The 72089-nt window shown below is 35.5% G+C and overlaps 3 protein-coding genes and 1 long non-coding RNA gene across 5 annotated transcripts; all 4 read right to left on the bottom strand.

Annotated features, from left to right (window-relative positions):
* Positions 1-39485: 39485 nt before the first annotated feature.
* Positions 39486-41615, bottom strand: LOC140011298 (uncharacterized). The gene has a single exon (XM_072060083.1). It carries the CDS (start codon positions 41613-41615, stop codon positions 39486-39488), a length of 2130 nt encoding a protein of 709 aa, XP_071916184.1.
* A 1548-nt stretch (positions 41616-43163) lies between these two features.
* Positions 43164-48941, bottom strand: LOC113718990 (uncharacterized). Of its 2 annotated transcripts, none has more exons than XR_011818615.1 (3): positions 46478-48941; positions 43807-45780; positions 43164-43701 (listed from the first exon to the last, which is right to left on the bottom strand). It is a non-coding gene; the product is annotated as an uncharacterized lncRNA (long non-coding RNA). The 2 variants fall into 2 exon arrangements; XR_011818614.1 differs by having other exon boundaries at positions 43171-43701; positions 48671-48941.
* An 11611-nt stretch (positions 48942-60552) lies between these two features.
* On the bottom strand, positions 60553-62844 carry LOC140011297 (replication protein A 70 kDa DNA-binding subunit B-like). The gene is made up of 11 exons (XM_072060082.1): positions 62701-62844; positions 62541-62603; positions 62333-62459; positions 62157-62253; positions 61928-62052; positions 61752-61830; positions 61526-61655; positions 61290-61444; positions 61069-61189; positions 60765-60993; positions 60553-60680 (listed from the first exon to the last, which is right to left on the bottom strand). Exons 1-11 carry the CDS (start codon positions 62842-62844, stop codon positions 60553-60555), a joined length of 1398 nt encoding a protein of 465 aa, XP_071916183.1.
* Positions 62845-63454: 610 nt separating this feature from the next.
* LOC113718185 (uncharacterized) lies at positions 63455-64863 on the bottom strand. The gene is made up of 3 exons (XM_027243105.2): positions 64519-64863; positions 63752-64431; positions 63455-63671 (listed from the first exon to the last, which is right to left on the bottom strand). Exons 1-3 carry the CDS (start codon positions 64861-64863, stop codon positions 63455-63457), a joined length of 1242 nt encoding a protein of 413 aa, XP_027098906.2.
* Positions 64864-72089: the final 7226 nt, after the last annotated feature.

The following is a 72089-nucleotide window of genomic DNA, read 5'->3' as shown; positions in this document are numbered from 1 at the left end:
GAAGAAAAAACGTCCAAGGACAAAACTTTCTCTAGGAGTTTTAATCCCCTGCACTTCTGCGGCCCACGTGAATCTAATTTCCTAATTGCATTTTTTCTACCAATCCCGCGGGATCCGTCTTTTAGGTGTATCTCTTTAGTTTCTTCCGTGGGCACGCCATGAAATAAAGGGTCTTCTGGAAATTCGCCTCAAGAGAGCACTTTTTTTATACCAACCACCTACAATTTACACAAATATCAAATATGAGCAAAATCTCAACATTTAGCACAGTAAGTAGCAAAATTATGACAAAATAACAGTATAAAGGTGCCCAATTATTGCTCTATCAAACTTTGACAGATTGTTGTTAATTAAGCATTACATACAGCTTCTTGATATTTAACTAACAAGTTTACTTTGTTTTTGCTTTCCATTCTATGTTTGTATGAGGAGATAATTTATTTTACAAGAGAGTTAATCAAGTGCATTTTTTTCTCAATCAACAACATCTATATCTACTTTACTCACATGTCTACTCTAACTTATTCTAAAGGGTGCTTTAACTGGACCATAGAGAATCGACAGGTACTGAACCACTATTGGACTAGAGTTGTATACTATGCACCCGTAATGTTAGAATCTAATCGCGGAACACACAACTATTAAGATATCAAATATACAATAATTTAATTACAAATAAATCATAAGTATGAAAGATAAACGACACACAATATTTAACGTAATTCGATTCCACCTTGAGCCTACATCCACAGAAAGAAACACATTCTTTATTATGAGAAGAAAATCCTATATAATAATACAACTTGAATCCAACTTCAACCCTTGTATATTATTTCTCATCTCCGAAGAATCTTCTCTTATCACCCATGTATAAGTCTACATGTAGCCCTTATGTGCTCCTTGTGTATCTCTTGTATGTCACTTATATGCCACTTTGTAGTATGTCAACCCACCTATTTATAGGAAATATAGGAAATCAATTCTAATTTCTAAATTTGTACAGAATAGAAAATAATTTCTAATTCTAAACAAAATAGAAAATTTCTTGATTACTACTTTAAGTAGCTAAAAACCAATTAGGAAACTAATTATTTCCACACAAAATAAGAAATCAGCATAAAAGAAATTAAGTCAAAATTTTAACAAATTTTCACCTTGGCAAAAATTTCTTTTAACAACCATTTGTCTTCAACTACCAAATAATATGGTATCGAACTACACACCCGAATCAATACAGTCCTAACACCAAATTGGTTCAATAGACAAATGAACATGTGTAGTTATTTCAAGTGTAACTTCCAGTTGACTCGTGAGAAGGTGCCTTAATTCACCATTTCCCTTTACAAGATTTCTTCTCACCACCACTTGTAACCTGAGATTTCTTTCTATGATTTCTAACCTTAATAATTGAAGCAATCAAGTGATAAAATCACCATACTTCTTTCCATCTTCAGGACTGTCTCACCACGTGTGATTTTCAAAATTTCACCTAAAACGAAAAATTTGTAACTGTCAGAGTTTTTTGGCGCATGAAAATTAGATGTCTTTATTTTTTTGGAACACATGCCACACCACCCAAAACACATAATTTAAATCTAAAAGCCACCAAAATAAAGTATCAATCGTTGGAGGCATAAGAAAGTTTCCACCAATTCACGTCCAAAATCAATATTGGATTCCACCTTTTTCTTAACTCTTGAATCACCTGTCTAGATTACCGTCAAGTGTTTCCATACTTTTTAGCTTCCTATCCTTCACCATCAATGTTTTTTGTCAAATCATTGAAACAAGAATACTACCCATTACATAGTTCAATTTGTAATAGCCACTAACCCACTTGATCTCAATAGTTAACCACGATCCAACCATGAACAATCAAACTCTTGATCCAACCATTCAGTTTGTTGGGATCCAAGTGCTTGTGAGCAGCCTAATCTCGCAACCAAGTTCTGATACCACTTGTTAGAATCCAAGCGCAGAATACACAACTATTGAGATATCAAATATATAATAATTTACTGACAAACAAGTCACAAGCATGAAAGATAAATGATACACAATATTTAACGTGATTCGACTTCACTATTGAACCTACATCCACAGAGAGAAACTCATTCTTTATTATGAAAGGAAAATCCTATACAATAATACAATTTGAACCCAAGTTCAACCATTATATACCATCTTTCATCTTCCAAAAATCCTCTTTCACCACTAATGTATAAAGTTACATGTCGCCCTTGTGTGCTCCTTGTGTATCTCTTGTACGTCCCTTGTGTGTAACTTTGTAGTATGTCAACCTACCTATTTATAGGGAATATTATTTGGCCAAAACCTAAATAACAACAAAAAAAATAATTTTATTTGTACAGAATAGAAAATAACTTCTAATCCTAAACAAAATAGAAAATTTTTTGGTTGTTATTTCAAGTAGCTGAAAACCAATCAGATAACAAAGACAGCTAGAAAAGACGGCAAAAAATGCAACAAGGATGTTACTTGGGAGTTGAAGAGAGTGCAATTACAGGACTTCAAGTTGATGTAACAACTTCATTAGCAAGAGCATTCTTCCACATTGGGTTTTAGGAATGCTTAAAGTGATTACCTTCAAACTTAGATATTCATTTACAGACAAGAGCTATTTGATGAGCCTTGCAGCTCTTTCAAATTGTATGACAAGCAAATGAGTGTATAAAAGTTTAATACCCGACAGGAACCAAAAGGTTTGACACCCAGTAAATTTACTATTTAAAATATTTTAAAGCTAAATTTCTCACAATTTCAATGAACATCAATCTAATTTTCTGTTAGAGATATGTTCTCACAAATGAACATCAGCCAAATATATTTTTAGGTTGCAGTGGATGGTTGGTAGGATAAAATTGAGTGTCTCTTTGGTTTGATTTATTTCTTCCTTCGTAAGAGTAATTAGGTTAAAAGGATTTGTGACGTATAAAGTCATTGTAGTCGAATGAAATGGTTGGACCTAAAAAAATCATCTTAAAACATATATTTATTCGCAAAACCATAAATACATCTTAAAAAACCACTTCTTTTTTGCTACAAAAAAAATGCATTTATTATAAAAATAACGCCTTTAAACATACTTACATTCGTTAACTACCTTCATTCAAAAAAAAATTAGGCAAACGTATTTCACACAACTTGTTCACATTCTATGCTAAAAAATATTGTAAAAGCCATAGGCACTCAACTCCGTGCGAAGGTAGAGCTGTGTCCTAGTTTTTTTTTTTTTTTTTATACCTTATCAATATAAATACATTCAGTATTAAAATACCTTCTCTAAATAAGAGTGCAAGTAGCTCACAAAACAATAACAAACAGGAGGGCAATGTGGAAGACCAGTTGGAGAAAAGACTGTAAGATTATTAAAATAGATTAAGTAAAAACCCATTAGAAAAATGTATTATTTGTTATGCTATTTACCCAAATGAAATTCTAACGACTTATTTCCTTTGAGGACAATAGGATGGAATTAAATTAGGTACAGAAGGACGTGTCCAAGGTACATAGATTTTTGGTTGGACGTTTTGCATTTTTTGTTTTTTGTATTTTAAATTCGAAGAACACATAAACTAGAAAAGAATTTCAAGCCTTTTCCTTTTTTTTTTTTTTGGTCGAAGAGGCACTACTTATTGTAGTACTCACAGAAGCAAAACTTAGTACATTTGTCCATGTTGAACACTGATAGTGCATAAAAAATATCGCACGTATATACACTAACCGTGCATAAAAACTTTATCATTAAAGAATCACACACTTTCTTGTCTTATTTATTCACATTTTAGTTGTATAGAATAGACTTAATGATTTCTCTAATTGCAATACAGCAACTCTATTGTGGATTGTTTCAAATCTATTTCTTAACTTTTTTCCCAATATAGACACATAGCACATTTACGTTGCATAGACCTCAAGGGATCCATTATTAAGGTCTCAATGGTCCATAAAATTTAACAAGTAAATACCATATTCAAAACTGCTCACACTAATATCTTAAAATAATTTTCCATGAACACCATCATTATCCTTGTGAATACCTACTTAACTAGGAGTTGAAGAACACCTAAAAATCAAGATATATAACTCTGATAAACATTTCTTAAAAAATTCAAACACGAACTCACCAGACAAATCCTGCCAATTCAGCAATAAAATAAACTTTAACTTTAATTCTCTTGTCAACAGGAATTGATTATCCTTTAGACTACTAGTGGAGGGCAGAAAAAACTATAGCATTTAGATAGCATAAAAGCCATCATCAAGGCTAAATTACTAAAATCATCTTTGCAACAAGAGCTTGCCTAGTAAACCAACAATTATTTACCAGAAAATAATGAAAAAACATTGTGACTAAATACAGGATATTATCCCAACATTGAATTTTCCAGCTAAAAACGTAAAAATGGAAGAAATAAAACACTCCTTAAAAAAAAATGCCCCATCATCCTAAATATTTGAGAGAATTTAGGATATGAAAACAGGAAGAATCAATATTCAAAAATGGTGTGCAACTTTTCAAAAGTACATAAAGTGGGTATAAGATTCAAAAATGGCGTGCAACTATTCAACCAATATTAAATGTAATAAGATTCGGCTTAAATTACGTACCAAAATGTCCAGGTGGGAAAACCCATTCAACTTCCACCGAAATGAATTCCTTCTCCCTTTCCCTGTGTCACAACACATAGCCTACCACCACCACCAACTTTTCCATAAAAGCTCCATCTTACATTCATTAAAATCTAAGTTCCGTTCGGATTGCTATTTTTTGAAGTTTTTATAAAAAAGTGTATTGTATCAATTTGATGTATGTGATGTAAAAAATTGATTAGAGAATGTGTTCACGAAAAAATTTTTCTATAAAAAATTACAAACTAAACAAAGCCTAATTTTCCCAAGAACTAGATAAGGAAGAAAGTCTGTCAAGAACTAAACAAAGCCTAATTATCTCTCACCAGATTGACAATTATCTACTGCCCAAGTTTGATATCACAACCCTGTCATCCGTTGCTGGAATAATTGGTGATACATTAGAAGCATTCACAGGGGAATTACAGAGGTCAATAATTGTTGTACAAAGTTATCCAATTTTTGAACTTTCCTAATGGAAACTTTAGTTCTAGCCGAAATAGACTGCTTTCCAGACAAACAGAGGAAATTCTATTTCTCTTACCTGGGATTTTGTTCTCATTCAAATTTCAGTAGCTGTAATCTTTTAATTGGTGTGATTGATTTTCATAAGCAAGTTCCAGTTCTTATTTAAATTATAGTAATTTTTTTCTTGAATTTTGACATGGGCTGAAGTTTGTTAAAGATGTGCAAATTCTGACGGGCAGGGAAGCACATTTCAATATCGCCGAAATTGGATAATTTTTTCATATATTTGCGCACTCTAATGAATATAAATGTGTACTTCAACAAAAAATAGAGTAAGTTCCATAAGCGTAATTTAGTGAAAAAAAAAAAGCGTAATTTAGTGAATATGAATGTGCACTCTAGTGAATATATACAAATGTGCACAAGCGTTTCCCAAATTCAAATCCAAAATTAAACACTAATCACTTAATTGTTAATGATTATCTAAGTTGTGATTGTAACCTGCATACAAAGGAGCTACGGCGATTTATCTATTAGAAGACAAATTTGAAATTTCTTATATTTTTTAGATCTATTCACAATTTTTCAAATCTATTGTATTTGTTAAATTATGGATCTGTAATTTTGTAAACTAAAAATGCTTCTTTGATCTCAAATCCACTATGACTGGCATAATAAATTTAAAAAATTAGATAGTGATCATTATGAGCTTTGTTTCTTGCAAATTTATTATTTCAAAATTGTATAATTAGGAGCTAATATCCAGCCATCCACTTGAATATTTTTTATCATTAATTAATATAATTAACTACTGTAAGAAAAGTACTTGTATAAAAATTACTGTAACGTGTAAATCTTTCATTGATATTTCATTGTCATTACATGAAAATCTTTTAATGATTTCTCTATTTTACCCTAGTGTTTATCAAAAGTGCACATTGACAAACATTAAAGTTTATCAATATCTACTGTAGTCCATATCGCTAATCAACGAAAAAAAATGATTCTTTTTCAATAGGCTTAATCACAAATTGCCCCATTGTAATGTGAGTTGAGTAGCAAATTGCTCCTTGTAATTAGAAAACATACAAATTGCACCCTATTGACAAAAGGTCAAACAAGTGGATTAGATTTTATTTATGAGATGTGTGAAAAGGCATTCAAGCCCTCATATACATAATATTTTAATAGTTTTTTAATTGGGGAGTGGTGTTATTATATCTTTTTTAAATGAAGAATATTGTTGTGTCTAGAAAATTGTGATACAATTGTAGATGTATATAATCACAGTAATTACATAAATTTTTTATTAAATAAAGTTTATAGTTATGATAATAAATGCAATTGAAATATATTTCATAAGAAAATACTAATATATACTTAAACATTAAATGGGCTTATTAACAGAGAACAAGAAATAAAGATGAAAGAAAATACTTTTCATGTATATTTAGTCTCCATTTTTTAAAATAAATTATTACAAAATTAGAATACTTATTTGACAAAAAAATAAAAAATTATATTTAATCATTGAATTATACCAATGTTTTAATATGTATATATTTCACTTTTCATTTTCTTTGTTTTAAAGTGAAACATATATGTAGAACATTTGTATTTGCCAATAGTTAAATATAGGTAGGTATCTTTTTGGTACATATATATATATATTGGTATTCGACCGGCTTTCCAAAGCCTGGACATGGTTAACACCATAAAGAGATGCTTTTTAATCTAACATGGTAATAATTTCTTATCTCAAAAGATGAAGAATAATACTTATAAAAAGTATTTCACTCTCACTTTTCCTTTTTTTTTTTTTGGCTAACCCCTTATGCGGGGAGGGACGCCACCCCCATATTATTACGAAGAGGCATAAAGCAAAATTACAAAGAGTTTACTTCCGAGCAACTCTAACACGAATACTGGGTGTCTGTGACCTATCTAAGCCCAAGGCCCCCCTTGCCAATCTGGGTAAATCTGCCGGTGATGAATACAAGACAGTATCCTCTGACCGTGCCCCCTCCTTGGCCAACGCATCCGTCACCTGATTTGCCTCACGATAATAATGCCCCACAGTCCATTCCAAACCCTGAAGTGCCACTAATGCATCTAACTCCAACCGAATTAACCACGGACACCGCGATTTCCTGAGCAGTATGTTGACTAACACAAGAGAGTCCACCTTCACCTGAATCCGCAAGAATCCCCTAAGGAGACATTGCTGCACTCCAAACAACAAGGACTTAATTTCCGCTTGTATACATGTCAACTCCCCAAGCGGAGTCGAAAACCCAAACAACACTACACCGGATGAATCCCCGAGCACACCACCCTCACCACTAACGCCCCGGGTTGCCAAACGAGCAACCATCCGTATTTAGCTTGAAAGCCCCCCGGGTTGGAAGCGCCCACCGAACCAGACTATGGTAATAATGAGGCCTCCATCCATAGATATTAGAATAAAATGCCATCTAGGATCCATGTCCCATAGCCTCCCCTGCGTACTTCCCGCGAAAGAGGCCCACAATATCTGCCAGAATGCGATAGCAATTGGTCTGCATACGCAGGCACTTCCCTTCAAAAGTTGCAAGATTTTGTGCTAACCAAATATGCCAGCAGATTATACTAGGCACCAATGTGTGTAGTGAGTCCAACCGAGAGCTACATTTCGGTTGACACCACCAACCAGCCAAACGTGAACGCACCCCAATCCCTCTGTATACCACGCCCGCGTCGTTCCCAAAGAATGTCCACAAGAACTGAGCTACTTCTCCTTCCGCAAATATATGGTCCAATGATTCGGATTGCGAGACCGAGCAACAAAAACACTTGGAAGGGCCAAACACATGCAATCTTCCTAGCGCAGATGCCAAAGGCAACCGATCCCACAACAACCGCACCATGAAAAAAGATATCTTTATTGGTATCAAAGGATGCCAAACCCTGCTAAACATGAATGAAGAAGGAATCTGCCTGCTCAAAAGCACATAGGACGAAGCAATCGAGAAATCCCTTGACTCCGTCAACCACCACACCGCACAATCGGCCGCGAACCCCCTGGAATAGATTTGGTAACGATCTCTGAAACTACATCATCCGACACCCAACGCCACAGCATCTGTTGATCCCACCATCCATTCAACACAAAATCACCCACTGAATGGTCCGAGACACTTTGTAGTCACTAACATAGAGGACCGGATCCCAGCCAATTGTCAACCCAGAAATTACACTGACCAGACCGGACCAGCCACCAGAGATTTTGCTCTGCCACCTCACGTATTTGAAGCATGCGGCGCCACACATATGTGCTGCCCTACACCGCCCCCACCATGTAAGGATGACTCTGTCAACAGTATTTTTCCCGCATAAATGTTGACCATAAACAATCACTTGTACGGAACCGCCACCATAATTTGAGCGAGAACGCTGACTGAACCTGCAGTAACGAATGAACACCTATCCTTCCACTTGATCCAATGATGTCGGAATCCACTCTCTCGCTCCCCCCAGAGGAAATTTGCCATGGCCCGTTCAGCCAAGGCAAGGACTCCCTTGCTCCCTTTGGGGGACAGGATGCCGCAAGCAAGTGAGTCGGGACTGCTGAGAGAACATGCTTTATGAGTAAGAGACGACCCCCATTGGAGAGAAATCTGGATCTCCATGAAGAGATTTTATTAATGACTGACTGCACCAACTCCATGAAGTACAGACTCTTCCGTCGCCCTGTGAAAAGCGGGCAACCCAAATACCGCACAGGAAATGACTTGAGGCCAAACCCCGTTACCGGCCGAACCCTCGCCACACATTGACTAGGCAACTTACCATGAACCAAGAAACCACACTTTTGAACATTAATCTTCTGTCCCGATATTGCTTCATACCCACCAATCGTCTGCGTGACACATCTCAATGAAGAAGAAGAAGCACTAGAAAAACCTGGACATCATCAGCATAACTAAGATGAGTGATCTTAGGACATCCCCGTGGAACCGAAAAGCACTTGAACCCCCGATGCTCCAATAACTTATTTAAAGAATGAGACAGCACCTCCGTGCCAATAATAAATAAACCTGGGGATAATGGGTCCCCTTGTCGAATCCCTCGTGTGGATTTAAAAAACCCCACACTTGCTCCGTTAACCAAGACTGAGAACCAAATATTCGACACCAATCTCCAAACCCTGTCAATCCATTGCTCCCCAAATCCAAATCTTCGCAAAACCAAAGTCAAAAACATCCAAGAAACACGATCGTAAGCCTTCGACATATCTAACTTAAGGGCAACATCGGCATTTCTAGAGGTTCTACCCATGCTGGAGAGCAACTCCTGCGCTAGCAAGAAGTTATCCGATATGAGCCACCCCCGAACAAAACCACTCTGCTGTGGGGAAATGATCTTAGAAAGTACCTGAGCCAATCGATCCGCCAAAATTCGCGAAAGAAGCTTGTTAACGAAGTTACACAAACTAATCGGACGAAAATACGAAAAGTCCTGGGGATGCACAATCTTAGGAATAAGCACAATGGAGGTCGTTGTAATTGCACGCGGCAGTTCAGCCCCACAGAAGAAGCTACCCACTGCTCTAACCACATCCTCACCGATAACTGACCAAGCGGCCGTGAAAAATTTACCCGTATATCCATCTGGGTCCGGTGCACTATCCCTATCCATCGCAAACACTGTACTACGAATCTCCTCCTCAGAGGGCACCTGCTCCAACAATTCATTCTCCTCAGCTGTCAAAATCTTTGGGACATGCTTAAGCAGACTATAAGAGGATGCTATATGTGGAGCTGTAAACAGATCCTCAAAGTACTGCACTGCCTCGGCACCTATCTCCCCCTCCGACTCAGCCCATCCTCCTCGGCCATTTCTAATCTTGTGAATGATCGACCGTACCGTTCTATGTCTGACCACAGAATGAAAAAACTTTGTATTGCGGTCTCCCTCCTGAAGCCACCTCACCCGAGCCTTCTGCTCCCAAAAACTCTCCTCCACTCTCAAGGCAGCACGCAACCGACCTTGAGCAAGATGTAAATTCACCCTAGCATCGTCAGATTCATCACTTTCCACCCGTAACTCCGCAAACCGCACCTCCTCTTCCTTCTGCCTAACTGCCTGAAATATATCCCCGAAGGCCTCCCTATTCCACGCTTGTATAGCGCCCCTAAGCCGCTTTAATTTGCAACAAAGAACTTACAGAGGAGAGCCAGAACACGGCTGCCCCCAGGAGTCCCGAACCATTGGCAAGAAATCCTCATGCCCCGTCCAAAAATGAAGAAACCTAAAAGGCTGCGGTTTATTATCCAGTCTGGTGGAGATAGACATAAGGAGCGGAGCATGATCAGATGACTCCCTGGCTAGATGAGATACCGCCAAAGCCAATCCCGAGTCCAGACATCCCTCATTCACCAAAACCCGATTCAATCTCTTCCAAATTCTTGCCCTGCCGTGCCTATTGTTACACTAGGTAAAGCGAGCTCCAGAAAAACCAACATCTGTGAGATTCGCCTCATCGATAAAATCCTTAAACTCCATAGCTTCCATCGGGTCAAAAGCCCGACCCCCTTTCTTCTCCTCAGCATCTAGAATTATATTGAAATCGCCCCCAACAAGTCATGCCACAGAACCTGGGTTATCCAGCAATAAACCCTCCCAGAGCTCACACCTCTCGTCAGGAGTACATCGCGCATGCACAAAGAATACCACCAATTGAGATCCCGGAAAGTGCTCATGGGATAACCGCACAGACACATGCTGGGAACTCTCTCCAATAATCAAACCTGAAAAAGGTTCTTTGAAGAAAAACCATATCGAACCCTCCGTATTATGCACCAAACCTTGAAAATTTAATTTGTACGTGTATCGTTCAGCTTTGTCAACCTTTAACCAAGGCTCACAAAGGGCCAAGAATTGAAGATTATGTATGCGAATCAACTGTTTAATCCTTCTCAATTTCGGAGCTTTAGAAATGCCTCGAATATTCCAAAAAAGTCCCTTAATCATTTAGAAGAGCATGGAAGGAATTCTGCGAATTTACCAATTTAGAACGCAATTGTCTGTCAGACGGAAAATGAGCACGAACACCTTTTTGTTTGTGCTTCTGAACTACCACCGAACTATCAAGAGCCCCAGCCGCTGACACAAAATTCCTCTCCCGTATACACACAAGTTTTCTAGCATATCATGGAGACAAATTGCCCACTGGAGGCTGAGTCTCCTCATTACTGCTCGAAACCACCGTCTGATCTCTCGAAGGAATAGCAACTAGTGCTTCACCAGCATCAGGTGCACATCTCCCCACATCACAGGCCTCTCCCTGTAACCTGACCAGGTCCCCATTCCCTCGCACAACAGCAGCTGTAACCTGTGGTAAGACAATCTCCAACCTACCTTCCGACCTACCTTCCAGTTCTGCATCATACCCATGCCTCCCCCCCGAGACCTGACTATGTGTTTCAAGCAAGCCCGTCCCCTCCCCAGCGCTTATCTCCCCTTCCTCATCTAAACTAGCACCCATAGTCGTCCTTCCTACCCGCAACTCGCCAGTTTTATCGAACAAATCCGATCCCTCAACCTGCATATCCTCCTTGCGCACCTCCACAGATTCGTGAGCCACCTGGTCTGCCAGCTTGTGGATGATTGCATCAGCAGCAGAAGCAATCCCAGCCTCCACGAGCGTAGCCGCATCCCAAGACTGCTGCTGTGATTGGAGTTGCTCCCTCTCAGCGACAACCACCTGCTCTGGCTGCCCCTCCCCCACGTCCTGCTGCCCCTCACCCACGTCTTGTGCCGTACCAACCTGATCCACCCTAGCAGACATCCCAATCAACTCCCCACGCTCTGCAGAGCCCTGTCCACGCAACGGTTTCGCTTCCGCCACTTGCCGCTGAATCTTGGTCACACGCAAGTCAGGGTGCTTGACATGGCAGTGAATGTCGTCATGGCCTTGGCGATAGCAGTGACCGCAATACTTCGGGAGATGCTCTGGGATCAAAGCCTACCAAAAACCATCCCCATCTCCCATATCAACCCAGACCCTCATTGGAAGTGTTTTTAACAGATCTACTTCGACACAAACCCGCGCTACGTTTGGCCGAGAAAAGGAAGATGTTGCCGTGTCCACAAATAGGGGGTTACCCAAGCAAGAAACGATGTGAAAAAGACAAGGTTTAGCAAATAAATGAATCGGTAACTTGGGCAATCGAAACCAAACAGGCACAAGAGATGATTCTCTATCCACATGGAATTTAGACGTCCATTTGAACACGCTCATGGGACGACCATACACATACCACAGGCTCCTAGACCAGACCCGAAGAAAATCTGCTTCACCATGGAATCTCAGCAACACATGCCTGGTGTCCAGTAGACCCACAGAAATCATGTCCTTCAAATCAAGCGTAGAGAAAAATTTGCGCAGATCTGGCAACAAGGGGCGACCTTTGGAAAACTTCCCAACCAAAGTGTAACGAAAAGGATTAGCCACCGCTGCTATGTCATTAGCCTTGAAGACGACAGCCGGCTCTCCACGATGGGTAGTAAGTGACGCCTGAACTTTCGCAATCTCCGCCGGCGACCCTTGCGCGAACAACTCAGAGAAGGCCTTCTTTTGAAACGTGGGGGAAGTGGTGGAAGTCTGGTGCCCTCCATCTCCACCCAGAGGTAGAGGGCTAGCCTCGGCTGCCATGCCGCCAAGATGCTGAACCCTAAACTTGCTAAAAAAAGGAATTTTTCTTAGTGAAGAGAGAAGGCTATTTTTTTCGAGGAGATCCTCAATTCTAATTACTAATTATACTCTCACTTTTCCTTGTCTGTCCTTATTAATAATTTTTTATGTTTAAATATGTTGGTTTTTCTTATAAAAATATATAAATATCACAAATTATAATAAAAATCCATTAAATTTTTTTTAATAAAATACATATATAATTTCTATAATTACTTCTACAATTCTAACACTATTTCTTTGACACTACAATGTTTTTAACTAAAACTATATAATAATATCACTGTCTAAGTTAAAACTATCAAAGCATTATTTGTCCAAGGATATAAATGTTTTTTCATACTTCTCATTCACGCAAAATCACCCTACTTGTTTGACTATTTGTTTGTAGGGGGTAATCTGTTTGTTTTATAATTACAGAGGGCATTTTGCGACTAAATCTATATTATAGAGGGGCAACTTTCTATTCAGCCTTTTCAATATGTATCCTAGAGGTTGAATAAATTCAATTTGTCAATTACTATCTTTATTAAGACACCATCTATGAAAATTTATTTAATCACCAGCATAAATTAATTAACAACTGTAAGAAAAGTACTTGGATAAAGAGTACCCAAACTTGTGAGTACCACATTCTGTATAGGAAAAATGTTTATTTGACCTCAAATTGAAGTAAAGTTATTCAAGCTACATAAAAGAAAATTGTAATATTGCGATGTCTCGTTGTCGTAACATGAAGACCTTTAGTAATTTCTCTATTTTATCGTCGGGTTTTATCAAAGTGCACATTGCTAATCAATGAAGGAAAGATAATTCTCTTCTAATAGATAAGGTTGGATAAATTCAATTTGTCATATATTATCTTTCTCTGTGAAACCATCTATGAAATTTTATTTAATAACTAGCACAAATTAATTGACAACCGTGTGAAGAGTACTTGTACAAAAAGTATCCAGACATATATAAAGTGCACATCAAAACCTTTAAACAATTTTCCATTTTGTCCTTGTGTTCATCAAAGTACACATTAATTTTTTGTTGAAATCAACATTACTATTTACTTAATACCAAATTGATTGATAATATAAAATTAATTTAGGTGTTGGGCTTCAATTAATGAACACAAGGAAGATTATGATTTACTTCATCTGTAAGTAATTTTTGGCCACTTTATTGATGCAAAAATAGTGATTTTGGTGTCTATGATTAATCGAGGAATTGAAGAACTCACTTCCACTTGAATCGGAGTTTGTGCTAGTTGTAGTTCTTTTACTCTTAAATTTTTGTTCTCTGTTATAATTTTAGATTTTCAATGCAACCTCCATCTTTTAGTTTAAACTAAGATTTTCATTGATTAATCATTGTCTAAGGTTTGACATGATCTTGCTAATACTACAAAATTTTTAGTGATAACAGTAACTAATTTTTGGTGAATTTGACAATCATCATATAGAAGCAACTCTAATCTGTTTGCACCAAGTGACTTATCATTATGTGCTTACTCTCTATATTTGGGTAAATCTGGATTCTAAATATTTAAAAATAATTTTGTTCATATCAAAATCTATGCAATTATTTGTTTTCTGGGGACTATTGGAATGGCAATATCATAGTAGCACTTGAATTACGTTCATAATGTAATTTCTTTCGATAATGTACTTAAATACTTGTATTAGTAATCAAACTTCAAGCCTCTAAAGTTTCCCAGACATCTTACCCATTTTATCCTTTCTTTCAATAATGTACTTATATACTTGACTAAAATAATATGAGAATAACAAGAAATAATATGCCAAATTTCTGCTGCGATTTTTTTTCCCTTTCAATGATGTATTTGTATACTTGACTAAAACAATATGAGAGAAACAAGAAACAACATGCCAAATTTCTATTGCGCCAATTTTATTTTATTTTTTTGCTTTTCCCTTCCATTTTCTCAGACAATCCTTTTCATAATATTGCCCACAAATTAGAACTAATTACACTTGCTTTCATTGAAGATGGCTTTAAAAAAAAGAATCAACAGTAGTTCCCTACTTATCTTTGATTGAAGATGACTTTTCTTCCCTTGTTCGACAAAAATTTAAAAGTAAAAAATTAAGATTGTAAATTGCTTCATTTCATCTTCACTCAACCATTATTTATAATGTTACCTTACCACACATAATCCTACTCGGTCGGCTTAACACTTATTTTGGCCAAACCCAGCCCATTCACCATTAATTTGGTCTAAGTTGGGCTTTTTTTAAAAAAAAAAAAATCTAATAGAAATTTTTTGTCAAACTTTTAAATCCAATGTCAATTTGGCCACCAAAAACATGGATCTAATTTTGTTGACATTGATCTCGCGTTCACTAATGAAAAAATCCCTTACTATGGGGTGGGTCAGGATCGATGAAAAATTCCTTTCTAAGGGGTGGGTCAAGGTCACAGGCCTTACGTATACTTCTTCCTATAGTCAAAACATTGTTGTCTTTACATATACTACTACGTTCCTGCTATCTAGGCTGTTTCATCACATGTGTCTTTGTTCATCTTGATTTTATCTATTTGGTGATTCATAATCATGTGCTTTTCCACATTCTCCACTCTCATTTGTAAGTCTTTAATCATTTGTGTCAGTTCGTCTATTTTGTTGACCCCTTCCTTTTGTATCTTTTTCCTGGGTCAATCCAAATTGCTTTAAAATTGAATGAAACCATGTGATGCTAGAGTCGTCGCACAACACCTCGTTAAAAAGCTCTAAGATAAAGGAACCAATTAATTTGAACAACTAAAGTAACATGTAGATCGAAAAACCCAGAAGAATACGCCCCAAATGAGAGTTATCTTTTGCAATGATAAAAATCGCCATGTTAAAAAGTGGCTTTGCCAAAGATTTTGTTCCTTGATAGAAGACATACGTTGAAAAGATCAAGCTAACAAAGCTCATATAAGCATCAAATTTATCACCCTTTCTAAGTCGGGCTTGGATGAGCTTAAAGTCAACACCAGGGAAAAATCTCATTTTATGGCCAAACTCGACCCATCAAAAGCTCACATATGTAAGGTCTAATCCCCATCCATTTTTTCAAATATGGTTTTTGGCCAAGAATTGGTTAACTAAAATTTTCTTGAAAAATAACATATTTTTAAGATTTTAAAATGTTTTATATAATATATAAGCAAAAATACCAAATTTATTAATTTACTAAATATATTTACTAACTTTTCAATTTGATATTATTTAATTAAAAGAATAGTGCTTTAAGTAATATGTTATTTAACAAGGATCTGTCTAATGGGTGCCCAATCCTTGTTAAGATATATTTCAAGTGTTATATTTTTGAAAATATAATATTAATTAAGAAAAGTAAATAAATACAAGGGAGGATAGGTAAGATTAGACAAGAAAAGTATATAAATGCAAGAGAGAGTAATAATTGTTAGTATGTATATATACACAGTAAATAAGGGAAATTTTAGGTGTGTTAACAAGTATCCAATAGGCACTCGTTAAAAATTCATTTAATAAATGTGTTAATCTTATATACGTTGACAATGTATACACTATCATGGTTGGATGCATGACTCATATGCAAAATTTAAATTTTAAATTCAAATTCTGATTATGTATCATGCATTTAACGATGAAAGTGTATACACTGCCAGTGTATAAAAAATTAATCTATAACGAGACAAATTTCATATAATTTTATTTGTTTTGAACAGGTAAAAGTATGAAAGCCTATTAACTATTTGATTTGATATTACTATTTGGGTTGAGCGTAGTAGCCCAATCCATATTTACTTATACGCTAACTTTAACATTTCGTCAGCTTTAAAAATCATTCATATCATTTTTTCACCCAACAGATGGTATTGTCCAAGTAAATATAATTACTTTTTAATGTTTAAATTATGCACCAAACAAGTTTATGTTATGTATTTCCTTAATGTAAAATAAGCGTTCTATTTCATTCATAACAAATAGAAACGGAAAAACACAAACGTTGTCAAATTGAGCGGCATGGTATTGTATATAGTTTTTTTTTTTTTTAAAGTAGGGATAGGAAGGGTAATTAGTTGAATTGTAGACAAGGTCAGCATAATGATATCAAATTATCGATCAAATTGTATAGGCTGGTACTAAGGCCGAAGAGTAGGCTCTGCCAATTGGTTTGTTGTCCAAGTGCCCAACCAAAAGCCTTGATCCTGCATGTATGCATGGATATGTTCTGTATTCTGCATTTGAATTTCCAGGGATTTGAACCTTTGTCAGTGATTGTTAGGATCGAAAACAACCAAGAAACAAACAAAGCAAAGATCATAAACGTAGCAATAAGTAAATAAAAAGGAAAAAATTGCTAACCAATTAACCACACAGCTCCTCTTGAGCTTGTAGATTAATTCAGACAAGCTACTTCAAGTTGATGAATTACAATCACTCTTATGTACAAAGGAAGGTTCACCTCCTCCTTGCCCCGAACTCCCCTCGGTCAAGCCAGGACGTTTTACTATCCCTCAGGACAACCCTCACAGAGCTACACTCATGAAGTATTCACTCACAAATGAAAAGCTTACAATGAACCTCACACCACTAAGACTACAAATCTTCTTTGAAGAGTATTTTCTCACTAAAATCACTCTAGATCTTTTGTATCTTCAGTGTCCAAAAGTTGTTTGAAATATCTGACCAACCACTATTTATATAGGACCAAGAAAGAGCCTCATTAATGCCTCCAACGGATAGAAAGTAGCTGAACAGTCAACTATCCGTTGGCAGTGTCGGACGTCCGATAGCCCTGTTTTGTGCGTCCGACAGCAGGCAGAGAGTTTAAGAGTTTTTCTTCAATTCCTTAGGACGTCCGATAGGCTGGTTTTCTGCGTCCAAAGGTATGATGTAAAACTGGAAATTTTTCTTCAATTCCTTAGGACGTCCGGTAGGCTGGTTTTCTGCGTCCGAAGATACTCAATGGTTGTCGAACGTCCGATGCAATCTTTTTGAGCGTCCGATAGCTTCAGCATACTTTGTCTTCTATCAATTGCACTTGTTCATGGAATCAAATAACTTCATAACTGAAAGTATATCTTGAAGAGATATTAGTATCATCCATTTGTTTTGTAAACATCAAAAGATAGGGATCAAGATCAACATTCTCCCCCTTTTTGATGATGACAAAACAATGGATGGAAAGAAACAAAAATAAGTATAAGCTCCCCCTCAAACATTGCATCCAAACTTATAATTTCAGAAAAACTCCCCCTTACACATAGCATCCATCTCTCCCCCTTTTTGTCATCATAAGATGAGAGTAAAAAATAAATTATCATAATCCAGCAACAGAGTATAAAAATAGAAAAATGACAGCAATCACCAAACAGAACAGAGAATTTGATATCAAAAGAAGTATCAACATATGACAGAGAGTTTTGACAAAGCAAATCATCTTTAGATCAGAATTGTTCTTTTCTTTCCCTTTTGATATCATACAGATCCAGAAGAATTCAAAAACTCAGATCAAAGTATCAGAAATATCAAAAGAAAAAAAATATTATGAACAAGAATCACTACAATGATTAACAAAATCTCATACTTGTTAAAGTTAGCATCATGTCTAACTATCCACATGCATTTCATGCCTTTTTTTATATTCTTTCTCACATAGCAATCATTTTTCATGTAACCTTTTTGACAACAGAAATTACACATAATCAAGGAGTTATTCATATGAACAGATTTAATAAATCTTACTTGTCTTCTCTTATAAATAGCAAATTGGTTGGAATTAGAATTCAATCTATTCTTTTGAAAACAGACTTGTTTCTTGTGTTTAAGCAACTCATTTAAACCATCCATTCTTCTTTTCAAATCACCTTGTTCCTTTTTGAACAATTCACAAAGTTTTGTTTTTCTATCAAGGTCAAAGTGTAAAGCAGTCTCACCCTTTTTGAAATAATCATTTTCAGCTTTCAACTTTTTATTTTGTTGAAAAAGATTTGCATTATCTCGAAGTAAAAAACTAATTTTCTGTTTTAACTCCTTGTTTCTAGCATAGGATTCTTTCAAATTAACATGCAATTTTATAATGAAAGATTCAAGATCATCATCACTTTCATCATCACTTTCAAATTGAGAGTTAGAAGATGTTACCTCATTATCTCCAATGGCCATGAAAGCAGATTCGTCTTCCTCTTCAATTTCACCATCGGAGTTGCACTCATTCCATGTGAACTGGAAGTTGTTGATTCTTGGTTTTCTTTCACTTTTTCTCTTCTTCATTGGACACTCACTTGCATAGTGTCCAGATTGGCCGCATTCAAAACACTTATCAGTTTGCTTTTTGTTGAACTCTAGCTTCCCTTTGTTTCTCAAGTTGTTGGACTGATTCGGGAAGGAGTTGCTAGGTCCACCTTTTCTGAATTTTCTCTTGTTGAGTATTCTTTTGAAGTCTCGTGTGATGAGTGCAATATCACTATCATCACCTTCCATGTCATCTTCATTCACGGAAGCTGGATCATCTTCATCTTGTGAAGCCTTCAGAGCAATATTCTTTGTTACTCTCGCATCCTCCTCCTCTTGCACTTTGAATTTAAGTTTCAGCTCATAAGAGATTAGAGAATTAATAAGAGATTCAATAGGCATAGTATTCAAATCTTTAGCCTCCTCAATAGCAGTCACTTTATTTTTCCAATCATTGGACAAGGCATTCAGGATTTTTCTATTTTTCTCACCTACAGAATATTCTTTTTCCAGTACCTCTAAATCCTTAATGAGGTCATTGAATCTACAGTACATCTCATCAATGTTTTCATGAGGTTGCATCTTGAAGGATTCATACTTTGTAACTAGAATGAACTTCTTTTGTTCTCTAACATTCTCACTACCTTCATGAATTTCTCTCAGTTTATCCCAAATTTCCTTGGCTGACTTGCAGCCTTTGACTCTAATAGATTCATTTGAGTCTAAAGCACAATATAACACATTCATGGCTTTTGCATTTAAGGTGAGATGAGTTCTATCTATAGCAGTCAGTTCACTTCTTATTTTTGGTCTAGATCTATGAGTATTTTCATCTATAAGAGAGGCATCATATGGACCTTCACTAATAATAAATCACAATTCAATATCAATAGATTGCAAAAAGATAATCATTCTTTCTTTCCAACTCACATAATTTGACCCATTAAACATAGGTGGTCTAATCACAGAATGTCCTTCAAAAAACATAGCATTATTGGTTGTTATTTTTACTCCCCAGCCGATTGAGCTTAATCTCTAGGAGACCAGGCTCTGATACCAATTGTTAGGATCGAAAACAACCAAGAGACAAACAAAGCAAAGATCATAAACATAGCAATAAGTAAATAAAAAGGAAAGAATTGCTAACCAATTAACCACACAACTCCTCTTGAGCTTGTAGATTAATTCAGACAAGCTACTTCAAGTTGATGAATTACAATCACTCTTGTGTACAAAGGAAGGTTCACCTCCTCCTTACCCCGAACTCCCCTCGGTCAAGCCATGACGTTTTACTATCCCTCAGGACAATCCTCACAGATCTACACTCATGAAATATTCACTCACAAATGAAAAGCTTACAATGAACCTCACACCACTAAGACTACAAATCTTCTTTGAAGAGTATTTTCTCACTAAAATCACTCTAGATCTTTTGTATCTTCAGTGTGCAAAAGTTGTTTGAAGTATCTGACCAACCACTATTTATATAGGACCAAGAAAGAGCCTCATTAATGCCTCTAACGGATAGAAAGTAGCTGAACAGTCAACTATCCGTTGGCAGTGTCGGACGTCCGATAGCCCTGTTTTGTGCGTCCGACAGCAGGCAGAGAGTTTAAGAGTTTTTCTTCAATTCCTTAGGACGTCCGATAGGTTGGTTTTCTGCGTCCGAAGGTATGATGTAAAACTGAGAATTTTTCTTCAATTCCTTAGGACGTCCGGTAGGCTGGTTTTCTGCGTCCGAAGATACTCAATGGTTGTTGGACGTCCGATGTAGTCTTTTTGAGCGTCCGATAGTTTCAGCATACTTTGTCTTCTATCAATTGCACTTGTTCATGGAATCAAATAACTTCATAACTGAAAGTATATCTTGAAGAGATATTAGTATCATCCATTTGTTTTGTAAACATCAAAAGATAGGGATCAAGATCAACAGTGATGCGTAAACCATTAGGCATCAGGGCTGATAACATGAGGCTTTTAATTTCTCAAGTCAAGCAACGGCTTCTCTTATTACAAAACGTTAATAAAGGGCTAATTACATCAATATTTTCTGAAATTTTGATTGCAGATTACATTCCAAAGCTAGACATTAAGCTGACTTCACTTAAGTAACAAGGGCATCGAAAACACAACGAATGGAACTTGTGCAAAAGTAACAAATGACACCTTGAAGAGGGGAAAATGCCACTTTTCAGAACCTTGTTTTGTATCTAAGGCGGTGTTTTGTAAATAGCTTACTATGGATTTCAAATTCAATTATATGCATACATGATATTTGCTTGAGGCCAACGGGAATGAATCAATAGGAATGATAGGCCTCTTCTATAAGTTTTTTGATTAGGCAACTCTCACTAGAGAATCATCTTAATTACCCATCTTATATTCCTTAAATGTAAAAATAAGAAAATTAAATTCTATCTTATTCCAGTTAAATGGAAAAATAAGAAAACAAGATGCCACCGTTTCTGCTGGTTTCAACAAATGGGAAAAAATAAAGAAAAGAAAAAAAGATAATGAAAAAGAAAATTAATAAATTGTAAAACCCATTCCACATTAACAAACATGCTATGGATTTTCATTAAAATCCATTATCATTGACCACCCTATGATACTGATAGTGATAGTGATTATGAAATTCAAAATCAAACAGTGCCTAATATTGTTAGGATATTCGATATGAAAGAGTACATGAGTTGTATTCTAGTTATCAAGCTTGAGTCTCACTTGTTTTTTTTTTTGTGCAAACGAAATAGATTTGGGCCTCTATATTTAGAAGAATAGATTAATTTTGGTTTTACACAAAACGGTTCAAGCATGTTTGAATGGTTCTAAACACTATTGCCTTTTTTGGTAAACAATATTACAATAACAAGTCTAAGCATTTCTTCATCATTTTTGGTTCTCTTGCATGCACTGGGGAGTTAGGACCCAAGGTTATTGGTGATAATTGCTTTGGCGTATACAGTATGATTAAATATAAAAAATTTTCTTGTACAACAATAACTATATACAAAACCATAGATAGTCAATATGATAGTTATGTCAAATTTGTTAAAGTTGAATAGAGTTTTAGAACAATAATACATTGAAACAACTATACGACAATCATTTTTGTACAGTAGATAACATAACTTTTATGTTCATTTTTATGTACCAATGGTTTTTGGAAACAAACTTTTTTTTTTTTTTTTAATTTTCGACTAGTACTTGGTTTCATTTCAAACCTGTCGGACTTCAAGAACTAAGGGAGTAAAGTAAAGAAATAGAGAAAATTTTGTGAATTTTAGGAGGTACAATTGTAGGAGGAGATTGGAATTTAAAAATTTTTTCAAGCCAATTTTAAGAACTATTCAAAGCTAAAAGGGAAAATTGACTCACTCACTTAAACATAGCTCTTTTTATCACTTGAACAAAAGCAATCTGAAAATTAGTCCCCGTTCTAGGAGGCCTCTTCCCACGATCAGCCCAAAAATGAGCTTGAGGCTGCATCAATTGATTCACACTTTTTTCCGTCTCCTTAGACCTCATCTTTTTCTTTTTTTTCTCTTTCTCACACCTTTGTTTGTTCCTAGTAGTGTTAGCATTCCTACAAAAAGTAAAGAAAACTTAACATAAAAACAACAATTTTGTTATGTATATATTAAGATATGGATTGAATTTTATTTATTTAAATCAACTCCACTTTAGTTTAAAATGATAAACTCCTCTAGTTTCAAATGAACCACCACTCCGAGGGCTCCAACCAGTCACATTTGAAATATTTGGAAAAAAATTACAACACAAAAGCACTTTTATGTCACAAATTCAAAGTAATCCGAGAAACCAACTATCTAGTAGAAACAATGAGGAGAAAAAATGGTTGTACATTGATGAAGCATTGTCACGAGAGTTATACTTGATGCTTGCCTTGCCTAAGTTCATAATAGAATTTATCTTGGAGGACAACGTTGAAATGGCGTGTTGTTATATTAATTTGGAGGCTCAATTGGAGAAAATCCTCATTTGATGAATCAAATTAAGAGTCCTAAAACTGAAGGGTCAAAAGCATTCACCCTTACATTAAGGGGTATTTCTGCAAAATTTCATTCTCACCCAGGTGTTTTACAAAACTATACTAATTACAAGGCAAGCTCTAACAAAAATAACTAGGTCCAATTAAGTTGTCTTCTTTTATTCTTGCTCTTGGGTGCAACAACAATAAGATTTTAGGGACCAGTCTTGTAATTTCTTAGCTAAGCTACTAGTAATCCTTATTTGTCCAATCAATAGTAACGTATTACAGTTCAAATGAAGCCACAACTTGTAAAACTAGAGATCATGATATCTAGCTCCCTAAGCACTTATGCAAAAATCTTATGATTTATATTTTCTTCCTTTTAACTAACAAATGGAATTGCTTGATTTATTGGTCAACTCCCAAATTAATATAAATAATTTGGACTTGAGATAAGAAAACAATGTTAGATAAAACAAAAAGAAAGTTATACCCTACATAGAGAAAAGTCATATCACTGAAATCCGTAATGGATCCATTATTGGAAACTTCCAAAATCAACAACATTGTGTGGTCTAACCAACAACTTGTAAAGGAACAATTGTCATCCATTAATCGACAATAAATTTTTGGATTAACTGCACTTTGCGCTTCTAAACTTATACCACTTTTTTACTTCACACCATAAAAGTTCGATTTTGAACACCTTGCACCCGAAACTCTTAATTTGGGATACTTTGCATCTTAAATTCTCTAGTTTGTCCCATTTAAATTCAACCAATGATTACGTTTACAAAATTAAAGAGATAAAAGATGATAAAAATTAATTTTAATATATAGTTTTTTATAACTATGGTCCCTTAGCTTTTTGACTACTTTCAACACATTATTATTGATTTATATGATCTCAATTACTAGCATTATTAGCAAAATTAACGAGATAAAAATGTTACAAATTAATGACAATGTATTTTATTTTTGTTACGATAACTAGCACCTTTTGTCTATTTTCAGCACATTGTCATTCAATTGTTGAATCCTCTATGCAATTAATTTTGCTGAAGTTGTCATTGATTGGATTTACACAAGATAAACTTGAGAGTTTAGGATGTAAAATATCTAAAATTAAAAGTTTGGGGTGTAATGTGTTTAAAATTAAAATTTTGGGTGTAAAATGAAAAAATGATACAAGTTTAGAATTGTAAAGTAGAGTCAGTCCTAAATTTTCCTGTTCAAGATTTTTCATAATTGGAATATGAAATATATGTTTCATACTTAGGACAATGCTACAGTGCCTATAGTTATGGTAACGATATTAGGGAAACCTACTATTATACGTTTCTATTACCTTTAGTGACATATCAAGTTTTTTAGCGACTTTTTAAATATTATATTAAAATAATTAATATTGACGTTAGTAAGTTTTTAATTAAAACTAGTAAGTTTATGCCTGAAACAGTAAGTTTTAGTTAGAACTAGAAATTTACATTTTGAGTAATTTAATTTACTTATTATTTGACAAAATTTACTTTTGTTTAAATTAAACTTACTAATATTAAAAGTAAAAAATTTACATATTTAAGTAAAAAAATCACCGGTTTCTGAAACGGTTTTGGGTTATCACGTCTTTCTAAAGTTGCTTGCCTTCTTTTTATTTTCTTCTCACCTCACGATATGATGGAATAGAAATTTTTTCCTGGCAAAATTTTCTTGTTTAGTCTACACTTTCTCTCTCTCCTTCTTGATCGATCGGTTTTGGATGCTGGCATATGCAGACCCAACAAAAAGGTTGAGATTTTTATTAGGGTTGCGGTGCTGGTATCCGACAAGAGAGCAGATGAAAAATAGCAGCCAAGAGGTTAGACCATCATGTTTCTTGAAAATCGCTTGATTATATTGCTTTAATTTATTTATCTTTTTGATTTAATTGTCAATATTTTGTTGAAAAATATGTGGGAAATGACTTAGACACTGTATGTGAAACATAGTAGTGTGTCGACGTTTATGTGAAAAGTGGTTGGGTCCGTTTGGATTCTTGTTTTTGGGCCAGTTTTTGAAAAACTGTTTTTCACAATCCAAATGCTACAGTAAATGTGTATTTCAAAAACAACTCCAAAAACACCATATCCAAACAATATATCAAAAACAACTCCAAATACATATTTAATATGTTTATTTCAATTTGTATATTTCAATTATGTATAGGATATATATATATTATATTAATTTAAATATATTTATTTATACATATTATAAATATTTTATTTTATATAAAATATATTTTATATATTTATATGAATATTATATATTATATAAATTATATATATTATAAATATATAAATTTATTTATTTATAAATATATAAATATATAAATATATTTATTTATAAATATTTATAATTGTATTATAAATGATAAATGTATATAAATATAAAAACATAAAAATTATAAATTATAATATACATTTATATAATATTCATTTATAATTTATACACATTTATAATAATATACATTTATATATTTATAAATATATTTATATTATGTATTATATATAATATAATACACTTATAATACATTTATATATTTATTTATAAATATAATATATAATAAATAAATAAATATAATACACTTATTTATTTATATATAATATATAAATTTATTTATAAAAATAATACACTTACTTATTTATAATAATATATAAATATATTTATTTATAAATATTTATAATTGTATTATAAATGCATAAATGTATATAAATATAAAAACATAAAAATTATAAATTATAAATTATAATATACATTTATAATTTATATATTTATAGTAATATACATTTAAACATTTATAAATATATTTATATTATGTATTATATATAATATAATACATTTATATATAAATATATGAATATATTTATTTATAAAAGTATAAATATATTTATTTATAAATATTTATAAAAGTATTATAAATGCATAAATGTATATAAATATAAAAATATAAAAATTATAATTTATACATTTATACATTTATATAATATTCATTTATAATTTATACATTTATACATTTATAAATATATTTGTATTATGTATTATATATAATATAATACATTTATATATTTTTATATAAATATATTTATTTATAAATATTTATAATTGTATAATTGTATATTGTTATAAAAATTATAAATTATAAAAATACTCGAAAATATGTTTTAAAAATACATCTAAAAATAATCCATAAAACATCTACAGTAAAAGTTTTTTATATAATTTTTGAAAACAACCTCAAAAACAACTAATCCAAACGGACTTGTATTTGAAAAACGAAATGCTACAGTGCTGTTTTTGAAAAACAACCCAAAAAACAGCTAATCCTGGCAAAATTTTCTTGTTTAGTCTACACTTTCTCTCTCTCCTTCTTGATCGATCGGTTTTGGATGCTGGCATATGCAGACCCAACAAAAAGGTTGAGATTTTTATTAGGGTTACGGTGCTGGTATCCGACAAGAGAGCAGATGAAAAATAGCAGCCAAGAGGTTAGACCATCATGTTTCTTGAAAATCGCTTGATTATATTGCTTTAATTTATTTATCTTTTTGATTTAATTGTCAATATTTTGTTGAAAAATATGTGGGAAATGACTTAGACACTGTATGTGAAACATAGTAGTGTGTCGACGTTTATGTGAAAAGTGGTTAATTTGGGAATGCATATAAGGTGTTTGGTGAAATGTCAAAAAGAAATTGGTATGATATGATTGATGCCTGTACGGTGTTAGAAAGCACCAAACAACTTGATTAAAACCACAATTGACAAATTTCAGTTACGCCGGCCAACTTGATCATCTGTTTTTTTCTTTTTTTGGGGAAGGGGGGTTGTGGTGTGTAAAATATTAGTATACAATAAATTAGAGCTTGAACTATATTTGTGAACTTTGGAATTTCCCTGGTTTGAAAAACCAGCCAAACAATGTATTTCAATTGATCATAATTCCAAATCCAATCAACCGAATGATTTATTGAATTTGAATCCACCGACCCAAATAGAGTAATTTATTTGTCAAATGCAACAAGCATTTTAACTTCTAACTATGTTGTGTTTTCATTAGGCATACAAAAGTTCGATTTTATGCATAATTTAAGAGGACAAGTTGACTGCACTAATTTGTTCGGTAATTTCTATTTCTTCAAGACTAAAAGAAAAAAATCAAATGATAAAACTATTAAATAAATTATTTAAACCTGTGGATGCATCCTTCAACTATGAACCGAATTTCCACTTTGATTTTTGAATTTCAAAATAGAACACTTTAATTCCTAAAGTATAAATCTAGTCCCATCTTAGTTCCTAAGACATACAACCTGTCTTACTTTAGTCCTTAAAGTACAAAATTTCTTCTACCTAAGTACAAAACTTGTCTCACTTCCGTTAGTCAACTAATTTACTTGAAAGGGGTAAATTTTATATATAAAGACTAAAGTGTCTTATTTTAAGTTTAGAAATTAGAGTAGGAATCTAAGTATGGTTGAAAAGTACAAAGTGCCATTAGCCGTATGAAACAAAAAGAAATAGGCAAACAATTACCTCTTTTACTCCTCATATGCCCTTAGATTCCAATTGTAGGTAAACACCCTTTTAGTGGAGTGAAAACCACCTCTTCCCAAAGTGAAACTTTTGGGCTCTGTGAAATTAATTGATCCACTCATTGGCTTGATGTTAGAAGGCCAATGATGTTAGCTATATATATACACTTCATATACTCCTTTATATATTCAATCTTTTTGTTTTTGGATTGTGCTTGGCAATTTATTTTTCACAGGTCATTTGGACATGATAGACGAAAATGTACTAAAGTGTGCACAGATGCATATGAAACTCACAATCATGATCACATTGAAGCACCCAATTATATTGAGAATGTAATTTCAAACTTGATAGGATCATCCTATGGCCTATTGCAATCAGATTCACAGCATGGATGCAATAAGGAGTTAATGGATAGTAATTGGTTTCAGATCATTCCTTCTGGTCAGGTAATGTACAGCTTGCTTTTATTTTTGTGTGAAGACATGAAATATAATTGTGCTGTATTTGCATTTGTATAGGCATTAATGTGGGCATGAAATCTTTCATTAATCCATAGTCATATACGAAACACTAGCTTGTTAGTAGACGAAAATATTCAAGTACATTTTTCCTTCTTCACGCCTAAGTTTCATGGATATTGAAAATCACATCAAAGATTAAACAAAAGGACTGAAGTTCAAGTTTTGCTGTTGAGTAATAAGAGAAATGTAAGAAAACGTGAGAAAAAATGTCGTGCCCTAGTTCATCGACCTTTCCCGCTTAAACTAAAACTCATGGCTAATAAAAGTCACCTTGTCACTTATCTCTGGAACTCTCAACCATTTCAAATTTTAACAAAGAATTCTATCACAACCACAACACTTTTGAATTGAAAACCACAAAAAAGCCTATCCTTTTTTTTTTTTGAAATTTTGGGTTAAAATTAGCAAAAGTCCTACTTATTTGCACCTTTCCTGTAACATTATTTATTGTTGCAATTTCCTATTTTAGTTATCCATTCGACACCAGCATGGGCATAATACGGATTAAGCAACTAGTTTGAGGAGTAATGTTTTTTTATTATAATATTAATTTGAATTGAATTAACAATGTGATATTTTCAAAAAAAAAGTGTAATTTTTTTGTCATTTTTCAAAAAAATTTAAAAAAATATATTTTAGCAATTGTTGTCATCGACATTTAATTGTCTAGACCAACTTTTATTAGCATAAAATTAGTGTCATTAAGAATAATTGAAGTTCTGATAGCAATACTCTATTCAAATGTAAATATTCAACCTAAGTAACAAAATAAATGATAACTAAACAAACGAAATATGAGCTCAATTGATCATGTTCAAACTACATATTCTGTTAATGGTTAGTATATATTAAATTGTATTTTCCATTTGTAGAAAAATAATATGCATTTTATATCTACCAACGAATAAATTACCGATGTTTTAAACAAATCAAACCTAAACTCATGGTATGATATGTGTATAGTTGCTCACATTTATACTTATGCCATCGTCCTTTCTTCCCATTTGCTTTTTAATAGTGCAAATTTCTTTTGATTATATTGGTAAAAAAATAACATATATTACAAATTATTCCAATTTATTTAGAAAATGTTACTAATTTCATTAGAAATTATGTAATGTAATCATGGTTTATTAATTTTTTACTAAAATAAATACTGCATACAAAAGGAAAAGATATTTCATTTTGTTTTACTTTGATTAGAAAAACTTGTGGTAGTAATAACGAAATAGTGACAGGGGTGCAAATTTCGAATCAATAATCAAGGTACACTTAATTACAGTAATTTTTTAGTTGATCAGACTAATATATGCCATAAAGTAGTAAGATTTAATCATTAATAAATTGATAATTTTAGCAGTTTATATACCATTCACCTATAAAAATTATGATTATTATAAAATGACATTTTATAATAATTTACATACTATTTGCCAATTAAAAATAAGTTTGATAAAAAAAGTGCATATAAATCCATATTGTAAATGATACAAAATATATTTGAAACACACGAAAGTTAATATATGGGTAAATTTACTATAATTTTTAAAGATAATGCTACATAAGTACAACTTTAACTTTTATACTTGTGGCCTAGAAAATAAATTTATTAAAACACATAACATTTATAAATGATACACACATTTATTAAAATGCTTAAAACACATAACATTTATGAATGATACATACAATCATCTATTATACATTTACGTTACCAACAATTACTAACTATAATATTAAGTTTCAATCATTAATAAAAAAATCTTAGCATTATTTTAAATAAACTTCCTAATACTTGTTTCATATAAGTTTCTTTAAGTAAAATAGTAAATTTATGCCACAACTAGTAACTTTTGACGATTAACTAAATTTACTATTCTATCAACACGATTTACTATTAATCTATAAAAACTTACATTACTTGAACTAAACTTACTCTCCAAAAAGTATATTTTGAATATAGAGTAGTAATTTATTTTTTTAAAAAAAGTAACTTTCATTTTTATTTCGATTTGCTTTTTGAGACATAAAAGTTACTAATTTATGGGTTAACTTACTATTTTTAATGCGAAACTTACTAACCAAATTTTTAGGCATTATCTTGCTTAGGTGACCGGTCCAACAGGTAATCAAATGGTCGCTAAAAGTGTCTTTACCTGTCATATTAGGTAAAAACAGTTTCGTTACCATAACGATCGTTACTTCAGACTTGTCCATATACTTTAGACAAATCAATCTAATTCAACAAACCAAATTTCAACGTCATGACAAAGTTGCAACCAGAAAATCATCGCAAACTATTATGTATGACAATTTTTTAGGGCTCGACCGATGACATTAAAATTCTTGTATTTAGGTTGCAAACACACCTATTTCCAGTTCGATATACAAATGAGAAGGTGCAGTGGGCAAACATCTCGATCAAAACATTTATATCTGACAGGTTGTCGAACCTGTGCAATAATAATAATAAAATCCTAATCTACCACTAAAAGCAGTCAATAATTAATCCCGGGTACTGGAGCAGGGACTCTAGGTGTGCAATGGGTTACTTGATTCACCCTGTTCCCGAAGAGTTTGCTTAATCCGATATACTAGAATTAATTAGTTGACAAAAAGTTACTGAATAGTAGACAGTGGCAAGTAGGGTCGTCTTCTCAGGGATTGGGGATATTTGTCTCTTTTAAATCTCAATTGGTAAGGGGGGATTTCACCGGAATGAAACTAAAAACAATTAAACAATTCAACTAAAAATAAATAATTAACTAACACAAATATAGCAGGAATTAAATCAAGAATAAATAAATTCTAGCCAAGGATACAACTACTCAGACACAGTCCATTTATCTGATCATCGATGCAAGGGAGGTTCTCTTAATTTCTCAATAGGCTAGTTATAGTCGCCGATAAACTCTAACGACCAATTTTTCCTTAAATTATTGATAACCAAGGTACGACCATTGATTACCCCTAACCAGAAAATACTTCTAGGTACGACCGTAGGAATTAATTTTTCAATTGCATTAATAACTAGAAAAACCTAGCCCTAATCAATAACACGCTACGAGGGTTATTTAAATTAGATTGCACGTTCCTCTAATGTGTAAACACACCAGTTGCCACTAATATTAATCAATCAAACAATTGCGGATTTAATTGACTAAATTGGCACGAGACTAATAAATCACATTGAACATCGGGCCCTTGACATCCAATTAATAAAATAATCCCAAGAAAATTCAAGCAGGCAACGTGCAAATATTAATAAATTAAGGAACGCGTGAAAACTAATTAGATCTCACAGATTTTCGGGACTGCGCCGTCGAGTTGACCCTTGACTAGATGGAAGACTTAGCCACGCCGCATAATTAAATCACCACACGAATTAATAAATTGCAAAGGCATTGCGTTTTTACCAGAAAACAAGGAATAAAGGATGTTTTTCCCGTTGGAGAATATTGTCGAACACCTGGCGTGCGTCAGAGGCCAGTCTCAGGAAAGAAAGAAAGAAAACTAGAACTAAACTAAAAAGCTAAACTGAAGGGTCCTTTGCTTCTGTACGTTTCTTAAAAAGCCAAAAGAAGGATCCCTCAAGGCTCATCCAGTGGTCCCCACCACTTAGCCACAAGCCTCCAAATTACTTCTTCGTTTTCTGGCTCTCTACGTTGCTTTCTTCTTAAGAGCCAAATGACTAAAGCCCTTTTCCTTTCCTCCGTGGTCCCTGCCGAACCAAAGGCCCAAGCCTTGAAGTTCTCTCCGCCGAAGTCTCTGGTTGTAGTCTTCTTAGTCAACAAAAAATAAAGGAATGGGAGTCCAGTTCTTTTCAGCACTGTGGCCCTGGCCTGTGGCTTGTTTGAAGTTTCATTTATCTCCAGAAAGTCCCTCATGTTTGGTAGTTTTCTGTTTCATTCCTGAAATTAAATTCAGATACCAAATATGAGTAGATATCAACAATTAACACGATATTTGGCAGGGATAAAAGGGAAATTAATAATAAAATTATTAACAAATGATACCCTATCAATTCCCCCCACACCTGAATCATGCTTGCCCTCAAGCATGGGGACAATTCAACTCAACAATGACTAGCTTTCACATTATCATTGCCAGCTGTGCTTATACCCAAAATCAAGATTTAGTGGCTAAGTGTCAAGACATATCTCTCCCGGTTAGCTCCTAAGTTCATAGACCTGTCCAATTCATGGCTAACTCGCTTAGGAAATCCAAATATTAACTAGCAATAGTCAGTAATTAAGTCAACTGGCAACCAAAATCTCAACATTACGAACCAAGGATCGACAGGCCAACATGATCATAAACTCACGTATTTTCCACATCTGATTTTTTTTCTCACTTCTTTTTTTCCTTTGGATTTCTTTCTCTCTTTTTTTTTTTTTTAATTAGTACGAATAATGCTTAGTCCCAAGCTATTTTAGTCTTTTGACGTGAACTCTGCCATTTTTAGATGAAAGAGCCCAGTTACTCAACTTTTCACAGCTCCAGGACCACTTACTCATAGATATCGCCACTTTTTGACGCGAGAGCCGACACTTGTGGTGAAGACTCCCGGTTACTGGGTGGCGACACTAGCGGAGTATAGCCATATGTTATTCACTATAACACACCAAAATATCAAGTAATTAAAGATCATAGCCTGCGTCATGTCCTAAATATGGAGAACTAAGGTCAACAGAAGACCAATCCACACAACAATGCCAGTCAAAATATTTACATTGCCTACACAAGTTAGCCATAAATTGCACCAAGTCGTTAAACTCACAATATTCACCAAGACAGCATGATCTTACTTGCCACCGAAACTCAACTCATAGTATAAACTACAACTAACAATAAATGAGTGAGCTGCCAACATATTCACCAAGATAAAAGCAAGGGAAAATCACCCAAAAGGGATAAAGGAACAACACCTAAACAGAAAACACTTAAACTAAAAACATAGGAAAAACACCCCAAAAACGGAAAACTGAAAATATCTAGCACCCAAACTGACCCCCCCACACCTAGGTCACACATTGCCCTCAATGTGATAGTATAACAGCAGAAAAAAAAAAGAGGGGCAACGGTACTTCCCTGAAGTCGTCAAAACAAGGGTGGATCGGGCGCGAATGGAGGAGCAAATCCCGTATGCTGCATAAAAGCTGCCAGATTCTGCGCCATGCTATGCAAGTTGATGCCAATGTGGGTCACGCGAGTCTCTAGTCTCTCAACGGTGTTTCGAAGTTGAGTCCAATCCTCGGCCGTTGGGGTGGAATGGGGCGGAGTGGAGGATGATGGGCTAGGACCGCCGCCCTCAGTGGAAGCTCGGGCAAAAGATGACCGAGGGGGAGGGCGTAGCAGTCCCGGGGGAACAACCTCCCAACCATTGTCGCCCTCCCGAACTAAGCCCATTTTCTCTAAGCACGGGATATCCAAAGGCTCCATTTAACAGGCTATATGCAAGTTATGGTTAGAAATATCAAGGACATGCAAATTAATAGCCAAGTGAGTAATGTAAGACCCCAAAATCAAGGGGCGTTTTTTTTTTAGGAAAAATGGATTGAACTGAGAAGCGAGCCAACACCCAAGGTTAACCTTAATATTGTTATGCATGCACCATATAAAGAAAAATTCGGGTTTAGACAGAAAGCCCGAACTATCTCGCCTACCCGAGAAACTATAGGCCAAAAAGCGGTGGATATAGCGAGACGCCGGGTCCTTTAGATAAGAACCCTTAGATAGACGAGGGTCATAGTTATCCCTATCTACGGACATCTCATCCCAAATATGGCGATAGCGGGAGAAAAAGGGTTGGACATAATCATAGGCACTCTCGGCATACTCACGGGACTCGGCATAGGCCGGATCAATAAAGCCAAGGGCTAGATTGAAGTCAGTTATGGAATGGTGGAACTCCTGACCCATTAAACGGAAACGGATGACATCAGGGGTAGAAACTGTGTAACCCGTGGGGAGGTCGAACTCAAATGTGGCATAAAACTCCCTAACTAACTCAACAAAGGTCGGGAGGTCAGTAATACGAGAATAGGGGAGCCACCCAATAGCCTCAATCAAGTCGTCAAAACGAACCTGAATATTTAGGAGGCCCAAGGTGGCGGCGTCCCGATAACGGCAGGGGATAATCCGCCGTTCACAAGCCACAACATATCGCCGCTTGTCGGCCGCCTTGGTGAAATCCAAATGACTCCCAAAATGTGCAGGGTCAGAGATATGGACGCCTCTTTGTCGCCCAAGACGAGCCCTCCTCCCAGAGGAGAAAGGGTCATGCGAGGGGTCAGAGGCGGGAATGGAGTGCTGGGGTGGAGGGGGCTGAGGAGTCCTAGGGGCCCTAGATCTAGAAGAGGATGACCGAGGTTTTACCATGGTGGCTAGCAGGTGACCCAATCAACAGAAAACACAATGCAAGCACCCACAGGCTATAAAAAATTACCCCAACAAGACAGCAAATGTAACCAACAAGCACTGGAGGTCGAAAATGCAACAAAAGCCTCCAATTGGGCAGAGAAGAAAATAAGTCAAACGGCTAACCCAATCAACAATATGTACCATTCAACCACCCAATGACCAGAGAAATATCCCAACGTACAGCAATGCTAAACAAAAAGCATATGTGGATCCACTTCGGGCAAAAAACATAAGTAATGTAGCCCAACAAATTCACCAAGTAGGCCCAACCTGAATAAGCAGAGCCAATGACGCAATAGCCCCTAAAACTAATAACAATTGTAATCAATGAGCACCTGGGTTCCAAACGTAGTCAAATGGGAGAATCAAGGTAGTCCAAAATGCAACAAATGCTACAAAGAGCCTAGTAAAGGAAACCAGAAAGGGATGAAATGCTCCTACGTAAGGCGAGTAGAGGCAACCAACTTCAAGAGCAATGGAGCCAATCAACAGGCAATTCCAACAACCAATGTTTAGAAATCGAGAGACATTGCAGGCACCAAAACTCAAGAATCAAATAGTCAAACAGGCACAGAGGATTAAGAAATGTAAAGCAACACTGCAACCAGTACCACTGGTGCACAAACCGGAAAGAATTAATCTCAACCAGTACCACTGGTGAGTCACAGGGAAAAATTAATCAAACGGCCAACAATTCAATGAATAGCAGAAAATATGCCCACTATGGCAGCAATTAAACCCAACTCTGTCCAAAATTTACCCTAGAAAATGCCCAAATTATCACTTCGTTCATCCACCAAAAAAAAATCCAACCACAAAATTCCGAGAGTGAAAGTAATTGGGGTAGAGTTTACAATACCTCCACCTGTCCAATTGGTGACTTAGAGGAGGCGGCTGCGAAGAGATGGAGAAGGAGGTGGATGGCAGTCTTGCGGCTGTGGGCTCGGGAATCTGGGAGGACAGCAGTAAAGGGTGGAGCGCACCAGCGACGGAGAGAGAGAGAGAGGGCGTCGCGAGGTGGGTAGCTGTGGAGAGAGACGAGCGGCGCGGCAGTGCCCTATGGAGTTGCGCGCGCGCGAGGTGGAAGACAGCAGGGGCTGTGCTAGCGGCAGTCGCGCGACTAAGGATGAGTGAAGAAGGAAGAGCTCGCGTGTGGTGGTGGAGAGAGGAGATCTGGCGGCGGCGTGAGCTGGTGGTGGAGGCGCGCGAGCTGGATGAGCTGTGCGGAGGAAGCTCTTGGCGGCTGGTCTTGGCTGCGTGGTTGGGCAAACTCGCGAGGAGAGGGAGATGGTGGGGCTCGCGGCTGGAGGCAGCAGTCGCGGCAGCCGGGCGAGCTGTGCGGAGGAAGGAGGCGATGGCAGTCCAGCTGGCTGAGAGACGTGGCAGGCGGCGACGCAGGCTGGGGTAGTCGGGTGAAGAAGAAAAGAAAAGGGGAAAAAGAAAGCAACGGGGAAGAAGGAAGAAAGAAAAGAAAGAAAGAAAGAAAGAAGAAGAGAAGGAAAGAAAGAAAAAGAAAAGAAGAAAAAGAGGAAACGAGAAAGGGGAAAATTTTTTTCTCTTTCTTTCAAAAATTCTTCCAACGTAAATCGTCCAAATTGGAAATTGCTGTTTTTAAAATTTTGTTTTTTTTTTTTTTTTGCTTTATATTTTTTTTCAAAACCTTGTTTCTTCATTTCCCCGAATTTATATTTCAAAATTCTGAATTTTTGAAAAGAAAATAAAAACCTAAGGTTTACAAGAAAATTTCTTTGAAAATGTTTATTTACTTTATATATATATATATATATATATATATATATATATATATATATATTTCATGTTTTGGGCCGTCAAACACCGCGTGGGCATGCCAAGATTAGTCTTCGTCCTCTGATCTCAGTAGGCACAAACGCCGCGTGGGCACGCCAAGATTGGTCTTCGTCCTCTGATCTCAGGAGACACAAACACCGCGTGGGCACGCCAGGATTGCACTTCCTAGTCACAATGAAGAAAAGCATTAATATTTCTACTACCCAACGAGGAAACGACAAAATAAAAGAAATGAACAACTAAAAACAATAAAATCAATATTCGGGTTGCCTCCCAAACTAGCGCCTTTCTTTAGTGTCTTTGGCTAGACATAGCCCATAATTTACTTAAACTAAGCAAATCGGGTCCTTCAAATGCATCGTCTCCACCCGCTCAACTGGAGCCCCCTCATAGTATGGCTTGAGACGATGATCATTCACCACAAATTTCTTCTCCGTCTTTAGACTCTGGATCTCCACTGCACCATAATCAAAGACATTAGTTACAACAAAGGGACCGATCCAACGAGAGCGTAACTTACCTGGAAATAACTTCAACTTCGAGTGGTACAGTAGAACTTTGTGCCCACATTCAAACGTCTTCCTAGAGACCTGACGGTCATGAAATATCTTATTCTTCTCCTTATAAATCACAGCATTCTCGTAGGCTTCGTTTCGAATCTCTTCCAACTCCTGTAACTGTAACTTCCTTTGAATTCCGCCCTTCTTAATATCCATATTGCATTGCTTAACTGCCCAAAATGCTTTATGCTCGAACTCCACGGGAAGATGGCAAGGCTTACCAAATACCAACCTATAGGGAGACATCCCTATAGGTGTCTTGTAAGCGGTCCTGTATGCCCACAAAGCATCTCCCAACCTTGAACTCCATTCCTTCCTATCAGGGCGGACCATCTTTTCCAAAATGGACTTTATTTCCCTATTCGAGACTTCAGCCTGGCCATTGGTCTGTGGATGGTAGGAAGTGGAAACCTTATGAAGTACACCATATTTCCTGAATAAAGCAGCAATTGTCTTGTTGCAAAAATGCGTCCCCCTATCACTCACAACTGCCCGTGGCATTCCAAATCGCACGAAAATGTTAGACTTTATGAAACCTGCTACCACCTTAGACTCATTAGTGCGGGTGACTTTTGCTTCCACCCACTTCGAGACATAATCCACTGCTAGTAAAATGTATAAAAATCCACTAGAATTAGGAAAAGGACCCATGAAATCTATACCCCAAGTATCAAAAATTTCAATGAACAGCATGGGCACTTGTGGCAGTTGATCCTTTCGGGATAAATTGCCTACCCTCTGACATTTATCACATGTCTTACAAAATAAGTAGGCATCCTTAAATAAGGTAGGCCAATAAAATCCACTTTTCAACACTTTCCTCGCAGTCCGTTTAGGTCCAAAATGACCCCCACATGCAAAAGAGTGACAGAAAGTCAATATAGATTGGAATTCACTTTCACTTACACATCGCCTCATTATTTGGTCAGCACCTTGTTTCCAAAGATAGGGATCATCCCAGACATAGTACTTTGCATCGCTTTTTAGTTTGTCCCTTTTCGCCTTGGGCCAACCTGCGGGCAATTTGTCAGTAACCAAATAATTCACAATATCTGCAAACCAAGGAGGGGATGAATTAATAGAAAGTAAATGCTCTTCAGGAAAAGACTCCCTTAATGGTAATTCCTCCTCCGCTACCAGTATTCGACTGAGGTGGTCAGCTACCAGATTCTCTGCTCCTTTTTTATCTCTGATTTCCAAGTCAAATTCCTGCAGGAGCAATATCCATCTTATCAAACGGGGTTTGGCGTCCTTCTTGGTCACCAGATACCTCAAAGCTGCATAGTCAGAATACACAATTACTTTAGCACCTAGCAAATAAGGTCTAAACTTTTCTAAAGCAAAAACAACAGCTAAGAGTTCTTTCTCCGTAGTGGAGTAATTGAGTTGGGCGCCATTTAAAGCTCTAGAGGCGTAATATATTGTGTGCGCCGCTTTCTCCACCCTTTGTCCCAAAACTGCTCCCATGGAGTGGTCGCTGGCATCACACATAATTTCAAATGGGAGATTCCAGTTAGGGGGTTGGATGACAGGTGGAGAAGTGAGTAATTTTTTTAACTTCTCGAACGCTTCTTTGTACTTCTCGTTGAATTCAAAACTGACATCCTTTTGCAAAAGCCTGAAAAGTGGTGCCCCGATCTTTGAGAAATCCTTGATAAATCTGCGATAGAAACCTGCATGTCCTAGAAAAGAACGAACTTCCCGTACGGTTATGGGGTAAGGTAAAGCAGATATCACGTCTATTTTAGCTTTATCAACCTCAATTCCTCTAGACGACACTACATGTCCTAGAACTATCCCGTGCTCAACCATGAAGTGACATTTTTCCCAATTGAGCACTAGGTTAGTCTCAATGCATCTTTTTAAAATCATGTCAGGTTATCTAAGCAATCGTCAAAACTATCACCATAGACACTGAAGTCATCCATGAATACCTCAATTATTCTCTCCACATACTCAGAAAAAATACTAATCATGCACCTCTGGAATGTTGCAGGGGCATTGCACAATCCAAATGGCATCCTTCGATAGGCAAAAGTGCCAAAGGGGCAAGTGAAAGTTGTTTTCTCTTGATCCTCTGGTGCAATGGTTATCTGAAAATAACCAGAGAAACCATCTAAAAAACAATAATAGGCACGACAAGCTAACCTTTCGACCATTTGATCGATGAATGGAAGAGGAAAATGATCCTTCTTGGTCACCGCTTTCAATTTGCGGTAATCGATGCACTGGCGCCAACCCGTAGGCTTTCGAACTGGAACGAGGTCCCCTTCATGATTTTCTTCCGCAGTTACCCCTGCTTTCTTTGGCACCACTTGGACCGGACTCACCCATGGGCTATCTGAGATAGAAAAAATAATTCCTACGTCCAGAAGTTTGATCACCTCTTTCTTGACCACTTCCATCATGATGGGGTTCAATCTCCTTTGTGGTTGTCTTATCGGCCTAGCATCCTCTTCCAGGCGAATTCGATGCATGCACACGGACGGGCTTATACCCTTTATGTCCGCAATTGTCCAACCTATAGCTTCCTTAAAACCCGTAGCAGCTTATCCTCCTCCCTGGGTGATACTTTGGATGAGATTATCACTGGTAACGTCTCTTTTTCACCTAGATAGGCATACTTTAAATGCTCGGGCAGGGGTTTCAACTCCACTTCAGGTGCCTGCACGATAGAAGGTAATAGTTTTAGGTGTGGTTCAGGCACGAATATAGGAGCGACATCATACCTTAGATAACTTTGGCCTAGTGAATGCAAGGCTCCAACCATTCTTTGCAAACTGACACCTAACTCTATTTCACGGGTTGCTTCCAGATCCAAATGTTTGGTGATTGCTATCTCCAATTCATCCCTGCCATTAATCTCAAATACTTCTTGCACAAAAGGGTCAATTACACTCACAGCAAAAATAGTATTAGAATTATACGGATATTTCATGGCCTCAAATATACTGAAATGAACTATTTCTCCATCAAATTCCATCGTTAGGGTGCCCTCACTAACATCAATTTTTGTACGAGCCGTGCTCAAGAAGGGCCTCCCCAACAAAATTGGTGATGGATTTGGAGAACGTTCATTACCCATATCAAGAATATAAAAATCAACTGGGAACACTAAATTGTTCACTTGCACTAACACATCTTCTATCACCCCATCGGGATAAGTATTAGTCCTATCAGCCAATTGAATTATAATGCTAGTTTCCTTTAAGGGACCCAAATTTAGAGAAGCATAAATAGCCTTGGGCATCACATTTATAGAGGCTCTTAAATCTAACATGGCATTCCTAATGCTAGTGTTCCCTATTTTACAAGGGATAGTGAACATACCTGGGTCTCCACACTTGGGCGGAAGTTTTCTTTGAAGCACTGCGGATACGTTCTCTCCCACAATTATCCTTTCATCTCCCCTCAATTTCTTCCTATTGATGCATAGGTCCTTAAAAAATTTGGCATACCGGGGTACTTGCTTAATTGCGTCAAGTAAGGGGATATTTATCTCCACCTTTCTAAACATTTCCAGAATTTCCTTTTCCTTGTCTTGCTTTTTAGGCCTTTCCAACCTGCTAGGAAAAGGTGGTGGGTTAGGTTTAACTGGAACCACTGGGTTACGTATTACCTCTTTATTTGTGCCGGGCGTTCCTTCTTCCTCAACCTCCTTCTCAATGCGGTCCTCATTCTTGTCCTTCGGAGCCACTGGTGCTGGTCCTTCAACCTCTTTCCCACTCCTGAGGGTCATTGTACTTACATTCTTGGGATTCACCTCAGGTTGGGATGGAAGTTTTCCCTTTCCCTGGGAGTCCAGTCGGTTGACAATTGAGGCCAATTGACTCATCTGATTTTCCAAGTTTTGTATACGCGCCTTCATCTCTTGACTGCTGGCCTCAGTGTCCTGCTGAAATTTCATAGTATTAGAGGCTATGGTTTTAACCATGTCTTCTAGGGACATACCTGAGGCAGAGGAGGGTTGATTCCTTGTTTGATATTGTTGTTGGAAGCCCTGCTGTCTATTGGGGATGAAATTTTGTTGCTTATTTCCCCCATAGCTCAGATTTGGATGATCCCTCCAACCCAGATTGTATGAGTTGGAATAGGGGTCATACTGTCTACGTGGCATGGGCATGTTACCAGCCATGTTTGCTTGCTCAATTCCCTCCTCTTGTAACTGTGGGCACGAGTCAGTGGTATGACTAATGTTCGTACAAATCCCACACACTTTGGCCTGCTGTACATTTCCTACAGCTATCTGTCGAACAAATAAGGTTAATTCAGATAACTGCTGTTGAATGGAAGATGAACTTACCTCGTTGACCTTTCTCGTAGGAACATCTTCTCTCGTACCAAACTGCTGGCAGTTCTCTGCCATTCGCTCGATTAGTTCCCGTGCCTCTTGGGTAGTCTTATTCACTAGTGCACCACCACTTGCTGCATCAATGATATTTCTATCGTTCATCAGTAGCCCCTCGTAGAAGTACTGAATCAGCAGTTGATCGCTTATTTCGTAATGAGGGCATCGAGTACGCAGCCTAGTGAACCTCTCCCAATATTCATACAAGGATTCCCCGTGAAATTGCTTGATGCCACATATTTCTTTTCGTAAACTAGCAGCTCTGGATGCAGGGAAATATTTTTCAAAAAATTTTTTCTTCATCTCTGGCCACGTGGTGATAATGCATGCAGGTAGACAGTATAACCAGTCCTTTGCCGAATCCTTGAGAGAGAAAGGGAAGGCCCTTAATTTAATTTGTTCATCAGTTACTCCGAAGGCTTCATACTCGAACACACCACATCAAATTCCTGCATGTGTTTGTGGGGTTCCTCTCCTGGCAGACCATGAAAAGTAGGCAACAAATGTATTAGACCAGGTTTTAATTCAAAAGCTGCATTCTCACTAAGGCGAGGAAAAGTTATGCAAAGAGGTTGTTGGGTTAAGTTTGGAGCAGCCAACTCCCTTAATGTTTGTGTGTTTGCCATGACGACGTTCTCTTGGTACGAATCACTTGAATTTTCGCCACGTAAATCTGTCAACTCAACCTCTGGATCTAGTCTTTGAGATGTCACACTAGATTGCTCCTCTCTGAGCTGTCTGGTTTCTTTCCTTGTTCTACGCGCGGTCTTCTCTTCTTCAGGATCGAAAATTAATTCTCCTGTACGAGAAGAACGAGGCATAAACTAGAAAAAAAAATACCAGAAAATTAGAACAAAATTGAAATTGAAAAGAAACAAATAATTGACACCAGTCCCCCGCAACGGCGCCAAAAATTGACAGGTTGTCGAACCTGTGCAATAATAATAATAAAATCCTAATCTACCACTAAAAACAGTCAATAATTAATCCCGGGTACTGGAGCAGGGACTCTAGGTGTGCAATAGATTACTTGATTCACCTTGTTCCCGAAGAGTTTTCTTAATCCGATATACTAGAATTAATTAGTTGACAAAAAGTTACTGAATAGTAGACAGTGGCAAGTAGGGTCGTCTCCTTAGGGATTGGGGATATTTGTCTCTTTTAAATCTCAATTGGTAAGGGGGGATTTCACCGGAATGAAACTAAAAACAATTAAACAATTCAACTAAAAATAAATAATTAACTAACACAAATATAGCAGGAATTAAATCAAGAATAAATAAATTCTAGCCAAGGATACAACTACTCAGACACAGTCCATTTATCTGATCATCGATGCAAGGGAGGTTCTCTTAATTTCTCAATAGGCTAGTTATAGTCGCCGATAAACTCTAACGACCAATTTTTCCTTAAATTATTGATAACTAAGGTACGACCATTAATTACCCCTAACCAAAAAATACTCCTAGGTACGACCGTAGGAATTAATTTTCCAATTGCATTAATAACTAGAAAAACCTAGCCCTAATCAATAACACGCTACGAGGGTTATTTAAATTAGATTGCACGTTCCCCTAATGTGTAAACACACCAGTTGCCACTAATATTAATCAATCAAACAATTACGGATTTAATTGACTAAATTGGCACGAGACTAATAAATCACATTGAACATCGGGCCCTTGACATCCAATTAATAAAATAATCCCAAGAAAATTCAAGCAGGCAACGTGCAAATATTAATAAATTAAGGAACGCGTGAAAACTAATTAGATCTCACAGATTTTCGGGACTGCGCCGTCGAGTTGACCCTTGACTAGATGGAAGACTTAGCCACGCCGCATAATTAAATCACCACACGAATTAATAAATTGCAAAGGCATTGCGTTTTTACCAGAAAACAAGGAATAAAGGATGTTTTTCCCGTTGGAGAATATTGTCGAACACCTGGCGTGCGTCAGAGGCCAGTCTCAGGAAAGAAAGAAAGAAAACTAGAACTAAACTAAAAAGCTAAACTGAAGGGTCCTTTGCTTCTGTACGTTTCTTAAAAAGCCAAAAGAAGGATCCCTCAAGGCTCATCCAGTGGTCCCCACCACTTAGCCACAAGCCTCCAAATTACTTCTTCGTTTTCTGGCTCTCTACGTTGCTTTCTTCTTAAGAGCCAAATGACTAAAGCCCTTTTCCTTTCCTCCGTGGTCCCTGCCGAACCAAAGGCCCAAGCCTTGAAGTTCTCACCGCCGAAGTCTCTGGTTGTAGTCTTCTTAGTCAACAAAAAATAAAGGAATGGGATTCCAGTTCTTTTCAGCACTGTGGCCCTGGCCTGTGGCTTGTTTGAAGTTTCATTTATCTCCAGAAAGTCCCTCATGTTTGGTAGTTTTCTGTTTCATTCCTGAAATTAAATCCAGATACCAAATATGAGTAGATATCAACAATTAACACGATATTTGGCAGGGATAAAAGGGAAATTAATAATAAAATTATTAACAAATGATACCCTATCAATATCCTCCAGGAGAGTTGCTAAAATTGATTCATCCTCATTCTTTCCTTGGATTTTGTCTACTATAGCTTTACAATTTGATTGGATCTCAATCTGTTGCCACCTGCCTCCTTAGCCATGATCAGAACCATCCTTATTGCCTCTGCTTCCACTACCATTGCATCCCCTTTCCGTTGGTTTTTTTAACCCCAGGCTTTCTATTTTTCCAGTCCAATTCCTTGCTACAATGCCAAGTCCTGTTCTGATCATGCTTGCTGAGACTGCTGCATCCATTTTTATCTTAATGATACTTTCACTTGGAGGAGTCCATTGCTGTCTCGGTTCGTTTTGAGGTGTTTCAGCACTGTGCCTTTCATCCTCAGGTGTTTAAGCACTGTGAGATTTCTGATTTCAATTTCAAACTCTTCCGTTTTCTCTTTTCTTTTTTTAAGGTTTAGAATAAGCCCTTCACAATAATCAAAGATCATTTTGGGAACTTTTGAATTCTAAGAGTTGAAAATTGTAGAAAAAACAATTACAAAGTTTAATATCAAGTAATTTCACAATTAGAAGACTTGCCTTTGACCAGAGAGCCCTTTGGTCTAATGGTTAAAATTGAGATCTCATGACCTAAAGGCCCTAAGTTCAAATTTTCCTTTTTTGCTTCTTACTTTTTAAATCCCACCCCTCCCCTACTAGCCAGAAACAAATTAGAAAAAAAAAAAAGAGGACTTGTCCTTGGCTTCTGCCCAAGCATACAAGTTTGGTAGGGGAAATGCTTGTCTGCTACAAAAGCTTAGTACATAAAAACACTAATTGTGCTTTGTGACCATGTCGGTGCATGCATAAAACCAAATCTATAGACACCGGAGTTTTCATTTTCACTAAAACTTTCTTTTTCGCAAATTTTCTATTTTCATTTCTATTGGTCTTTACTTTTTTTTTCTAATGTTGCATTTAATCATATTTGTAGGTTTTCTTTTATTGTAAAACCACAAAACAAAAAAAGAGAAGAAACGAAAGAAATATGTGACAGCATTCATATGATATAGAGTTTCTGCATTCATTTCTACTTTGTCATTCTTTTTTTTAAAAAAAATTATTTTAATAATGTAAGTTGAAGGATTCAAACCCAAGATCTCTCACTTGCACTCTTTCTTCTGAACCATCCAGCCCATCCCTCCTACCCCTCCCTTCTGTTTTGTCATTCATGATTGTTACCTTGTTTCACAATAAATCTGAAATTTGACTACATGTGCAAAATGAATGGTTTTATAATGCTGGGATCGAAGTAGTTGCTCACGTTGCAGACAACGTAACTCAACAAGAGAAGCAGCAGCGGTGGAGTCATGACTTTTATTCGGAGGGTGAAATAATTTTTGGATTCAACTCACAACCTATAGTTTTTTACATTTTTTTTATAGAAGTACTTGTTACAATAAGTTTAATATGCATGAATAAATTCTTTTTTTTTTTTTAAAATTTTTTTCTTGCAGAGGAGGAGTGGGATTTAAGAAGTAGGGAGGGGATAGAGGTGTTAAAACCTAGGACCTTTAATTCCTAACGTCTCAACTTTAACGTACGCATTAACAAATTTATTGAACATTGCAAAAATAAAATCAAAAAATTTTATGTAGGTCGTGATTTATGATGTGCAGTAATTATCATGTTATCTAATGGTAAGATTGCAAAATTGTTAATATTACTTATAAGACTAATAGTGTGACGATCCTACCACCCCTTAGGGCGAAACCTAGGGTTTAGCGAACCGCCTGCCTAACTCTCGCCAGAACTCATTCACTCACATTAACTTCAGAGATAACATTTCCATTAAACAACCACACATTCAATCTTAAGTACATAGCCAACTAGACTAGAATGTAAATTCGTCCATTAAAAGAAACAAATTACAAGTTTTAAATAGCGATATACAAATTTGACCATCCAAAACCGTCTATCTCTACTCGACACTTCTTCCAACCTCAACTCCTGTAAGGAAAACAAAGCTAAGGAGATGAGCTTACGCCCAGTGAGGTTTTCCAAATAAGCAACATTCAATAAACACTTATACCAGTAAAAATTAAACAAGTAAAGAACACTTCACTATATAATTACTTTCAAAAGGATACGGTGCTCATTAGGAGCCACTTATATAACACTATACATTTCACAATAGAATAACTCATTCAATATAAAAGGATACAAGTTCCTTCTGGGAGTCATTTCAATATCACTACACACTCTGCCAAAATCACCCCCTTATATCCTCCAAAATAATAAACAATCCCCTACATTCATTAATCAGTTCAATAATCTCCAAACTTCAAGGTAATACTCGAGTATACCGAAGCACTTACCCAAAACTATCATTCTACTTGACCAAATCCTTTGCTGGCTCGAATAGTTTGTTGAACAGAGGGTTTTGGGGCCCAGTTCAACCAGTGTGATAAAGTACACATACGGCTTGCATTCATGCACACTTACAGTAACACTTGATCAATTATCAACCTTCAAACTCAACTAAGTCTAATACAATAAAATATACCCCCGACTTAGAAAGTAAGGGACAATTGAAATACACTTTATAATGCATCGCTAGCAATATTCCATAATAAGCACATTTATCACATAACATCACTTAAGTAAAACAAAAGCAGTTTAGACACACAAATCCGGAAACACTCACCTAAAGTATTTTGAGTTCACACCTCGGTACTTGGACCCTCCGCCGAATCTCCCTCGGCTTCTGAGATATTTATAAACTTATTAATTTTCCCAAATGGTGAAATTAAGGTTCACATGATTATTTTGACTAAAGTATATATATGTGTATATTTAACCCAAGATGTTTAATGTATATACATATTTAGAAGGAGATTTAAGGTGATTATATGCCAATAAAAGTTGGGATTTAGGTTCTAAGCATCATTTAAAATCAAGGTTCAAAGTAAGTTTTCCAGAGTTTGGCAGTTTAGAGATCTTATGAATTTCTTTGATTTCCTCCTAGATTTTTGGATGAGTTTTATAGGTAAAACTTTTATAAGGTAACTTAGAAAAGTTTTGATTAGTTTTGGTTCGTTTCTACCTTAGAAATTCAAAGTTAAAAGGTAGAATCTAAGTATTAAATTAGGATTGCTTAAAATAGATTCTAGCAGGACATACTTCATGTTTTTGGTCAAAAGTTCACTATTTCCTTCATTCAAATCTCCTAAAATCCAACCTGAATTTTACCATTATTCTTTATAGATTGTTCTTAGTTCAAAGTTTGATTAAAATCTCCTAACATTTTCAGAAGACAACTTGAACTCCTCAACTATCCCAATCTGTTCAAACAGTCTTGCAAGCTCAACTAGCCCCCAGTTTCTTTTTCCAAAGACTCAATATTTCTTTTCAAATCAATGTAGGCATAATATATAGAGCAAAACAGAGTACCATAGGGTAATTTTAACCAATATTTGTATAAACTTCAGTTCACAAGATGGAAGTTAAGCCTGAGAAAACACGCCAATCATTCGAGTCTCAAAACTGAAATTCCAGCCATATATTTTTCAAGATTTTCATTCAATCTATCAAATTATCAACCATATCCAACATGCACTCACTAATATACTGAAATGAAATGAGAACATGCAGCTTTGAAAATCCAGCAAAATTTCCAAAATCTGTTTTGAAAACAAGAATTGTAGCTAGACTCCCAATCGGGCAACTAACAAGTCTCACAGCCATACAATCCTTATATAGCTACTCCAGCCCCATTAAACGAATTTTCACCCAGGAAAACTAGCCTGCAACTCTAAATAAAGATGGTACTGGACATATAAGAAGGATTTCCTAGCTAAATTCTTAAAAATTCCAGATGAAAGGTTGAGAAACCTTACCCTCACTCTCAGCTCCTTTAGTAGAATTTTTCTCACCAAGGTTACTTCAAATTTTCCAAAAAAAAAAAAAAACCGGTGAATCTATTCATGCATGTCATGTTTAAAGCATTAAAAGTTTAATGAGCTAAAAGGTACAAGTTTGCAACTAACATTTTGGAGTTAAAGTTAAAGAAAATGGCAGCTACATACTCTCGGGTTTCAAGCAAGAAAATCCTGCGATACCATTCGTCATTTGTTTCTTATAGCCTTTAGATTTATAACACCAAACTTGATACAAATCTAAACCAAGGTATATTACAAGAATTTGCAGTAAAATAGCAACAAATTTTTGAAGGCTGAAATTTAGCTATGGTTCAAAACCAAACAGGCTACGGGCATGTGGATTTCTAACCAAAAACTCAACTTTCTTTCATGATTCAAGCATAAATCATATAATATATCATAATGTTACTATAAAGCCATGAATCTCCTAGAAAAATTTCAACAAAATTGAAGTTACAAGCTGGGAAACACAGCCCTCCTCCCACGGTTCAAACTGGAAATTTCAGCAAACTTTCTTCCATTTTTCTCATCCAAAGCAGCACCTTTCTCACTTACTTTCAACCTTAAATCACCTACCAACATGCTTATAACATAGAGTGAAGTAATAATCATGCATTTCCCAAAAAATTCAACCAAAAATTGCAACTAGAAACCATAATGCATAGGTCAACTCTCAGCCTCAATCCTGGAAATTTCAGCAATCATGAAGTTCACATGCATTCCATATTTTCACCAAGATTCATTCACCAAAAGGAGTAAAAGATTTTCTAGCAACTTGCAACATAATATAAACCAAAAGCTGGATAGAAATGAGCTTCCTTAGCTCGGTGCAAGCTGGAAAAATTTCCAGCATTAAACAGGTTCCTAGCACAAATTTACTTCCATCAAACATCAAACCAAACATGCATCCAAATTTCTCTAAGTTATATGGGAAAATTGAAGTTTCTAAGCCATATTACCTTATTTTTGCTGCTACAAATCAAGCTGGAAGTTAGCTCACCTTCCTGATTTCTCCTCAGCTGGAAATGGAGTTAGACAAGGTTTCCTCTCAGCTTTCCCTCCAGTTTCTCTCGGCTGGAAATGGAGTTAATACACAAGGTTCCTCTCAGCTGGAAATGGAGGCAAGACACTCTAGTGTCCATGGGCTGAAACAAGGAAGCAAACTCTAAATTTTCTCTCAAGTTTTCTTCTTCCTCTTGGCTAGAAAATGGAGCAAGACCGAAAGAAAGCTTTGACTATAGGAGTTTATGTCTTGCACGGTTACCGACACTTGGCTCTTAGTCATCTCCACTTGTCAATCATATGTGAGTTGTCAAGAGTTATTTTAGCTATTACCCCTCACTTCTATATTATCATGCCATGTCCACACTAATTTCTTATTCTAGTTAGTTTTAATTCCTATAAGGGTTGATCCTACACCAATTTAAGGTACAATCAAGTTGTTTAATCACAAGAAACAAGTAAATTCGTAATTTAAATAATAACAAGCAAATTGCAACATACTCAATTCTAGATAAACTATAAATTGCACAATTAATTTCAGGCTCTCACAAATAGATATATTTTTTAACCTATTCGCAAATAATTTTCACACAGTTAAACTGTTAAAGAATTATTTGGTTCACCTGTGATTCGTATGATTAGATATAAAATGAAGTTCAATGTTAAGTAAATAAGATTTATTAGAAAGAAATTAAAAATAGCATTATGTTAAATTTCAAGGTTCTCTTTTAGAAAGAGTGAGGGCAAATTTAAAAAATTCCAATACTTTTGGGGAACAAAAGTGGTGCTAGATAAAATACTTTTGAAACATGAGGAAGTAAGAGTGAGGCAATATTAAAAAAATAAACTTTTTAAAGTTATTTTATAATTTTCAAAAATTGAGGGCTTCCAATTATAGCAGTAACGTAAAAGCAACTCCGTCTTCTTCTATTGTGACAAAATACTTCAAAATGTGAAGGCATATTTTAAAATTGTATATGTATAATGGAAAGAGACGGATCACATCCAATCCTAAAAACATATGCAATTTTTCTACTTAAATTATAGAGAGCGGAGATATGTGTAATAAAAAGCAAAAAAAAAAAAAGGATTATGTTGACAAAAATATAATCTCTTTCTAAAAAAAAAAAAAGAAAAAGACTTTTCTTGAAGAGAGAATTTTGATGTGGGGTCACTAGTCAGAATGCATCATAAATTCTAATAAAATCCTTTATGGAAAAACTAGTGATCCTTAATGCAAACAATCTATTTTGATCTTAATAGATCTTAATTTGATTGTCATTAATTTCTCTAGAGGAAGGAACTGTTGCAGCGCGAGATCAGTAGAATAAACAAGTGCAAACACTGCTTAACAAAATTGCCATCTAGTTTCTTTGATTTTTCATTCTGATCAGTTTGAACAGTTAAAACGGATCAAATTGTTTGTGTAGTGAAAAGAGATGGATTATGTCCAACCCTATAAAAGTGATACAATTTTTCAATACAAATTGTAGAGAACAGAGATTTGTGTAATACAAACAAAAAAAAAAGGATTATGTTAACAAAAATATGGGCTCTTTCATTAAAAAAAAGGTATTTTCTTGAAGAGAGAATTTTGATATGTGAGATCAAAGTGCATTATAAATTTAACAAAATCCTTTATACGAAAACTACTGATCGTTAATGCAATCAACTTGTTTCCATCTCAGGAGATTTTAATTTGATTGTCATTAAATTTGCCAAAGGAAGGAACAGTTGCAAAGCGAGGCGAGTTGATAAAAAAGTATAAAAATTGCACAGCAAAATTGTCATCTAGTTTCTTGGAATTTTCATTCTAATATGTTTGAACAGTTAATCACTTGGAGTGGAAACTAAAGGATGAAACAGTAAAGAAAAAGTTTTAGGATATTTACTTTCTTTAGACTTCCAAAAGTACCGCCAATTAAAGAAGGTTTCTACATGAAAATAGAGCAAGGAAGAAAGACACATATAAAGATAACGGTTGCATAAATTTTTAGATTTTCTTTTCCTTTTGGCTTGGTATCCAAAGCTATTTCTGGATCCAATGCCAATGAAAATGGGTTGCATATAACAACAATACGCAAAGTGTACAAAACAACCATTTGAGGCAAATTTTACTATTCTTTTGCTACGCCCTTTCTCTATTGACTAGCAGATAAATACCGTGCTTGCACATGGTGAGAAATTAAATGATGCCCACGGTGACAAATTAAAAATATGCACAAAATCATGTCCGATCAATGCACAAACGACCACTTAAAAGCAATACAATTTATGGGGATTTTTTGTTGTGACATTTTGTTTGTTAATTTATTATTTGGAAAAAAAAAGGTGAACAACATACCGATACATGTACAAGGTATTGGTTACTCGTAAATGTGAGGTGATTTTTACATCCGAATGCACTTGATTTTTGCTAAGTTAAAAAAAAAAAAAAAACAGAATGTAGTTTGCTGCTTCTTTGTGAGTGTATGTTTAGACATGTGTGTTGTTTTGTTAGTCTCAAAATAAGATAAGATAGTAGTAAATTGCACAATGTCATTCATATGTAAAGGAAATTTCATATTCTTTTTTAAGTTTAATTTAAGTATTGTGGATAATTGTATCTAAAATTTTACGGTAAAATTTGTGGATTTTGTTACAGTGTAATGGATTTTGCTTTAAGTTATTTTCCTTTGTTGAGGGAGCGTAAATGGGTTTAATATTTTGGACTGTGCAATAACATGGAAAGCAATTTAATGTTTGTGCTACAAATCAATCTTGAATTCTGCTTCCTGAATACACTGATATTAAATTAGATAAGATCATGTAAATTAAGTCAGAAGTACTAACAACTGAAAGTCAACAATAGCCATGTTTATAAGTTAAGAGCACTACTTTATTGGATAGCAAAAACCAAAAGCAAAAGAGAAATATTGTAGAAAGTAAAAATTATTTTTCTTCACACAATGCATCAGTTTATGGTGGAAGATCATTTCCATCATTTTGTGGCATTCCATCGAGTCCACATTTGTTGGCAGACGTTTGGTCGTTCTGCCAATTAAAGTGTTCAAATTAGTTAAAATAACAACTTTATGAATGTCGGAATGTATTATCAAATGCAAACCGCTTCATAACGAACAGATATCAGCAATGATATCGGCAATGTCTTCTAACTTAACATATGGACAGGAATAAGGCGAGTATTAATAAAGATTCAAAACCTATGCACTAGTCAAGCCCAAGAATTATCCGTCACCAAACTGCCAGGACATGTTCTTGAAGAGCAATGAGAGGGACTTATGAAGGCCTTTCTAGATTCTACAGAGTGATGCAGCAAACAGGCTTACTGGAGAAAAGAGGTATTAGGAAAGTACTCACACTTAAGGACTCTATCCTAATAAGACTCTATGTGTTTAAAAATTTTCCAGCATTACTTCAACAGATAAGCTTGATTGAAGGTGTGAGGATCTTTGAAGTTACAGCCCACCCCACTCTCTTGGTTGACGCACTACTTGTATTACAGGAACGAACTACAAGTACAGAACTGGAAGGTGGGGATGATAAATGTTTTTCATGTGAGAATTCAAGAGAAGTTCCAACATTCATGCACAAAATGATCTAAACGACACGTGTTGAAAAAAAATGCTTAAAATGGAAATTGGAAAATGGAAAAGTATCTCAAAAGTAATTGGACTAAATAAGCAAATGAAACATTGCAAGAAACTTCTCATTACAATAACTTTCTTTGCATAACTTAGGCTAGACCACTGTTATGGATTTACAAAAAAATTCAGCCCACCAAAATTTACATTCTAGGCCGTATATATCGGAAATAACCTGTATTTCCTTATTATATTGGCATTCAAATGCTGTTAACCTGTTTAATTGAGTTTTCCCAAGGCACTGAAGATGATAACTAATGCTGCAAGATTTTTTAGAAATTACTTTCTGCTTTCTTTTTTTACTACAAAATATTATCATCAAGGCTTGATAGTATGTCAAATGGAACCTTTAATTGGTTTGCCTCTTAACCTGTCAATGCATGCAGTTTCCCAAGGAATATCTTACTAATCGAAGACATGATAACATAAAGTCTCAAGATTCTTTGTAGTTTTACTGCAATCATACTTTTTTCAGTTTTTCTTGCAGTCCTTATTTTTTAAAACTCAAAGCAACTAGGAACCAATCAATAGTTTAAGGCATGTGTGAGCTACCAAATCATGTATATCGAAACATTGATCAAAATTCACAACCAAGACTAGTAAATTGAAATAAGAAAGCTCCAAAAATAATATAAGTGCAAGAGAGTTACCTGGTTTGCTATCAATGCAAGAGATATCCTCCCATGATGACCTTTTTCAATGCGTTTGGGAAAATGCAATTTGACCCAAAAATTCCACATTGCTGTGACTAATTAATGAACATGTGGAATTGAATCAAGTGAGAGGTCAAAGGAACTGGAACAGCTTGGACATGACAAACTAATGGCTCACACGCCCGACATCTGAAACAATCAGGCATACATTTGGCATATTCAGTCCATCCCAAGGTAATTTCACTTTGATGCATCATAAACAAACACAGGTTGATTTAGCAGCACATACCACAAAGAAAATAAAAAAAAAGTTGTAAAGCATAAGCAAAATTAAGCATGCGAATCCTCTGTTATCACCCAAACTACCTCTAAGATTCACATTAAAGTACCAAACTAATAAAGAAAATAAAAACATTAAGAAGTTCTTATTAACATTAGAAAAAAAAAAGAGACCATTCGTATGTCTAGCAGAAAATTATACATCACACCTCAGTAACAGGAGCCCACATCTAAAACTCACTTTCCAGTAGATGACATTTTCCATCTTCCATCTCTAAGTGGAGATTTTTCACTAAATCCACTGAAACCTTCAATAATTTCAATCCTTCAAAAACAATAACACAGATCAGTTACAGGACTCTAGAAACAAAAATATTAAAATCCCATGAACATGTGTGTCGATCAAAAATGCAAGCATCTTGCTTTGCACCCCATAAAAACTGATTGCTTTAAATATATCTTTCATTGGTTAGGGAGACAGTAAAACCACAAAAACAAAAAGATATGCAACCTTCATATTCCCCTGGGACTAAATCCAAATTAGAGAGGGAAAAAACCCCCTTAGCGTTCAACATTCCCTACAAATAATGCAACGAGAAGAATTAAGCCATTGGCATTCCTATTAAGAAACCAATATCAACTTATTCAGTCAATGCTACATTTAACTTTTCCCAATAAACCAGACACATATTCAAATTTAGCTACCATTTTTAGAGAAGCAAAAAGGCACACAAACACATGCAGCTGCCATTTTTTAAGGGGGAAAAACGGACAGACTCGCACACTCTTACTTATTCAAAATTTCACACTTGGCTGCCATTTTACAGAAAACAAAAGAACACACACACATGTATAATTACCTAAACAAAATTTTTGCTGCAAGTACTATGTAAAGTTTATCAAGAACTACCATTGAGATTCTGACCAAAAGAGGGAAAAAAATATAGGAACTTGCATAGGATAAAAACCCAAAATATAGAAGGAGAAATAGATCAAAATAAATAACTTTATTTCCTCTGTCTAATAATTGTTCACAAAGAGGTCAAAGGTTTAATATGTAATCCTTCATCCTGCAAAGTAATTTAAAATAATTCCAAAGCATGACTTTTTTAGGATGAAAAACTAATCATCAGGAGTTTTAGAAATCATAACCTCATGTAGCAGCCCCTCCTTCAAAGTACGAATACTTTTGAAAATGCACAGTCCTTCCAAGACATTAAGTTTAGAAATGCACAGTCCTTTCATGACATTAAGTTTACCACATTAGAAACAGTTCATGCTAACAACTATAAGTATATATCTGAATGAAACCCAAGCTTGTTTGGAAGACTTTAATCCCAGAAAATTCTAACACTAAATAAAAAATGCACAAAAAATAAGACTTGCTGAATATCGAAACATACAAGAAGTACCTAGCTATTGTGTTAGAGTACTGCTGTGTAGGTATTTACATGGCAAGAAAACCTGTAAATAATCAAATTCACAAATAAGAATTTAAATTGGTATCACAACACAATAAAAAATTATTTAAATTGAAATCACTGAAGTAGTGGATTTCCCAATTAAAATTAGCGTCAGATTTCCCACGAAATCAGCAAGGAGATAATAGCAACGCTATGGCTACATACAAGGTTGCAATTTAGGGAGAGGTCATCCACAACTCCATCAGGGATACTTCGCCAAAATATGGGCTCTTAGATATTAGCTCAAAGCCTGAAATATGAACTAAACAACGCAAAGGGTGCTTTCGTATGAAATCCTAGTTTCCTACCAAACCATAAAATAAAATTCCAAAAATAAAGTAAGTAAATTGCCAAAAAAAAAAAAAGAAATCAAATGTAAAGGATAGCTTTGATAGAAAACAAATGAAAAAGGGGAAGCAGCGAGTGTCAAGAGTCCCCGGTAAAGAGAAATGAGAGAAAGGGTTGCAAATTTTGAGGAAAAAGTACAGAAATTATATTGCTGAAAATCTGAGAATTAGGTGTAATCCAACGTCCAAGACAACGAGAAGGTATACAGGCTAAAAATGCAAAGGTTGGGAGAGATCCATTAGAAAAATATTGAATCATGGTCAATAAATAGCACAAAAGTGGCTGATTTTATGGACAAACATATCAAATTTGAAATTAAATAGACCGGAAGTACACTAAAAGTTGGAGAAAGAAAGAATTTGGAGGAGATGCATGGCTATGACTATCAGAGGCATCCTCTGACTCGTTTGATTTTTCTTACAACAAGTGGTTGGGCTCCTTTGTTAAAAGTTTAGAGCCTAACAAAGAATTGATCTTGAAGTCATTTGATGGCTCGAATGTCGAGTGACCCTGCTGGAGAAAAATCTCTCCGTTCCCGCTGCCACATGTCAAACAATAAGGGTAGCTATGGTGAAAGAGGACATTTCTTCATCTAGTAGATATAAATATAGATATGTTATTATAAAAAAAGACGGTAAACTTGAAAAAAAAGTATTGTCGGAGGATTTGAATCTAAAATTTTTAATTTTTTGAGTCTCAACTTTAGCTACTAAATTAAAATCTCCTTAGCAGATTGCACCTAGATCTAATTTATGACACACGCAAATTCCATCATTTATTTGTACATGAAAGGCCTCTTAAAAATAATACATAAAAGACCTCTTAAAACTAATACTATTTATAGATATTTTTGGTAGGGATATTTTTTTTCTAATGTATTATTTGGACAAAAAAGAGAACAACACAACATAGTAACACAATTGTATATTTTATTATAAAAAGACGGCAAAGTCATAAAACAATATTGCCGGTTAAAAAATTTTCTATGATTATTATTGTGCATTAGAATCATAGAAATAGAGTTCAAATAGCAAAGGAGAATAAACCCACGCAAAAAAAAAAAAGAGAAAAAGACATGAATTGTTTAAAAAAATAAAACAACTCCATTCAAGAGTTTAAAAATGAAATAGATGACACCTGTATCTATTTTTTTTTCAATTTTTTTTTTGGGCAAAGGACAAGTGGAACTTAAGAGACAAATAAGGGACAAGAAGATTTATACTTAGAACCTCTAATTCCTAAAACCTAAATCTTAACTATTAAACCAAGGCCTCTGAGGCTGGTTGCACCTCTATGTAATTTATGACATAGGTGAATTTCATCATTTATTTGTACATGAAAGGCCTCTTAATAAAATTAATAATAAGGATTGCAACCGCACTACAATCATATCTCAAACATATTTCTTTTCCTTAATTCAAAAAAGAGAAGACCTTAATGAAACTCTGGACACAAAATTTAATACAAACTTATTGCAAAGTGGGTAAAAAAATTTGTGAATAGTTTTTTCTCTAACTTATTATTAAAAATAGAAAGAAAACAACTAAGTAATACAATTATATATTTTATTATAAAAAAAGCTCATAAAAATTACAATTTAAACATATAATCACGACAAAGACACGGTAAAACAAGTAGTAAAAAATTCAGGATGAATTTTTTTCTTAATCTATTATTAAAAATAACAGTAAAAAATATAGTGGTACAATTGTACATTTTATCACACAACAAAAGAATAAACGTGCACAAAACATTTATCACTAAAAAGGACATCTTTTACAATTTTTATTACATAAGCAATAGAATTCAAATAAAAAAAGAAAGAGTAAAACCCCCGCAAAAAAAATAGAAAAAGATATCAATTGTTTATAAAAAAATAGGAAAAGGTATAAAAGAAAAGGAAAAATAACAACCCCATCTAGCAAGGGAAAAAATAGGATCCTATCCATATCCAATTTGTAAGATACAAGCGAATATCATAATTCATACAAAAAAAATAGAAAACATTTCAAAAGCAATAAGCATTCCAGTTGCACCACAATTATATCATCATTTATACATTTACATAAAAAAAGACGATAAGAATTCTAGTTGCGGTGCAACAATTATTACTCCCTGTGAAAGGTAGATAACAGTAATAATCATAATATAATAATATTAATATAATAATAAAGTAACAATATGGTAAGCAATTTAACCGCAACAAAGTTTTTGGGAGAAAAAAAAGGAACAAGAAGGGGAAAAAAGAGCAAAACCGGTAAGAAATGCGGCACCACCACAAATATAATATAATATATAAAGAACAAAAAAGACCAAAACGGAAGGAAGCATTCTATCCAAAAAGGAAAAGTACCACGTAATAATAAAGAATTTTGGCAGGCGCAATTTCTTTGGAAAACTATTAATCGAGAAAAAGGAATAAACTACATAATAGCACAATTGCATATTCTATTATAATAACAAAAATATTATAAAAAACAATAACCTTGAGAAAAAATATTGTCGGTAAAAAAAAGTCAACATGAGATTTAAAGTTAGGATACCTAATTTCTACATCCTTATCTTTAGCTACTAAACTAGGACATGGTCAGCCGATTACACGTATTTAACTCATAACACACGCAAATTCCATTATTCATTCATACATAAAAGATCCTTTATTAAATCCAACGATTCAGCAAAGACCTCTCAAAAGCACCACAATTCATAAAGAATTTTTGCAAGTGTAATTATTTTGGCAACTTATTATTCCGGAAAAAAGGAGAAAACAACACAATGGTGCAACTTAATATTCTAATAATAATAATAATAAATTAATAATAATATGGCAAGCAATTTAATAGCAAGAGAATTTGGGGGAAAAAAAGGAAAAAAGAAACCGGGGAAAAAAAGAGAACCAAACCAATATAAGAAATGTAGCAACACCACAAAATTATACATTCTAATACAAATAATACAGTACTAATAATAACAGTAATACACATAATGCAAAAATAATAACATGGCAAGCAATTAAATAGCAGCAGAGTTTGGGGGGAATAGGGGGAAAAAGAGAAATCCAGCACCACAATAAATATAATATAACACAACAAGAAGAATAAAAAGAAGAAAAGAAGAAAACGGAAAGAACCACTCTGTTCAAAAAAGCAACTTCCAATCCACAGTGCACGTGACTTAAGCATGCAGGAGGACGACCACCAACTAATTTAAGGGATTTGGACAACATCTTTTTAAGTTGAACTAGGAGGGTATCACCGCACGATGCGCGGTGTGTGAATGTAATGATGCCCAGTAATGCCTAGTTGAGTAATTAATTTTATAATATTAATTAATTGAAACAAGAAGTAATGTATCAAGGATCGTCAGCTAGTGTCTGTATAGTTTAGCTAAGAAGAAGCGAAAATTACCAGTAATGTATTTAATTCATAGGTAGATTACACAGCATAGTCCAGCTAAATTCTTTAGGCATTTGAATAAATATTGAATGTGTGATACCAAGGAAAAATATTTTCAACTCCAGTATCGTCGAAAACTAAAACTGTAAATATATTTTCATATTCCGGAACAAAAACAAGAGTTTCGTTGTGTTGCAGTCGATGCTCAAGAATGAAATCTCTCCAGTTTTGGTGAAGGCGTTTATGTTTTACACCTATCTGAGCATTTTTGTTTCCAGTATTGATAAGCAACATGGGAGTCTTGGTACCATTGATGAAGTGATCAATAAAGCGTGGAATTTTCTGTCATGAAGAGGTGTATATCAGAAGATATGCAGAAAGAAAAGGAAATTGATTCAAAAAAAGTTTAGATGACAAAGAAAATGCGGGTAAACATGGAATAGCTTACCAAACTGTTTGGAGTTGCAGAGCTAAATGTTTTATAAAAGCAAATCGAATCAGATAGATCTTGGCAGAAATTTGGCCTCAGTGAGGAAGCAACTTGCTGCTGTCTAGTAGGTGTATGGATATCATCTGCAATCAGTAATTATGTTATAAATTAAAAATTATATATGATATGGATGAGGATATGAGATAAATATAGTGATATTTTGACCTCGTGATGCAATGACATTCATGTGCAAAAGGTCTGGTAGGGGAACTGTCTAGGGCAATAAAACTTGTTTTTGCAGTTCACAAAAGTGAATGACATCAAATATCAGATTTCAGCTATGTCGAAGTAACAACGTGTCATGTCTTTTAACAATGTTGTGTTCACAAAAAGCATCCCATCCTTCTTGGAATGCGTGATCAGTAACTGCGATAGTCCATTGCCGCAGTCCAAACCTTAGAACGATTCTATTGCAATGATGCTGATGAAGTAACAATTCAAACTGACTAGGTAATACCTTGAAAAAATGAGGCAGGAAAACAACGTCAAACAATACCAAGCTATTCAACTGTAAATGCTGCAATATAAGTGAACACGAATTAAAAGTTAACTTGCCCTCTGTGGATGCATTTGAGTAGAAAACAGCAAGCTGGTAAACAGCTATTTGTCGAAGGAAAATTCGTCGGAGATACAAACATTGTTTCTGCCATTGATCTATCAAAAAGAAAGCTGAAGAATCGAAAAAGCAAAAAAGCGGCTTGTTAACAGAAATTGCAAGCACAAGCCTGTATTATCTTATGAGTGCTAGAAATAGATCGCAGAGCAACTTACCTATTGACAAGTTCTTCTGCAGAAATTGTATGATGCAATTGTATGGTGGACAGTTTTCTATGTATGATCTTGTAAAAGATAAAGAGCATATATATAAAGAAAAGATGAATATAAAAAGAGTACATTTTTGATTGGTTTTAATGCTAAGTACAAGATTTTTCCTACCACCATTGAAAAGATTTATTAGTTGCAGTAGAGGAAGGTAAGGAACAATGAATAGAAAAGACAATTGAATGGTAAACATTAAGTGTGAGCTGTCAATTGACAGCATGTAAAGTAATGCATCTGCAATGCTTTAATGGTTTGAAAGCAAAATTATAATTTAACGTGTACTTGGTATGTTAAGTGGAGCAGATAGTCTAACATGTAAGTAGCAGGAAGTGAATATATAAGTTTGATTTGAAAAAATGCAGCCTTGTGTAATAAATGAATAAGTATACATACAAAATTGGATGTTCGAAAGTGATAGCAACAATTGTAGCTGTCAGTTCCACAGAAAGGGAGTTCATCGTCAGGTATCCAAAGATATCTGTAAAAATCCTTATGCTTCCTTAGATGGAGGATTTCAGTCAATCTTTGAAAGCCGGACAAGAACTTTGATACAGGTGCTATTATCAAAGTTCAATGGTCATGACAAAAGCTGTTTAGTAGATAACCACGTACAAAAGCCAGGGAATTGTGAATGGATGAGTAGTATTTCCAAAAGCCACTAACAATCTGCCTAAGCATAGAAGTGCAGATGACAGAACCAAAAAAATATTAATGTCTAAGCAATCCAAAAGGTAGTGAAGGCAATTCAGCCTAATTTTGCTTTCTTCTTGGAGTCAGCATTTGGACTGTCAAAGTCATTGCTGTCGAGAGTTTCTACTTCGTCAAACTTTTGGCTGAGTCGAAGGCACACTTTTGAGCTAGAACCACCATGTCCTGTAAGCGCAATGCTTAGTTAAGCTAATAGTTGATTGAGAGAAAATATAGTTATGTATCACAACTCTAGGTATATTTATCAACCTGCTGTCAGTAGCTGCTCATTTTCTGTCTGCTGGTCAATCGAAAGAGAGACAGATTCTGGTTCATGTGTTAACTGAGGACAACCGAATTCTGGTTCAGTTTCAGAGCAATATAAAACGGTATAACGCTGTCTGGCATCAACGAGCTGCGTTTGGACTGGTTTAATGTGAACCAGAAATGTTTTTGTTTTAAGCTGCGTATGAACAAACTCGAGTGGCAGCTCAAGATTCTGGAAGAAGGACAGAATATATAAGGCGACATGGAAATACTACACTTATCATTAAATTTGATCAATTAAAATAACCTGATTAAAGTGATCCATTGCTTCAAGGCCAGTGAAGGTGAGAATATTTTCTGCTAGATCTCCAAAGATAGAAGTAGGTATAACTCTACTGTCATCGCTCAAATCAACGTCAAACCGGCATCTGAAAGATAAGCATACAAACGCTTAGGCTATATATGGTGTAACATTAAGTTTAAGAGAAATTAAGCAGCATAATTAAAGTTAGTGATTCGGTAATACACGATCTAGGCATAGCGGGGCTTTTCTCCTTGCATGAATTACAAGTAAACTCAATTCCATAGTCTGCTGCTGTAGCTCGGTAGCACTTTGCACAACTCATGTACCAATATTTCTGGAAGATATGTTCAAAGGAGAGCTTTGCCTTGACCCAAGCAGTCTAAAAGATAGACATTTATTAGATGAAAGGCTGAACAGATATGAAGCTATAAAATTACATAACAGGCTATCATTTGATTACCTTCTGTGATGGGGTAACATTGCAAATTAGAGTAGTTTTCTGGTCCCTTTTTAAAGAAAGTACAGGATTGTATTTAATGTAACTCTTTGCATCAATGATTCCTGCAATTGACTTAGTATTCCTCATTGCCCTACAAAAAAAAATGGTGTAAGGAAATTATCGGTTGGTGTAAAGATACAAGTGACACTGAGATGCATAAAAAAAATATTCGTTAATGTCATTGCACCAATTTTTGAGCTGCCTTGCTTCCTGTATTGGTGGATCAACAAGCAATGCAGAATCGAACCAAGTAGGGAGAGAAACACCTGTAGAATAAACAACAGAATAAAGATTGAACTATGATTGAGAATCTTGGTATACAAATAAAGGTTATAATACAAAAAAGACAGCATTTCAACAGACCATTGTAGTTGTTAACTTTCAGCCTTCGACCAATAATAACAGGATAGCTTTGCATGTTATTCAATATAACTTGACCTTCATTGTTCACGAAATCATCCCATAAAGATAGCAGTACAATTTGAGACCTAACATTGATATAAAAGTCAGGAGGGAAATGATTCAAAGATATAGGAAAAGTGAGATAAGGCCAGTAAAAGAGTGTGTAGTGATTGTTAAAAAGATTGCTTACTCTTCATTGAGGAGGACAAATTTTTGAACATTTGACTGTTTGGAGTTTCTAGTGATTATCTTCATGGCTAATGAACTGATCACCACTCCGAGGACATCTGCAAAGAAAAAGAAGGCAAGCTGAGAAAATAACGATTTGTGATAAAAATATGAATGATAGACTATTTGCATACTCACCGACGGACTTGCTTCTATCATCCATGTATTCAGCTAAATCAGCAAACTTAGTGAAAGCAAATTTAACAGGCATAATATCTTCATTGCCATCGATTTCTTCAATGACAGTTTTTGAAGTGATCACCCACTATTTGGTTAATTCAGCACTTTGAAACTTTGGCGGAATAGTCCTGACATCAGCATTTGAAATTTTATATCTCTTATAAACCTGCAGCATAGGACTCATCCTTGGAATATCAGCATTGAAGATTATCCCTTCAACTTTAGAGCCCTATCAACACGCAAAAAAAATTACACATAACAAATACGATGGACAAATAAATAAAAGATCAAATAATTAATGGTCATTTCAGGTTCTAAAATGTAACCTCTGAATCATAGAAGACAAACTTTTGCTTTTTGGTTGGTGTTCCCATAAAATCCGTGACCTGTTGCTTTTCCTGAACTGTTATGATACATGACCAGTTTTTCATATCAGGCATGATATCCCCAATCGGCAAGAGGTTAGACATTTCTATAAAAAAAGGGAAAATGATTATAATATACAGGTTTGAGTATACATAAGACCTTAGTAATAAGTAAACACAGCTATAGACTGGTGCAAGTATACCTGAATATAAGAACATTCTACTGCTGGCTCAATTCAACAACTTCACTGAACACAACATTTCTAGTTTTGTAGTCTATTTTTATACCATCAAAAGTTCCTGGTACAATAATTATTCTCAGCTCAGCTGAAGTTCTAGCTCTGGACTAGGCTACATATAACTGTCCATGAGAAAAGACAGGCTCTCGCAAGTAAATGCAAACATAATCGAGAGTTTGTCCCTGAGATTTATTAATAGTCAATGCAAAACAAAGTCGAACAGGAAATTGAGTTCTTATGAATGCAATCGAATTCTTTTGGTTGTCAGGAGTTTGTAACGGTATCTTTGGAATGAGAACTCTTTTTCCTCGATGCTGGCCGAAGACAATTTCAGCAGAGATGGTATGTCGGCCAAGCTCTCTACATATAAGTCTTGTGCCATTGCATAGGCCTTCAACAAGATTTAGATTTCTTATCAGTATAATCGGGCAGTTTTCCTTTAACATTAACCTGTGAGGAGGAAGGCCTTTTGGATTTTAAGAATTAAGAAAATCCTCATAATCCCCTTGGTGCCACTGATCAACAGTTTTGTCAAAACTAATGTAAGTCTGAAGTTCTCCAGGAAACCTTCTAATCATTATATCATTCAGCTCATCAACCGAGGTATTTTTAGGGATGAGAATACATCTATTAATCATGCTATATGGATCCTGGGAATAGAGAGTAAAATCTGGAAATACAGAGTATAGTAACCTGTTCATAAAGGAGTTTAATTAGAAGCCGTATACATTAAAGAGTAGATAGATAAACCAGAAGTTATTAAGGCATGTAACCTGTTTAAGGACTCTTCTTTATCATAATAAGGAATGACTAAATCTCTTGGCAAGGTTATTTCACCGCTGAAGTCAATAGGTTCATGCCCTTCACCAACTCTTAACAAGAATTCAGAAAATTGAGGATCTAATATAGCTCGCATGTTTTCTGTCAACTTCAGTTTATGAAGTTTATACCACAATGGAGAATTGAGAAAACATGACTGCAAAAGAATTTCCTTTGTTGCTTGCTCAATAACAGGTAGTGTTTGTCGAAAATCCCCATCAAATACAACAACTTTACCCCCAAAAGGCAGTTTAGATTCCATTATGTCTCTAAGCAAATCATCAAATGCCTCAATATTTGCTCGTTTTGCCATGGAAGCCTCATCCCACAAGATTAGTTTTGACTTTAAGAGCAGTCTCGCAACACTGCCTTGCTTGCTAAGCTGGCAGGTTCTGTTTTTTGAGAAATCAAGAGGTATTTTGAACCTAGAGTGTGCAGTTCTTCCCCCAGGTAGGATAGATGCTGCAATTCCAGAGGTTGCTACTGCAATGGCTATAAAACCTTGTAATCTCAAAGTAGCAAGCAGCGACCGGTATAAAAAGGTTTTACTGGTACTTCCAGGACCATCAATAAAAAAAGAATGCCCTTGCGAAGCAAAGCATGCTTGCAGAATGGTGTCATAAGCATACTTTTGCTAGGAATTTAATCTCAAAGACATCAATAGATCTTCTGGCAGTATGTCTATGTTTCTTTTAGCCTCTATTTCTTTTGTTAGGTGAACCTGATCTACACTAACAAGATCATCTAATGGCAACTGATAGGCAGCAATGGTTGTACTTATCTGCTGAAGCGATCTATTAATATCAGCTAGAATCAATCCTCTAATTTGAGCGGGAGAGTAGTCATTATATTGTTTATGCAGCTCATAATCTCTAGAAAAGTCCAATTCAAATTTTCTCCATAAAATCGTAGGATCAGTTGGAGAACAATAAACCAGAAGAGTAGCAAATAACAATATGAGTGCAGATGGCATTTGAAATGCAGCAGCTTCCTCAAGCGTTTCTTCTATATATGTATTAAATTGCAACAAACCAAGCGCCAAAGCGGCTTCCCTAAACGACTCCATTTTTCTATCATGAACAGTCAAGAGATCATCGAATGATACCGGTCCTGGAATATGATTTAAGAGAAGTCTTAGATAGTATCTCTCTCCCTCTCTTGGATTAACACTGACGAGTTTACCTATCACCTTTTGACGCTTTCTTTCTGTCCAGTGTTTATACTTAGAAGACCAAACAAAATGCTATAAATGTATTTAAGGCTTTCAGCAACTGCGTTGGTTGCATTCATTTTGAAAAACTCAGTCAGCATGGTCTTAGAAAAATCAACTTTAGCTAACAAATCAACTTTAGCTAACAATTGCAGCAAATCTGAGTTCCTTGGATAAGAAACAAGCTGTTGATTTGGAAAGTGGACCTGGAGAGTATAAACAGATGGGGTCATCTCATTTAAACGGAACTCATAGATGCGCCAAAACGCTTCTGGAGATGAAATATATCGATCTTTTTAGAACTCTTAATCTCGTCAGTATCAGAAGCACTATCATCTGTCATAATCCTAAAGCAAACCAGATCATGCCCCTTGAACACATACTTATACAAGTACTTGACCAATTTAATGGTAGAACAAATCTCCACGTTCATGTGACAATCGAACATAGCAAGAAGATAGGGGTTGTAAGGCACAACCCACCTATTATCAAGGGTGAATCTGCGAATTTTCACTTTCTTCCCATCATCCCTTCTTCTATAATATGGACAACTATCTTCACCATGGTTGTATGAGGGTAGAAATTTTTTGGATAGTGATTCTTGCAAGAACCGTCTTTCATACAAGGACAACTTTTATCCATGGCTCCGCAAGGGCCGTGGATCATATGTTTTACAACAAGAGAGTAAAGGTGAGGATATTGAAGTCGATCAAGTAATTCAGTGGAAACCACCTTGTCATAGGACTCCGGATTGAGCAACTTAGATTGAGGCTTTAAAATGAGTAACAAATGAGCATGTGAAAATCCCCGCTTTTGAAACTCAATGACATAGACACATGCTGCCACCTCACCAAAAATCTGTCTATTCAAGAGTTCATGCTTAAGCATTTCAAATTTAGCTTTAAAAACTCTAGCTAAAAGATCAGGCCTATCTTGCGGCTTCTCATGATACTTCAGATTGCTTTGAATTTCTTTCCATGCGGGATTGCAGGTCATGGTAAGAAAAATGTCCAATTTTTCGTACTTTTGTACGAGTGCCATTGCGTCAAGGTAGCGGCGTCTCATGTCTCTGGGACCACCTATAAAAGAAGAAGGTAGCACTATCCTACGACCAACTTTAGAACCTTCGGTTTGGCCTAGAGAGACACTGTCCAATACCCCTTGAAGAATTTCTAACCTAACCACATTTTGTCGGTGTCTATGAAAATCCAGCCTAGAAGTTTCTATTTTCACATAAGAATCAACCGAAAATTGTTGTAGAAGTCTAAGACAGTGCAGCAGCATCGACTCATCGTTCTCTCTCATTTGAAAGCTATAACAGTAATACTCTCTTGCCGATACGGTGTCCTCTTCATTCTTTCCATGTTCAACAACTATAAAGAACAAGGGAAAAATGTCAAACTAATGTATAAAAGTTTATGATGTTCAATCCTAATAGGCATAGGCAGTAAGAAATACATTTGCCTCTACGTTCCAAATCAAGTAAATGCGAAAAGTCACCAACAGAGGAAGGATCAACATTGAAATCATCCTCACAAGAATCCACATTTCTCTTCCTCTTGCGAAGTTTTTTAACACCATGCTGCCATCCACATTCACCTTGAGGAAAGAGAATGGGGTATTGCAAAGGATCATAACAGCCATAGTAATGCTTAATTCTATGGCTGGTATTAGAGTGGGTATAAACTTGAATATGAACATTTTTCTGCTGATTGATACGAACTCGATTCTCCAAGGACCACTCGAGAAGAAATCGAATCGATCAGACAGCGAAATGATCTATCTTGATTAGGTTATGCATAAATTGGATGGATTCTAGACAATCAAGAACCGCTCGAGATTGTTTAGAACGGTAGAATGACGTCACAATTCAACATGGTCTTGAATTGATAAGCCAAAACTTGAACAAAGGAGATTCGACTCACTTTGTATCAAGGGACGCTCCCCAAGGAACAAGAGAAAACTCTCAAATTTTATTCATAATTGTCTTCCCCTTGAAAATATCATAAGCTTGGCTATTTATAGTCTTACAAGACTCAAAACCCTAATCTAAATTGGAAACAATACAAGTTTCCTTATTTGACTTGACTTCTAAACTTGACACAACTTCCTAAATAAATTTGGAAGCAATTAACTACTTTCCTAAAACTCTAATTCAACTAGAATAAGAAACTAACTCAAATAGACTTAACTATACATGATCTTAGCCTTTATTCCCCTTATTAAGGACTCAAAAATAACTCAAAACTAACTTTAATTAACTAACAATATTTGCTGAAAACTTAATTAAATAAATAACAAGAAATAAGCATGACAAATCTTCAATGATTTTTGAGTCCGATTGCGCTATCAACCATCAAACAAATTTCCTTGAACTTGAAAGGGATCCAAATCTTCATGTTTTCATCATTCCTTTTCTCTTGAAAGACGATTTGTCCTCAAATCGAGTGCTTGCTTACAAAGGAGTAACTCAGAGAATGGCTTGATATATGCAATCCAAGAAGCATGTCGCTAACTCAACTTGATTATGAACATGAACCATTGCACATGCTCCATTTGTCAATCCAATTGTACTTGGTTGGAATTTGGAAGTTGAGTTTGCTTGATTCTTGGAATCAGTTTTAAAAAGCAAATTGCTATTTTGTGAAGGTTTCCTAAGTGTACTTTTGGATTTTGGCAGCTGATAATATGAACCAAGTCTAACAAGAATTAGAAGTCAAGAATGTGGAAATAAGATTCCAAATCCCTCTCAATTTCCAAATCCAGTGCAAGGCTGCCTTTTCTTGTCTTTGTGTGTCCGAATTGTTCTCCTAAAAAGGGGTGACAAGTGGCGGCTAACTCCCTAAAATATAGGACGAGATGGCCAAAAGTGAGGATAAAATGAATGGGTTAAGAAAAGTCCTAAAAAGTAGGAGAGGTTGTGGCTAAAATGTAGGAATGGGTTTTTGATTGGAAATCAATCGAAATTTGGAAACCAGTCAAGATTTGGGAACCAATCAAGGTAGCCACACTTCAAGATTCAAAAGGACTTTTAGGGTTTTCAAAGTATCAAGATTTTTTTCAATAACCCACTATGCAATCCAAGAACTTCAAGGAATTACCAAGCCAACTACAAGACTCAAGAACAACAAGAAACAAACACAAGGAATGGAAAAAAAAATTTTCGGATGAATAGTATGATGAACAGTAATGCTACAGTGCGATGATGAATAGTAACTGCTACAGTCCGTGAACAGTATCGATGAACAGTGTGAGAACCCTAAAAATTTTCACATTTTCTTAGCCTTTTGTTTATTCTCACTCCCTCTTTCAAATGAAAATTTGTTAACCATTTGTTTTAAAAGGAGGGTTTTAGTTGCATATATGTGAACGTGTGATGTGAGATATGTATATATGTCTATGTGTTGGAAGTGCGGATGAGCGCAGCGATTGAACTAAGAAAAGAAGGAAAAATTTTGTGAAAAATGGAAGGGGCCAAATCTGGCCGCAAATCCGACCAGTTCTTGGCCGGATTGTTGAAGGGTTTTGAAAAAAAAAAATTTAATTCTCCTTTGCCTGGAATCCGGTCGAATTGTGACGTATCACAGGCGGCCACCAACTTTGACCGCATGTTTCCTTTCTTTTTATTCAATTTTTGGCCCAAAATATCTTCATTTCTTCCTTAGCTCAGCCGTGCACCATTGAGAGAAGAAAGAACGCTCTTCATTTTCTAGTTTCAATTTTTGCTTGAATCTTAAGATTTCACCGTTGGATTTTCAATCCACTCAATACAAGTGTGTACTAAGTGGCTTTAAAGCTTTTGACGGAGTGATTTTTGAAGGGAAGCTTTAAGGTGCTATCTTTCTTGAGTTATAAGGTGAGTTGCTATGAAAGCTCCCCTTTTGTTTTAATAATGGTATAGTAGTGCTTCGTAGTGATTAAATATGTTGATTTGCGGAAAATTTCATGGGTTGAAGGAGTTTATGATGAATTTCTGATTTATTAGGAAATCTTTTGATTTTATATGATAATTATGGGCTGGTCTTGGATTGATGGATTAAAATGGTGTTAAATGAAGCTTCTGTGCGTTAATTGCGATTGTTTGCGGAAAATTTTCGCTTGTGGGGATAAATTCTGGTTTTAGGGTTTAATTTGGGGGTTTTCTTATGGTTGGCTTTTAAGCTTCTAATTGGCTTTGATTGAAGGATATTGTGGCCTAATTGAATGTGTTTTATTGCTTATGAACCGTATGTGTGATTGTGGTTGATTGTTGTAAGATTGAGTATTTGATTGTAGGGGGAAAGTGAAGAATTTAGGGGAAATGCTGTCCGTTTCTTTTCTTGTAATGTGAGTGAGTTAAAGTGGTTTTGGAAATGTGATTTTTGGGTCAAGTTGGATGTATTTCATTGAGATCTACGTTGGTCCTCTTGAAGGAGGTTAGATGAGCTACATGTTATGTAAACTTTTATACTTTTATTTAATGAAGGTGGTGACCGTTTTAACCGTTTTCAAAACGTGATGCATAGCTACAACTATCCAGTTTTCACCATCAACTGATTACTTAATTCTTGCAAAAATAAAGAGGAATGGTTTAGGGTTTCCTTAGGTATTTTGTCCTCTTTTCACATGATTTTCATCAGGACATTTGTTATATAATATCTACTTGAATATATATTGATTTTTAAGCACATAAACGATTCCGAAAACAATATTTCTTTAGCCTATCTAGTTGGATTTTGATTTGTCTTCAATCCAAGTGTTTTCCATTGGAAATTTATAACCCTTTTGAGTTTAGTTTTGCGTTTGGTTTATGAAACCCTAGTTATTCCCGTCCACAGGTCCAAATGCCCTCTTTTCACTTTAAAGTCATCTTTATACGTTTTACTCGTAATTAGTCGGGTTTTTTCGATTTCACCTAATTGTTTGTGCTAGACGAACTGTAATATTCTCTCTCGTTTAATTTTAGGTTTCCTAGGTGACTGAGGGTTTTGTCCGGAGGAATATTTTGGACATTATTTTGCGTAAATAGGTGAGTGTTTCCTGTTTGTTATATTTTCTTGATTATATGACTTGTATGAATGATAGATGACATGTTAATGCGTTCAATAATTGCCAAAACGAGTTTTCTAGGCGAGTGTGTACTTTATCGCACTCGACCTAAATGAATGTGAAATTTTCAATGATTTAATGATTGAAACATTACTTGTGCATGAATGTAAGTCTTTTGGCTGAACTGGACCCTGCCTTTCGTTACTGATCGACTCGAGCCAGAAGCGGACTCAGTCGGGCAATATGGTGACCCTGGGTGGATGTTTGGTATACTCGAGTATTACCTTGTAGTCTGGTAGAGCCTGGCCAACGTCTAGGAGAGGGTGAATGAAATGAATGAACGAATGTCAATGCAAATGAGGGGTTTTACTCATCAAAATGCATTTTCAAATGATTGGAGGAATAAGAGAATGAAAGGAGAATGAATGAATGGCTCCTTCTGAGCACGTATCCTTTTAATGAATGTGTTATTATCGCTTTCCATTGTAAATGTTTCTAGCATTATTGGTTATTTATGGTTAATGCATTGAACTTATTGTTTGATTATGTGTTCCGAACCTCACTGAGTTTTTAGCTCATCCCTTTAGTTTTGTTTTCCTTAACCGGGGAAGGCGAGCAGGGACAAGAGATCGGTATAGACTCGCCTAGACTAGTTTCTTGAATTTGGTAATGGTTCTCGTCCTAGCGCTTGGCACGGGCTGGATATATGAAGAATTGAGAACCTTTGTATATTCGATGTTTGTACTCCCTTTTGAGATAGAAATGTATATAAGTTTCACTTTAAATATTAGATTTTGTTATACGAATTTTTGTGGTTTTATTTCGATTTTGATGGAGGTATGACTAAGTCCCGGTGAGAGTTGGGCAGGCGGTCCGCCGAACCCTTTAGTTCGCCTGAGAGGGAGGTGGGGCTATCACAAATAGTATCTCCGAATTTTTCTTTTACGACTCAATAGAAGTTACTATGACAGATTTTGACAAAAAGGAAACAAGATGAGACAAAACAAGGCACGATTGGAGACTCAACAACGAACTAAGGAATCAACTGGAACAACGACACAAATAAAGCGGTCGAAACTCAAACCCTAAGGTGACAATTTTTTTTTCTGGAATTGGGGAGGGTTTGGTAGAAGAATAAAGGAGAAAACAAGAAAAGAAAAAGATATTAATGATAGGGTGCGATTTTATTATTTATTTTATTATTAATTCCCTCTATTAACTAACCCAATGTGAATTAATTATTAGATTCTACTCACTTTTCGTAATTTGCATTTATTTCAGGGAATAGAATAAAAATGTCATAATCAAGACCAATTTGACAGTCATCGGGAAAGAGTTCAAATAGCAGGCAATCAAGGGCATTCTTAGAACAAGGAGATACAAGACCTTTTTGGTAATTTTGACCGAAGACAGCAACTAGAAAAAGGGAAAAGAAAGCAAACCTCAAGGGGACGGCTTCCTCTCCGGACGGAGAGCCGCCGCACAGGAGACTACTAGATAGAAAGGAGAATTAGGAGTAGAGGATTTTGGGCTGTCTCCTTTAGTTTAGTTTTTCCTTTGACTTTTCCTTAGGATTTTTCCTTTGCTTTTGATTCTTATGCATGTCAGACAATACTTAGTAGTTATTAGCTTTACTTTGACTTTTCTTTTGGATTCGTATTGGCTTTTCTTCTCTCGGATGTCAAGACCAAACAAAGCAATGAACTACTTCCTCTAGCTTTACTTTTTCGACAGTAGTGCAACGACGTGAATTTATCCAATTGATGGCCGTTGCTTTCTCTGCAAATCTGTATGGTTTTTTCGCATCCGGGATGAACTAAACCCGCTTTTCTAGTCAAGGAACAACGGATGCTTTGGGTCGTCTAAAATTGTAAGATCGATTTAATTTTATCTTTTGCTTTTATTTATTGGTATTCGCATATTCCCTGGTTACAGTGCTTATGATTGTTTAATTAATTGATTGTCTTGGATCCGGATAATTAGTTAATTTGATAATCTATTGTCAATTAGGGCATTAAATCTGTAATTGTTTAATTACCTTAAATTAGTGACAA

This window comes from Coffea arabica, chromosome 7e, assembly GCF_036785885.1.
Source record: "Coffea arabica cultivar ET-39 chromosome 7e, Coffea Arabica ET-39 HiFi, whole genome shotgun sequence".
Classification (NCBI taxonomy): domain Eukaryota; kingdom Viridiplantae; phylum Streptophyta; class Magnoliopsida; order Gentianales; family Rubiaceae; genus Coffea; species Coffea arabica.
Note: the sequence above shows the minus strand (reverse complement) of the source record. Positions and strands in the feature narration are given on the sequence as shown.

Coding starts and splice junctions, on each gene's coding strand:
- LOC140011297 (XM_072060082.1), bottom strand. CDS start 62,844: ATGTCTAACCTCTTGCCGATTGGGGATATCATGCCTGATATGAAAAAC. Junction 62,254..62,332: donor TGATAGAAGCAAGTCCGTCG/GTGAGTATGCAA, acceptor TTTTCTTTGCAG/ATGTCCTCGGAGTGGTGATC. Junction 61,445..61,525: donor ATGTTACCCCATCACAGAAG/GTAATCAAATGA, acceptor TCTATCTTTTAG/ACTGCTTGGGTCAAGGCAAA.
- LOC140011298 (XM_072060083.1), bottom strand. CDS start 41,615: ATGAAGAAAAAATTTTTTGAAAAATATTTCCCTGCATCCAGAGCTGCT.
- LOC113718185 (XM_027243105.2), bottom strand. CDS start 64,863: ATGGAGTCGTTTAGGGAAGCCGCTTTGGCGCTTGGTTTGTTGCAATTT. Junction 64,432..64,518: donor ATCTTGTTAGTGTAGATCAG/GTTCACCTAACA, acceptor TTAAATTCCTAG/CAAAAGTATGCTTATGACAC. Junction 63,672..63,751: donor AAAGAAGAGTCCTTAAACAG/GTTACATGCCTT, acceptor CTTTATGAACAG/GTTACTATACTCTGTATTTC.